General features: G+C 36.5%; 3 protein-coding genes across 6 annotated transcripts in view; 1 reads left to right on the top strand and 2 right to left on the bottom strand.

Annotated features, from left to right (window-relative positions):
* Window positions 1-17,483, bottom strand: part of NVL (nuclear VCP like) — a 66,276-nt gene extending 48,793 nt beyond the window's left edge. The window contains exons 1-11 of the mRNA XM_081332937.1: window positions 17,128-17,483; window positions 13,385-13,458; window positions 12,703-12,755; window positions 12,222-12,312; window positions 11,067-11,115; window positions 9,570-9,845; window positions 8,040-8,166; window positions 7,789-7,865; window positions 6,679-6,813; window positions 5,695-5,796; window positions 3,985-4,102 (exon numbers count right to left, since the gene is read on the bottom strand). Of these exons, the coding sequence (XP_081189063.1) occupies window positions 3,985-4,102; window positions 5,695-5,796; window positions 6,679-6,813; window positions 7,789-7,865; window positions 8,040-8,166; window positions 9,570-9,845; window positions 11,067-11,115; window positions 12,222-12,312; window positions 12,703-12,755; window positions 13,385-13,458; window positions 17,128-17,193 (1,168 nt within the window). The 5' untranslated portion in view covers window positions 17,194-17,483. The remainder of the gene's footprint in view (window positions 1-3,984; window positions 4,103-5,694; window positions 5,797-6,678; window positions 6,814-7,788; window positions 7,866-8,039; window positions 8,167-9,569; window positions 9,846-11,066; window positions 11,116-12,221; window positions 12,313-12,702; window positions 12,756-13,384; window positions 13,459-17,127) is intronic.
* A 63-nt stretch (window positions 17,484-17,546) lies between these two features.
* CNIH4 (cornichon family member 4) lies at window positions 17,547-25,526 on the top strand. 3 transcript variants are annotated; one of them, XM_081332955.1, is made up of 6 exons: window positions 18,409-18,547; window positions 18,633-18,707; window positions 21,417-21,485; window positions 23,288-23,400; window positions 24,590-24,730; window positions 25,138-25,526. In XM_081332955.1, the coding sequence occupies exons 4-6, from the start codon at window positions 23,333-23,335 to the stop codon at window positions 25,163-25,165; spliced, it is 237 nt and encodes a 78-aa protein (XP_081189081.1). In that variant the 5' UTR covers window positions 18,409-18,547; window positions 18,633-18,707; window positions 21,417-21,485; window positions 23,288-23,332; the 3' UTR covers window positions 25,166-25,526. The 3 variants fall into 3 exon arrangements, with proteins under 3 accessions (XP_081189079.1, XP_081189081.1, XP_081189080.1); XM_081332953.1 differs by lacking the exons at window positions 18,409-18,547; window positions 18,633-18,707 and adding an exon at window positions 17,547-17,827; XM_081332954.1 differs by having other exon boundaries at window positions 18,480-18,707.
* An 896-nt stretch (window positions 25,527-26,422) lies between these two features.
* On the bottom strand, window positions 26,423-68,752 carry WDR26 (WD repeat domain 26). Of its 2 annotated transcripts, none has more exons than XM_081313757.1 (14): window positions 68,177-68,752; window positions 66,659-66,758; window positions 66,397-66,453; window positions 51,425-51,561; window positions 49,947-50,044; window positions 48,192-48,348; window positions 45,757-45,895; window positions 41,954-42,094; window positions 39,552-39,671; window positions 38,771-38,916; window positions 38,390-38,468; window positions 36,071-36,200; window positions 33,138-33,323; window positions 26,423-28,504 (listed from the first exon to the last, which is right to left on the bottom strand). In XM_081313757.1, the coding sequence occupies exons 1-14, from the start codon at window positions 68,533-68,535 to the stop codon at window positions 28,473-28,475; spliced, it is 1,881 nt and encodes a 626-aa protein (XP_081169883.1). In that variant the 5' UTR covers window positions 68,536-68,752; the 3' UTR covers window positions 26,423-28,472. The 2 variants fall into 2 exon arrangements, with proteins under 2 accessions (XP_081169883.1, XP_081169884.1); XM_081313758.1 differs by lacking the exon at window positions 26,423-28,504 and adding an exon at window positions 28,538-30,364.
* Window positions 68,753-72,089: the final 3,337 nt, after the last annotated feature.

Raw genomic sequence — 72,089 nt, 5'->3', positions numbered from 1 at the left:
TAGGGAAGGCTTTGATGGAAATTCTGTCCCTTGGTTTTGCCTGCCAAATTATTTTCTGCCAGCTTCCCCTTGATACACAAATCTTTCCCTCATCATCTGCTAATCCCACCAAGTCACCTGTTTGGTTCATAATCACTTCCCTCCCAGACTTCTTCTTGCTGGGGTTTAAATCTCAAAAATCAACCTAAAAATACTAAAAAAAAAATTGCCCTGTGGTGAGATGGGCTGCAAATCAATTTAATAAATAAATAAAACTGCTGAAAAACATGCTATTGAATATTGCCAGTTCTTCTATCATTTTAATGGGCCATTTTTGAGGTGCTCTGTGAATTACAACAGTAGGTCTGAGGGTAGATATGGTTGGGACTTATTTATTTTATTTATTTATTTATTTAATTGGATTTATATACCGCCCTTTCCCGCAGGACTCAGGGCGGTTTACGGGGTATTTAAAACAGGAAATACAAAAGTTAAAAACAATTAAAAATAATTACAACAGTCCCTGAAAAAGTAAAAAAAAAACCCAATTAAAATTAAAATTAAAATTCTCAGCCTGGGCCAGAGAGCTCGAAGAGCCAGGTCTTCAGGTCCCGGCGGAATGAACGGAGGTCGGGGGCAGATGAATCCTGTGTTAATATAGGAATGCAAATAATTATAGTGAAAGATTTTGTTTAATTATTAACATACTAAATCTTCCTAAGTACCATTTGTTTAAATACATGGGTTTTTTTTATTTCCCAGCATTTTCTTGCAACTGCAGGGGTTGATTCTTTTGGCTCATCCAAGCGCTGATCCATTGGCTATGACAAGAATTGACCAGCCAGCTTATTGCCTGAACCTGACATTGTAGGCTGAGCAAGAATAACTAGCCCAAAGTGACCCAGCCAACGTTCATGGCTAAAGTGGAACTAGAACTCATAATCCCCTGGTTTTTAGTGTCTTAACCAACAGACCAAACTCACTCTCTTATTTGTCTAAATGTATGTTTGATGTTGCAAAAAGCTCGAGAAGGACAAGCAGTGAAGAAACAGGAGAAGCATATTGGGAACAACAGAAACTGAATGATATTTCATTTAGCAAAGAACTGATTATTATCATGTTCAACAGAAGTTCATGACCACATCAAAAGACAATAGAAAAAATGTGTTTTCATAAGATTTATTAATCATAGGTAATTGGCAATGGGAATGTAGCTCATAACTATTCTAGGTGTTACACAGGATTCAAAGGAAATATGAAGATGAGATCTACTGATTTGAAATTGTATTTTGCAGCTTGCTGTTTGGCTTGAACGAAAGAGTAGATGCTGCTGAGAAGTAAAAGGCTCTTGGTGTTAGAAGGACCCAACTTGAAAGTTGGGTGGCATGGATATTTGTGGCATGACACAAATTAAGGTTAATGTGGAATTTAAAAATAATTATGTTAAGATGTGCCGTATTGAGAATATGGAACAGATATAAACCCAGGTTCTGCCTGAAAACATTTTATGGCTATCACCAGAAGAAACATTTTATAGACGAGAAATAATAGGCAAACACAAATGTCTAATTGATTGTGAAAGAATTATGTTCAAGGGGAATATAAAATATAAATCAGAGAACCGGTGGCAGAGTGATATAGTTGTCAATAATTTTCTTATTTACAGTTATTAGAAAGATTTTAAGTAGACAAGAGAGTTTATGGTTTTGAACGTTGTAAGACTGAGTCTGAAACAGAATTGTGTGCAAATTACAAACATGTCATTGCTAAAAAGGTTACACTGAAATTTGAAACAGAAGAAATGAATAAAAAATAAGAGAATGTATGAAAAAATGGTCTAAAATTTTGGTCATAATACAGATAGAACGATGAGAAAATATGATTCAGAGAATTTGAAATATTAATATACAGTTGAGACCAAAGTTAACAATTGAAAAAAGACATGGAACTTTGTTTTTGTGTACTGTAACTGTAATGAGATTACTGTATGCACAAAGATGGAAGGATTCAGCATTATCCACAATGGAGGAAGGTTGGTAATGATGAGATTTGCTGAGATAGCTAAATTGACTTCTTTGATCAGAAAAGTCAGTATCTATGTTTATTATTGACTGGAAATGCCTTTGTGTAACAGAAAAAATGAACGTTTGATTTACAGTTTTGATGACTAGACAGGATAGATTATAGGAAGAAAAGAGTTAGAATTTCCACTTTTGAAATGTTGGTACAGGCATGTCGCTTGCTTCTCTCCTGATTAAAGCAAATAAAAACTCCCATATTATCGGACTCCGTGAATAAAGACTTTGACCGTTGGGTAATTAATTTTTTATGATGTATTATCTTGTTTTAACAAGCATGGCAGCTAGACTCAAACAATCAACAGTCAGATTAATTCCAACTGCGTCACTATCTGTTGAGCCGGAAAAGATGGCAGAAAAAGATTATTTTAGTAACTTGTTAAAAGAGATCCTGACTCAAGTACAAATCTTGAAAGAATGAAAAAGCTTCTTGGATGAGAAACAAAACATTTTCAAGGGAAAAACCCAAGAAACTCCACAGCACCTCTGTGACAACCATGACCTGGATAATTGAGAATCTCCATAGACATGTTGAAGCTGATCCAACAAGATTTGGCCCAGCTTAAGAATTATTTAAGAAAATATGACTAAGTAGGAAGACTGATTAAGCTCACAAAACCGTAACTCAAGCCAGTCATAATATTTTGGATAAACAAATTACTTACTTAGCATCACAACTGAAGAGAAAACAATTACATGGTATTAGTATTGATCCCCCTAATCAATCAAACCCAGCTGCATTTATGATTATTTTCAGAAAGTTCCTCTTTTGGGAATGGACCTTCCAGTCAAGATTGAACATGTATTTAAAATTCCTCTAATGAGGTGAAAAACTGAAATTAGTTCCAACATTATTACCATGCAATTCCTTCACACTAGTAGAAGAATTTACATATATTTTATCAGGAATCAATAAAATCTCCACTGAAATGGGATTCTAGACAAATTAAGATATTAATCTATCCCAATTCCACAAAGGAAGTATCAAATAATAATAATAAGTAAGTTGGAAGGGACCTTGGAGGTCATCTAGTCCAACCCCCTGCTCAGGCAGGAAACCCTATACCATTTCAGGCAAATGGCTGTCCAGTCTCCTCTTAAAAACTTCCAGTGTTGGAGCATTCACCACTTCTGGAGGCAGGTTGTTCCACTGGTTAAACTTTCTGACAATTAACAATTGTTAATTGTCAGGAAGTTTCTCCTTAGTTCTAGGTTGCTTCTCTCCTTGACTAGTTTCAATCCGTTGCTTCTTGTCCTGCTTTCAGGTGCTTTGGAGAATAGCTTGACTCCCTCTTCTTTGTGGCAGCCCCTGAGATATTGGAACACTGCTATCATGTCACCCCTCATCCTTCTCTTCGTTAAACTACACATACCCAATTCCAGCAACTGTTCCCTATATGTTTTAGCCTCCAGTCCCCCAATCATCTTTGTTGCCCTTCTCTGTACCCTTTCTAGAATCTCAACATCTTTTTTACATCGTGGTGACCAAAACTGGATGCAGTATTCCAGGTGTGGCCTTACCAAGGCATTGTAAAGTGGTATTAGTACTTCATGTGATCTTGATTTTATCCCTCTGTTAATGCAGCCTAGCACTGTGTTGGCTTTTTTGGCAGCTGCAGCACACTGCTGGCTCATATTGAAGTGATTCGTCTACTAGGACTCCGAGATCCCTCTCACAGTTACTACTATTGAGCAAGGTACCATCTATACTATACCTGTGCATTTGATTTTTCCTGCCTAAATCATTAAAGCCAGGAGTCTCACCAGATCAGCACAACTACAATATTTTATGAGCTTCCCAGCAATGTTCTGTATCAATCAGATTCAGTATTGATAACCTTGTGAATGCAGAGGCCTTTATCTTATTGTTGAAACCAATTGATGGAGAAGTAAATAACAATTTACTTTAAAGAATTAAAACACAGACCATCCATGCAACTCAGAAGTTGGGCTACAATTCTGCGCTCCATGTCCTTTGAAGCTATTTCTCTTTTTGGTGTGATAGCATCAATTTCATCTATGAAGAGGATGCATGGTGCATTGGTCTAGAAATATAAGACAAATACTCCATCAGTATAAGCCCAGAAATTATATAAATTGAAGCATGCTATGGTTTTCATTTTATAATTTTAAAATATACATTCACTGAGAAATTGACTTTTAGAATCTGAACCAAGATTTCATCACATATGTATTGGACATCAAACCTCAATTATTTCCCCATGCTAGAGAAAAAGATCTGCATAATGTTTCTATGTTATACGTATTTGAGGGGTGTGGAAAATGATATTCTGCACATGAAAGAAAATATCTTACTGTGCTCCTTTCTTCCTACTGCCATTCTTACCCTTCTTTATACTTAATTTTTGTCAAATCATTCTGTAAATAGTTTTGCCATGAACAGCAAATAATTAAATTTGAAAACAAGATGAAATATTTGAAATAATGGAGTTAGCAATTACTTTTTTTGACAAAATTTTTTGTCATCTATCAATGATTTAGCAGTCTAGCATAATTAAAATATGAATGTCTGCACTCTGGAAATCACTTTTCTGTATTTTTTCCTATTAGTTTACAAGGCATATTGCTATATGTATCCATGGCATAATATTATAAAACATATTCTCAACTGTGCAACAATTGTGCCACCTAGCTAGCCTGTTCAAGAGAAAATCTTCTATAGGAAAGGACCTATAATTTAAGTACAGGTCAACTAACTACAATATAAATTATTTTTTCCCACTAATAAATAAAATTACTTATAAAGAAAGACAGGAAGTTTTTATATATTTGTTAAGTGACATAGTTATCAAAAAAGTTTTCTTAAATGAATGCAATACTAGATGGCTAACTGCCTAATGGTTTGCCTATCTGCACCCAAAGAGGATAAAATGGGGGCAGTCTTGAATCTCCTTTGTTGACCAAAAAAGAGAAAGAAAAAAAAACAGGAAAAAAGAAACAAATCCACATAAAAACAAAAATGCCATTTGGGTTAAACAAAATGGCATAGTTCAGTCTCTCCCAAGTAGTTGGACTAAAATTCTCATTCCAGCCAACAGAACAAGGATATGAATTGTAGCATAACACACATCTGAAGCGCCAGGTGTAAAAAAGTTTATCTGTAGACAGTCCCAATTCACTAGGCATTTATTATATTTTTGCATTCACCCAATAAAAATCTTTTCTGAGAGGATTACACAATCTGTAAAAAAACCCATAATATGACTCATGTCTACAGAACAGCAAGCTGAAGAAAATGAAATATTTAGTGATTTCTATCCAAGAATAATAAAAAAAATACTAAATTTAAAACTGAAATCCAAAACTGTGTGAACAAACGTCAAGTTACATCCATTGTGTGATGACAGGCAATCTAAGCGTAGTTTTATGCTGAAGTTAAAAATAATACACTTATGCGGCGATATCCTTATTCGAGAAAGATTCTATATTCAAGGAACAAAAAGGTGAAATAGGGAAGGAATAAAAATGAATTAGAATCTATGATATGCCAGCTATGATACAATGTTAAACCTTGCTTAATAATTTCTTCTCTCATACTCATATTTGGCCATATTCATAATGAAGATGCCAGAAGACGGATGAAGTAATAAAATACTTATTATTTTGAGGGTCTTACAACAGCTTGATCAAAGAGCTCCCTTAATTTCTGTTCAGAATCACCAGACACTCCAGAAACAATCTCAGTTGCAGCCACTTTGAGTATTGGTAATTCAAGTTCCTAGAATAAAAAGAAAAGAAAACAAACGAACAGATTTAATCTAGGTCAGAGGTAGGCAACCTCGGCTCTTTTATGACTCATGGACTTCAACTCCCAGAATTCCTGAGTCAGGAATTCTGGGAGTTAAAGTCCATGAGTCATAAAAGAGCCGAGGTTGCCTACTCCTGATCTAGGTAAAAACATTTAGCAAGATTCGGGCTAAACCAGGGGTGTCAAACTCAATTTCATTGAGGGCCGCATCAGCATTGCGGTTGCCCTCAGGGGGCCGGGTGGGTATGGTCAGGGTGGGTGTGGCCTACTGGGTGGGCGTGGCTAGAGTGTGTATGGCCTACTGGGTGAGCATGGCCAGCTCTACATCATTCACATCAAGGGTGCCTATGGGGGCCTGGGCAGGAGTGGGACAGATCTGAGGGTCTCTGGCAGAAGGAGGGTCTCTGGGCCAGGGCCAAGGCAGTGGGGGCCGTTCCTTCACTGTTTCCAGGATGGCTTCGCGGGCCACATGAAACCACTTCACAGGCCGGATCTGCCCCCCGGGCCTTGTGTTTGACATATCTGGGCTAAACAGAAGAAAAATGAATAGTGGGAAAAATGGGATCAGGGGTCACATTCTGTTCCAGCAGGCAATGATCAAAAAGGCATTTGCCTTGCAAACATTTACCCTGAAGGTCCTGCTTTGTTCAATAAGATACCACAGACAAGGGAGAGCCCTCAGATTGCAACCTTGTGACTTTCCAGGGGGCCCAACATGCAGGGAAGAAGACTGAATTTGTCCCTGGAAGAAGTAGCATTTTAAAAAGACAAACTTGTCTGAAATTTAACATTTTAAATAATGAACATGGTTTACAACAGAGAAAGGAAAAGTAATTGCTCTAACAATCTCACCCCAGCAATTGCTTGCGCTAGTAATGTCTTCCCACACCCTGGAGGTCCGTGCAAAAGAAATCCTCGAGGAGGAACAGCTCCTAAATGAGTGTACACTTCAGGATGGCGGATATGTATCAACATCTTACATATCTCCTAAAATAAAAACGGCAATGTTGAAATAAAATTAATTTGACTGCCATCATTTGCTGCTCTGCTTTTAGATTCCAAATCAGGATATGTAGGGAAATGGTTACATGGATTTGTTGATTACGCTGGATATCGTCTATCATTGTCAATGGAATCTTAATCTCAACTTCTGTCCCTATTTTGCATGAGGGTAAGTTGTAAGACAGTTGTAGCTCTAATGATCCTCGAGAGAATGTGGAATTCAGTCCTAGCAATTTCAAAAATAAACACTGCAGAATGAACAGGAGTCAGGTTAATGAAGGAATGCTTGTAGTTTTGCTGAATAGACACTAACTGCTACAAATGTTTTCTTTTTCTTTTAACAAGTACCGGTATATTTATCTGTATTGATGAATCTTCTCTTATTCATGAGCTCAATAACACATATTTTGCTTTGTAAATTGGACTTGAGAGTTTTGTTCAACAATCTATTTTACTTTTTCAAATAATCATACTGCTTATACATGAATGCTGATAAGAGAAAAGTGAGGTCTGATAAGAAATTTCAGCAAAAGTAATGAACAGACACGGTCACCAGAGTTGTTGTGACAGCAAAATTGTAATCCTAAAATCTGCCTACAATTTCATGAAACCTGCAGCTTTCATTTTGAAACTTAGCAGGTTTCTAGTTCTTAATGCTACAAAAGATAAGCTTGAAAGTTTATGAATGATGTATAATGCAATATTAACATCAAAAAAGATGGCCAATTAAGGATTAAGGAGGCCTGAGTTTCAATGCCCCTTCTAATTGGTAAAAACAGGAATATGAAACTAAGCAGGCTTGTTAAGATAACTGGATTTGATTTAACAAAGAATTATAATTGCTTTCCAACATAGCACACTTAGTACTCATCATTTTAAATTAGAGTTATGGTTAAAGCCTTCTAAACTTCACAGTGTTTCGGTTGAATTTTTTTAAAAAAGAGATTAGTTAAATCTAACCTTCAAAATCTCATCGTTGCTTCCTATATCCTCAAATGTTACTGAGGAAGTTTGCAGCTTTATTTCTCTTGATTTAACTGCAGAAAAATAAGAAAATATTAAATGAACAATCACAGCTGATTGGTTGTTTTAAACAGAAGAAAAACAGCCACAAACTTCATGAAGATTAAGCTGAACAAATTTTATACTGACCAACAGTGAAATATCATTTTGCATTTTTCCTATATAAATACAGACAAGCCATCTCTTACCTTTCTGCTGCTTCAAAACTGACTCTATTTCTTCATCTACGTTAGGAAATTCTACTTTTCTCCGTTTGTATTTTTTGCTCTTGGACTTCTTTCTCGCGGTCTCCAAAATGGAAATGTTTCCTGCATTCTACATCACAAAGAAAAGACTCTTGATATATTTTATCCAGCAAGATACAACGCAAAGGCTAGGCAATATAATGGAATTTTAAACTAAAATACAAAGAGCTCAGTGGTGGGATTCAAATATGTGAACAACCGGTTCTGTGTGTGGATGCCACTTCCAGAAGTCAATTCTGGGCCTGGGCAACAAAAAATTAGCTACTGGTTCTGCCAAAGTGGTGTGAACCAGCTGAAAGAGTTTCTGCGGCTGCCCTAGCACTTCCACTTTTTATGGCACACTTTCCCCTTCTTTTTATTCATGTTACTTTTTTAAAATATAGATATCTTTAAATCTCTGCCTAAATAGCTGCTATTACATGATGGCCACAGTTAAAAATATCTGGTAAAACTCATCATCCATTTTTAGATAAACCTCTCAGACTATTATTATTTTTTTTGGACCGAATCAGTTTTTTTTAAAATGAGTCCATTCTTAAAAATCTTGTAAAACTAAAAAAAAAACCAAATTTCATTTATTTCAGAGCGCTTTCAAGCCACTTTCTTTAACTTAAGCTTTTGTTATGTGAATTATTAGGTCCTGGTGCTACTGTTGTTTCAATAGTTTTACATCTATTGGAGGAATTAATTGTGGCTCCAAAGCCAACAGTTTTCCATTTTTATGAGAAACTGAAATAATGTAATAGCATTAGTATAGTTAGGGTAACAGATCTGAACACCATGTTCTTGTAAATCAGTGGAATAAAATTTAAAGAATTGGTCTCCTTTCATCTTATGAAATTAACACAGAGAAAAGTTTTATTAATCTTGCTAAGATCTCAGAAAATATTTAGTAAGGATTACTTATTAAATGGCATCATTTAGCTGATGGATACAATCCATGAGCTGGAAATTAAATGGATTGGATTTATCCTAATTCTCACATTTTGAACTGAAACCCAAAATATTACTAATATACCGTAGTTGTAGAGCAGTTATTTCATGTTAAGAATATGTGCATTTTTCTGGCTATTATCACCAATACCCCAAATTTATTAAGATATCAAGAATTATGAAACTTTTCCTCAGATGGTGCTGGTGAAAAAAAGAATTGTTACAGAACATTGGATAGATTTTTCATTTTATTTCAAACACTAGATTCTTGACCTGTGTGTTTTAATATCCATATTGATCCTTTTTTTGGCACAGGGGAAACAAAGGATTTTCAATCAATTTCATCACGTTACTAAGTTTTGTATCCCTCCCTATATCTTATTTTTAATGTTACAATACCACATTTTAAATATATTAGTATATATGTAATTCAATCTTTTTTCATATTCTCCTCATTTCTGTTTTTTAAAAGTTATTGTTGATATTGAGGCTTTTTGTATGGGATAATGGGAAAGGGCACAGAGACATTAAGAAAAATACCTCAGCTTTCTGCTTAATGTTATCACATTCTTCTTCTGCACAAAGATCAATAAAAAAGTTTTCCTCCTTTGGGCCTGGGGTCTTATCAATAAACCATCCACCTTCTGAAATTTTGGTCACTGATGGAGCTTGAGGAGAGGCAATAATATCTGATCTAGACATTGCTTGTGAAGGAGTGACAGACATCATTAAATCATTTTTAGGAGATGAAGGTAAAGAATCTGGATTTCCTTTCCGATATAAGGTTAACAAAGAGGTATTCATGTGATTTGAATGCTGAAAGAGAAATCATGTACAGATGTCAACAGGAGACTGACTTTTTCAAATGTAAATATTTTCAAAATCATGTTTATCATAAATAGAATATGAATTATAGACACAACAAATACTGTTGTACATTTTAAAAGCCATTTAATCACAATGATTCCTAAAATGCATTATTTAAAATTCAAAGACAGTCAAAAGCATAAAAACGAAAACTGGAACAAAGTAGAAGCAGACTCAGCATTGAAAACATCCTAGAAACATGTCACTTACGAAAAGTCCAGCTAGAAATTAAGTTTGAGGTTCCAATAATCTTAGGATGCTCATTCCCAATACTGAAAGTCATCACTAATAGGAATGTATAGTTCTCCTAGCTCCACTATTCAGTACAGACTTTGCTTGTAAGTAGTCTCAGAATAATTTGCTTTAGGATGGCTGCAAACTGGAGTGTTAATTCTTGGCTAATTCTCACAAAATTTAGCATACTTAGTTTTCAGAAGCTGCAGAAACTGCACAAAATCATGCTCCAAAGCTGCTTCAATAACGAAGGCCTTGTGCAATTTGGAGCTTGAAGGTAAGTAGTATTCCCTAAGGAAGCTTTGCAAATGTCAGTGGTAGTGCTAGGGATAATGTCAAGGACTGGACTTCTGCTTCAAAAGCCTTAGTGCTGCCACTGAGTACCATTATATACTCAGGGGGTACCTGAGGGTGGATTCCCTGGAAGGCCTAGTGCAGGTCAAGTGCAAGTTGGGGGGAGGCAGCACAAATATGGGCTGGGCCTGAAGCATTATCAAATTATTTATTATTTTATTTCATTTTTATTTATAGGATTTATATGGCCGCCCAATCACTCTCAGTGACTCTGGGTGGCTTACAAACAATAAAACAAATATACGGGCCTCCCAGGGACTGCACCATCCTGAGGCACCCCATGCTCCACTTAATGACCTGTGCAGTCTTAATGACTACAGCTGGGAGAGCCAGAATCATGACTGTTGAGCGAAATGATCACATGCATGTCTTGCTTAACAACCACTATGACTTATGCCCCAAATCTGGGCTCATTTGTTGTTTTGAGGTCTAGCTGTAGTTGTGTAAGTCCCACAATTGGCTTGATCAAGATTAAAAAAACAAAGAACCCGCCAGTGCATACATTTGTTTTCAGAATTATAAATACAGATTTTAAACAACTAACTGTTATTACTAGTGGCTCATGTAAGCAATCACACTTACAGGATGTTCAGAATCAGTATCAGAAGTATCCAGGCTGGTCTCTGAATCACTTTTGGAGAGAGAAAATTAAAAATAAAGATTCTCGTATACATTTTTTTAAAGCAGAACTGTTTGCATCTCCCTTAAATCAACTCATATTGTGAATGAAGAATGCACTGTTTTTTTTTAAATGGTCTGTTCAAAAAGTTGCAATTTATTTCCCCTATATTATTGATGGTATATTAATATAATATGTAACCTTCTATTTCAAGAATCAGCTGCAATAGTTCCTAGTTTTTCGCGCCTAAGGAAGGAATGGTAGAAGTGCATAGTAGAAAATTAAAACTTTTAGTAAGATGTAGTGCTGTGTAAATTTTCCATAATTAAGCTTCAGATCCTTTCCCCTTTTTCCAAATATTATCAGCCTTCAATTCTTTATATTCATATTTTTGCTAATTCATATACTTTGTTACTACAGCTAGAAGCACATCAGAATTTACCTAAATGTAGGATTAGAAAAACACAAGTGCATATATAATGCTAGCCACAGTTACTCCAAAGCTAAAAATTAATTATATAAATACTTACATAAAAATAAAGAAGGGACAAAAGTATTCCTAACTGCCTAATATTTGCTTGCAAAGTGTATAGATTGCACTATATTAACTACCAAAAACATTTTGGAAGATCACCATGCATTTGAGGAAGTGCATTGTGTCTAAGGAAGTGTAAAGGTAAAGGTAAAGGTTCCCCCGCACATGCGTGCTAGTCGTTTCCAACTCTAGGGGCTGGTGCTCATCTCCATTTTAAAGCCGAAGAGCCAGTGCTTGTCCAAGGACGTCTCCGTGGTCATGTGGCCAGCATGACTAGACGCCAAAGGCGCACAGAATGCTGTTACCTTCCCACCGTAGTGGTCCCTATTTTTCTACTTGCGTTTTTACGTGCTTTCGAACTGCTAGGTTGGCAGAAGCTGGGACGAGTAACAGGCACTCACCCTGTTACGCAGGACTCGGTATTCGACCTGCCAACCTTCTGATCGACAAGCTCAGCGTCCTAACCCACTGAGCCACCGTGTCCCTTTATTAAGGAGGTGTACACAATAATAAATTGGTTAATCTTTAAAGTGCTGTAAAGCTATTCTGAAGGGTTTTTTTTACTATAGTAATTACAACTTACTTTTCATCCCTTTTTACTTTCTTTGTCAAATATTCATCTTCTAGAATGGCTGAATCTGTAGATTTTATCTCATCTTTGATTATCCCAATAACTAGAAAGAAAAATATATATGGAATTAATAATAACTTGCTCATATGTGAAACAAGAATCAAATTATATTTTGTACAGAATGCAACCAACAGCCAGCACTAGACAGATTAAAGATATTGGTCTTAAATTAAGAACACAATCTAAAATATTAAAGCTAGTGGTTCTCACATGACCAAGTTCATATACACCTTCTTTCTTTCTCTTTCTCCAAGATATTTTACATTACTTATATAAGCTAGCTTGCATGGCCTAATTTCATTTCAGCCTGAGTCCTTCGGGAGATAGGGCGGGATATAAGTCCCATTAATAAATAAATAAATAAATAAATAAATAAATAAATAAATAAACAAACAAACAAACAAATAAATAAATACAATATTAACAAACATACCTTTCTCAACCTGTATTCTAAAGGCATTTCTTTTTCTTCGTCCATAATCAGCACTGAAAATCAATTTTAAAAGCCACAGTGAATATTTCTTTGTATACCTCATTTTCATTGTAGAAGCCTAGTGCAAGCATCATAAGGAAAAGTAGCCTAATGCATAATTACCAATGCCAGAGTAAAAAAAAGACCAATAAATACATTCAAATACATATTAGAATAAATATTATATTATATTGTGTAAATTATACAGGTTTGGTCATCTGCAGCTTCTGCATGAAGAGATTAGACTAATCCTAAAATGAAAGAAGGATGTAAAGAACAAAAATGCATGAATTAGTATATAAACATGGTATAGCAAGAATGGTTTTAAAGGTACAGAGAGATGTAGTAAATAATTAGGGTTAGGGTTTTTGTTCTATTTCCCTTTCTCTTCTTTCATGCTTCTAATTTGTTTTGCTTGCTATTTATTCTTTATGTGTTTTGTATACTTATGCTTATCTCTCTGTTTGTATATCTGTACTGATTTCATTCTTGCAGCTACACAATGTAAGAAATAGAGAAGATCATTAAGCCCTGAGGTTTATACCTTTACAAGTTTGATTATTATGCCATTTATTATTATACATGCACTACTCCACAGGCCCTTTCATAGAAAATGTAAAGTATTAAATCTCTTACTACTCACCTATATATTTTCTGTAGTTCTGCTGCTAGAATTTCAGTGTTAACGTACTGGCCACATTTATTACTGCTTAGATACTGTAATAAATATAGCTAAGTTAGCATATTTAAAGATACATACAATTCTTTACAATATGAAAAATAGTATTAGCATAAAATCATATGTGAACAATTTAAAATAGATGCAGCACTGCAATTATCTACACTGGTTTTTAAAAGCAAAGAGATTAAAGTAGAATCTTAATTTACCAGATCCCCATTTAGCAGATTTTGATTGCAAGATCACGTTTTTGTCCAGATAATGGACAATTAAGTGTATATTAATTTTGCAACATCATGAGAATTAAATGATGCAAATAATATCAAATTGCCACAGACAACTTTTTGCATGTAACAGTATTCAAGAATAACAAACAGCATTTCCTTCAAATGTTTCTTTATGAGTTTTCAAAGGCAAACCAGAATATTTCATTGTAAATAAATCTAGTGAAGGATGGCCATACTGATTTTTCTTTTTCTTTTCAAATTACTGAGCTCTCTGAGTGAGCAAATTAGTAGAATTTGGCAGGACAAGCAAGTGAACAAAGGAAGAGTAGAAAGAACAGAATGGAAGAATCAAGGAAGAGGAGACTGCTAACTGAAAGTTTCTGCCGTTTCCTAAGAGTTGTGAATGCACATTATGCGACTAAATGGTAATTGTTTGCCTGGAGCATTGCTTGCTGTTGACCTAGTCAGGATACAGCATCAGAGGAGTATATATAAGGAATCAACCTCCTTTCTAACAGGAAAGTGACTTTTGTTACTGTCTGTTCATCAAAAGAACATGGAGATGGTGAAATAGAGTATAGGGGGGAAAAACCAGGAAGAACTGGAAGACTTAACGCAGGCAGGTAAGTGTGACAGCAGGCATTACTGAAATTTGATAGGATGAAAGTCAGAGGTGGGATCAAAGAACTAAAGAATATAATTTATTCAGAAAGAATAAATAAAATAGTAGGAATGGCATTATAGATGAAATAAATAGATGCATGTATTGAGGTGCAACAGTAAGATTCCAGTCCTTCCTTTGGGTAAGAGTTCAAGTGGAAACAATAATCACATCCCCAAGAATAGTATCTTAATTTACTTGTGAAGCAAAAAAAACTAAATCCAATATTATGGAATATGTAATTAACCTTCTACATTTTAATAATTCAAAAACCAATTTGCTGAAGTAATCTTCTGAAATTTGATTACTTCAAGATATGACACAGAACAATACCTCAGCTTTAAATGACATTGTCAGGGACTAAGATAACACTATCCATAACTCATACATTGTGCTAAACCAGTTTGTGAAATAAATAACAACTGATTGCGCTTCCACAAGGTTAAAACCTAATTGTCCCCGTTTAGCAGCTATTTGAAGATATGGCACTAAAAAACTAACTTTACAAGTGTCTCAGTATTGTATCCCTATGGTCACATTATTGAGATTTGGTTCCTTTCTAACCAATGAGTAATTATGACCATTACAACATCCCATGGTCATGTGATCAAGATTTGGTTGTTTCATAACCAATAAGTGATTATGACTGTTGCAGGTCCCTTAGTCATGGCTCACTTTTGGCAAGCTGAGTCAATAGAAAAACTGGCAGTAAAATTGCAAATCAGGGTTATGTGATATCTTGCTTAACAACTGTGGCAGAAATGAGATTGTAACTCCATCAGGGTCATGTAATGTCTCACTTAATAACCATGTCACTTAGGAGTTGCCAGTCCCAATTGTAGGAGGACCACCTGTATTATGGCTATATTTACATGATGCACTTTGTCTTCTCCCCTCAAAAAGCTAAAGCCTTATATACTCTTTATTAAAATATCAAACCTGGAACTGATGCCATGTTGGCATTACATAAAGCAGAATTTATAATGAAGCCAAACACCAAATTTTTGATCCTGTCTAAGTGTTTGAGGAGTCTTGACTAATAGAGGGTGGGGTTGCTGTTAACTGGTTATTAACCAGTCCTTTAACCTAATATGTACAAATAAGAGCAGCTCTTTCAAATCAACTCAATGCAACGCCCATCTTAGCCAACATTTCATTTGTCATGGTTGCCAGAATACTACTTATGGAGTGCTCACAAATGGAATTTGGAAGCATGTTAATCCTACTCTGAGGAAAAATTAACAACCCATAATAAGCCTATTCCTCATGAATGTATTCAAACCCTTTAAAAGCCTTCCTAGTTTGGGAAACCTTTCAGATAGTCATTCACACCTTTGTCACCTTGCAACTTGACTTCTGCAAAGTGCTCTACCCTTGAAAATCATACAAATGCTTTGGTCAGAATACGGCAGCACAAGCACTGATGGGGATGCTATGATATTTATTTATTTTTATTTATTTTAATTCCATTTATATCCCGCCCTTCTCCGAAGACTCAGGGCGGCTTACAAGCTTAGCAGTAGCCTTCATTCTATGTATATGCCTGCTTATTAGGGCTTACACACACACACCCCCCAAGCGGCATTATTACAAAGTCAGCTTATTGCCCCCAACAATCTGGGTCCTCATTTTACCTACCTCGGAAGGATGGAAGGCTGAGTCAACCTTGAGCCTGGTGGGACTCGAACCTGCACTAATTGCAGGCAGCTGGTGTTACTTAAGGAGGCATTAGCCCACTGCTCCACCAAGGATATGTCCATGTAACATTTTTGCATTGTGAGCTGCACTGCTTGTCAGTTTGCTCCTAAGCACAGTTGAAAGTGCTGGTCATTATCTATAAAACTCAGTACAGATACTCCCTCTATTTATAACCATCCATTTAGTGACCATTCAGAGTTACAACACTGAAAAAGTGACTTATGACAGTTTTACTTATAACCACTGCAGCATCCCTATAGTCATGTGCAGGGCTTTTTTTGTCATAGAACGCTCAGAATGGAGTTCCGGCACCTTTTTTTGGATGGAACCTTGTAGTGTAGGCAAGGCGGGTTGAATGACATGTGTGAGTTCCGGCACCTTTTTCTTTTACAAAAAAAGCACTGGTCATGTGATCAAATTCAGCTGTTTGGAAACTGGTTGCCATGTCCTGGGGTAGCTTTTGCAACTTTCTGACAAGCAAAGGTCAATGGCAGTGCCAGATTCGCTTAACAACCATGTTACTACCTTAATAACAGTGATTCACTTAACAACTGTGGCAAGTAAAGTCATAAAATAAGGTAAAAACTCACTTAACATAAATTTCAATTGTGGCCATAAGTCGAGCATACCATAAGGTTCACTTACTTGAGGGATTCCTATCTCCTCTAGGCTACCTTCCAGTAGGGTTGGCTTCAGGTTCTTTCGCTTAAACAATGCCACGTATTGCGACCCCAGAAGTATACCTCTGTCACAGTGCTGGCCCTCTGGGATTACCGGGGGAGTCTCACCTACAGGTATTTCGGAGGGCCTTGAAGGCCTGGCTCTTTACCCAGATCTTTGGCTCGGAAGGACATGGGTGAGTTGCTGCCCGATTTTGCCATCCTTCCTCCTTTTTTAAATTATATTATTTTATAGTTTTCCGTGCTGTTTTGTGAACCGCCAATAGCACTGGGAGTATAAATTAAACTAACAGTTACACTCACGAGGAAACTTCTTCATTTCGTGTCCTAAGCCCGCTGTGAAAAAGAAGATGGGATTCAACCGTAGCCAGCCTCTTATATAGGAGCGGCTGCTCATCACGACAAAGCCAAATAGGAACGGAACAAGAACGGCGAAATCACCTGTTTAACTCGCTGTTTCAGTCTGGGATCCCCTCCAAAAGGGTGATTTCCTCCCCGATTCCGCATCGCAGTTTCCCACGTGCAAATTCCTCCCTTCTTTCAGGCAAAGTTTTTTCCGGACTAAAGTAGGACCCCAGCTAAGGCTGCCTTTAAAAACCCTAAATGTACTGGCAGCAGTGAGGTTTTTCAGGCCGCCTCACTAAACGACGGACAATGATTATCTAGGAGATAAATTGTCACGTTTTAATACAGAGGGGGAAAAATCGGCAGAAGGCAATTCCTTCGTATTTTCTACACAGGCACTTTCTTAGACGCCTAAAAAAAGAGTCTTAAGTCACAGAAGTCCCACGTTTTGTAGTTCTCTCGGATGTTCTTGGTCAATTTTACCCGTACTTTCTTTGGGTTTTCGAGAGAACGGGCGCCTCCTTTAGACGCCTAAAAAGAGGGACTTCAAGTCCCAGCGTGCTGTGCGAAGAAATCTTTTCCAAATAAATGTATACTAGGGACAAATATCACAGGAACTTGAAAGGAGAGGCGGAAGCTCTGCTCCGGCAGCCGCGAAAAAAGACTAGAGAGGCGGGGCGCTGTACGGCGGCCGAGAGGACGACAGGCCGGCTATTTCCGCAGCACGATGGAGTCGATGGTGTTCATTTTTTCGCTCATTGATTGCTGCGCCCTGATTTTCCTTTCCGTTTACTTTGTATCCTCTTCATTCGTTTGGGCGAGGGGGGGGGGAGTCTGGGAGCCCGAGAGCGATGGCGACCGGCTCTTCCGCTTTTTCCTCGGGTCTGCAGTTGAGATTCCTGGCTGAGGCGGGGGCGTTAATGGCGTTCTGGCTGGGGCAGGGGCAGGGGTAGCGGCGGCGGCGGCGTAGTAAGAGTGCGGGGCCCGGCAGCAACGGGCGTTGGTTGGGGAAAGCGAGAGAGAAGCGGCTTTTCGAGTAAGGTGGGTGAGAGGCTGAGCCTTAGGAGGCGCGACTGGAAGAAAGGCTGGGCTTCTCGGAGGGAGGGAGAGGAATGGGAAGGCAGGATCCATCTCAAAGGTGTACGGACTCTTAAAGCACGTTTTCCCTATGTCCAGAACCTGCACAGGTTGGGCGTGGCGTGTCCTGCTTCTTACTTAGCTAGACATATTGTCAAAAATACAACTGCACCAGCCTTTTACAAATCCCCATCCCCTAGCTCAGGGGTAGGCAACCTCGGCTCTTTTATGACTCATGGACTTCAACTCCCAGAATTCCTGAGTCAGCTATGCTGACTCAGGAATTCTGGGAGTTGAAGTCCATGAGTCATAAAAGAGCCGAGGTTGCCTACCCCTGCCCTAGCTATATTTTTTTTGCAGGGGGTTGATTGCGTGTGGTCGAGGTCTTGTAAAGAAGCAGGTTGAAGCCTTGTATTCTGCATTGGTTGCAGCGGACAAGGTGAACTTCTAAGAAGGGCAGTATTTAGAATGGCTATAGAAGAAAGATACAGTGCTTCATTCTCTTTTGATCATTTGTTCACTAGATTGTTTGATCTCCCGTTCAACTCTCTGGTTACATTCTGTTTGGATATGGCAAAAAGCCTGGCTCCTGCTTAAATGTAAGACTTATTTCCAGTGTATGTAATACACCCTCCTGTCTTAAAGTTTGCATAAACCCCAGTTACTGTGATATTGTGTAATGCATTCTTTGGAGTGTAAAGCTTATTGCTTTGTTGTCTGTTCTATTCAATGATACTTTTTAGTTTTCCATTTGAAGCAACATATTTCTAAAAATTGACCTCTGTTGATCTGATTGTGACAGATTAATTAATATGGATTAAGGTATGTAGAAGGGACGCGGTGGCTCAGTGGGTTAGGATGCTGAGCTTGTCGATCAGAAGGTCGGCAGTTTGGCGGGTCGAATCCCGAGTGCCGCGTAACAGAGCGCCTGTTACTCGTCCCAGCTTCTGCCAACCTAGCAGTTCGAAAGCACGTAAAAACGCAAGTAGAAAAATAGGGACCACTACGGTGGGAAGGTAACAGCGTTCTGTGCGCCTTTGGCGTCTAGTCATGCCGGCCACATGACCACAGAGATGTCCTCGGACAAGCGCTGGCTCTTCGGCTTTGAAACAGAGATGAGCACTGGCCCCTAGAGTCGGAAACGACTAGCACGCATGTGCGGGGGAACCTTTACCTTTACCTTTTAAGGTATGTAGAATTGCAATGAAGTTTCACAATACTGATAGATTTGTTTGCTTAGAATTAAATCTGTACCTTATGATCTTTACCATTCTGACTATTGTATAAACACTTTGGTGGTTATTTCATATAGGATATATGAAGAGACAGTTTTGAAACATATATTTTAAGATACCTTTCCAAGCACTTAAATTATCCTGAAAAGTCTAAAACTTTTTTATGTTGTCATTAGAAGACTGAATTTTCTAAAAGAAGCTCTTCAACAGATTTTTTTAATTTCATGAATAAAATTTTGCTACAGTTTATTTAGGAATTAGAAGATTTTGTAAAACTTTAAAAAGCAACAAAAGGTTACTTATAGTGTGGACTGGGCAGTCATAAAAATGTGTAGGTAAGCTTATCCATTTCTATAAAAAATATATATTACATATATACCAACATACTGTACATGTAGCAAAATTTGATATGCCAAAATATGGTGTGCATCATTTCATCTGTGAGGCAAAATACTATATAATACTATAATACTCTTTTATAATACTATAAATGCAGTCCTAGGATGCATTAACAGAGGGATAGAATCAAGATCACATGAAATATTAGACGTAATTTAATAATAAGGAAAAATTTCCTGACAGAACAATCAGTGGAACAACTTGCTTCCAGGCGTTATGGGTGCTCGAACACTGGAGGTTTTTAAGAAGAGACTGGACAACCATTAGTCTGAAATGATACAGAGTCTCCTGCTTGATCAGGCGGTTGGACTAGACCTCCAAGATCCCTTCCAGCTCTATTATTCTGCTAAATAAGTCTTAACACCAATTGACTTTGGTCTTAGGCAGCATATTTGATGGTGGCTTGTGTTAGGCTCCTGTTCCAAAATTTTAAAAGGATATCTCTGCTGTTGCTCAACATAAAATTCTAATAACCTGATTATGTATCAGAAAACCATAATTTCTTATGGAAATGGATAAGCTTACATATTACACCAGTCCACATTTTGCCCTGAAGTTTAAACCGTAGAAATTTTTGCTTTCAACAAAATGTTTCTTTGAACAGTATCAAACAGTGGGTTCAAATTGTGCTTGTTAGATTTTAAATAGCTCAGGTTCTCCAAATTCAGACATTAGCAAATTCTGGTTACTTTAAATCTTGAAGTAAATGTTTTAACTTTTTACTGCACAGCCAGTTGGCAATTGGCTTCCCAGTGCAATTCAAGGTATGGTTATCTATCAACCCCTCTATGGCATGGAACTTGGATATCTGAGGGACTGCTTATCTTCAGTTGTTTCTGCCCATAAAGTATGTTTCAGCAGAGTGGGTGCACTCTATTAAGGGGACTGAGGAAGTGTACCTTCTCTATCATAACTCCCACTGTCTGAAACAGCAACCCCTCAGAGGACGGCATTCTCTCTTAAGGTTCTTAAAAGCTCTTAAAATCTGGCTTTGGTCCCAGGCCTGGGATTAATGTGTTGTATTGGGTGTGTGTGTTTTGATTTGTGTCATTTTTAGATTGTTTTAGTCCAGGGTGTTTGTGTAGTTTTAGATCCCCCCCCCCGTTTTTATGGGGGCAATTGGTTTTGTACCCTCTTCAGAGTCCATTGGAGTTGGGTGGCTATAATAAAATAAATACATGATAAAAAGAAGGGGGGGAGAGAATTTGAACTCAAATATTGGTTTTGATAACGGGAAACTGTCTTAATGGGAGAGGGGCAACATCTGAATCAGATCAGTAAGTAGTGACTGTGCTTGTGCGCCAGCAGAAGTTCTACCATACTTAATCAAATTTTAAAGTGGTTATAAAGAACCAAACTCACAAAACAAGCTGCTTGGGAAATAATGAGTGATCAGTGTGTCCCTGCTACATCTATATTGTGCATATTACAGTTTGGAATTTGGGTGGCATTGAGTGAAGTCACTAACAGGTAGCAGGGGTATGGATTCTGCTGTTGTCTATATCTTTTGCAAAATGCTTTCTTTCTAGAAGTCCTAAGCTGGAGGCCTGCTTGCTGAGTTTTATACAAAATCTCCTTATGGTGCTATTTACAATGTGAACAAATAGTTTAATTCTTACTTAGAAGAGGCAGGGATATAGCTGACATAATAGTTGTTCTTATCTTGATCATCAGATAATTACACTATCAGATTTGGAATGTGATTACATTAATGCCAGATCTTGCTGCTCAAAACTAAATAAAGTAAGTTGTTTTTCTTTCTCTCTTTATTTTAAATGTTGTATTATTGTTAATACTGTAATGTAATAAATGCAAATATTGTACTATTGGCCTCAACTGTAAAATGTATGTTGCCAGAGAACGGCTTCTATGTTAGTTACTGATCTGAGGGATATTGTTAGTTTTCTCCTGGGGGGCTCCGTTTTGTTTAGTAAGTAGAATATGCTAACCAACATAGAGCAATGATAGGTTCTTTGGGGACATTGGCAATTCCTATCTCTAGGCATATAAGAATATATAGACTGTAGTTCTAGTACCATCTGAGAATAACTACTGTTATACTCAGTAAGATTAGCAAGCATAGGACTACTCTGATGGGAGTTGAACGGCATATTGTAATTATATGTAATTCATAAACTCACTAAAGAGTGCTTTTGACAAATGTCTTTTTAGAGCAGTGGTAGTTAACTTAGTTTCTTCAGAGATTTTGAATTAACCCATCAGCCTCATTACCAAAATATTGCGGAACTTGCAGTTCAAATTTATACCTAGCAGCAGATTGTTTGTACTGTGTAAGTTTTCAAAAAATATTATCTCCTTTCTGACTGACAACCATTTGTTTAGTGACTGTTCTAAGTTATAATGGCATTAAAAACAGTGACTTTCAACCTGTTCTTGCACTTATGATAGTTGCAGCATCCTCATGGTCATGATTAAAAATTGGGCACTTGGCAAATGGTATGTACTTACAACAGTTGCAGCATCCCGGGGTAATGGGATCACCATTCCCAGCTGGATTCTGACAGAGTTAATGGAGGAAGCCAGATTTGCTTAACAAACTGCATGATTTGACAACCATGGCAAAAAGTTCATGAAATTTGATGCTACTTACTTAACCACTTTACTTAGTCTTAAATCAAGGACTACCTGTATTGTTAATTCAGAGAGGGACAACAGTGAACCTAGAATTGCTTCCTTAGCATAGTTTTCTTAATACAAAAAATGCAAAAAACAAGAACTAATCTTATTTATTTAGATTATAGGCCTAATACTAGAATCTGAATTGTCTGCATGATAGTATTAGATTTTCAGACCAGCTTGTATTTATTACTCTCTCATTTTTTTCCTTCAGTGTTTCATATACTTTGCTGAATGCTGACTATGTATAATCTTCTCCACTTGCAGCATCCCAGTGTTTTATGTGTAGCGTGCTCTCAGAAGATATTCTTTTTTGCTTGCCTTTCCCTATTCTTATTTACTAGTTTATTGTCAGTCACATTTGAGCTGTTTGGAATAAGAAATCTTTATAAATTACTTTTTTAACCTTGTACGGATTAGAATCCATTGCTACCATATGCCAAATGTATATACTCACCCTTTTTATAGTACCAATTTGATGCAAGAATTCAGATTAATGGGTAGCAAATTCTGTCATGAAAAATAAAGCTAATTTGAAAATTAGGTCGAAATATATAAACCTGGTACTAGCATTTCAGTTTATCCAGACTTGTTGAATATATAGGATTTAAGTCGAAACTGTTGCTTGTTTGTATTCCTTATTGATCATATTAGAGAAATGCTGATCAGGTTCTCATAAAGTATTTCAAAATTTCTGATGGTATCCTAAAAAGAAATCCTTATTTTGTACATTGCTGCTTTGTAAATTACATTTGCAATTTATATCTGAAACATCTGGTTGAGATCAATTACTGATTCTTTTTAATGAAATAACAGTTTTGCAGACCTTGTCAGCTTGCTGGTAGAAGATTCCTGCAGAATCTTTATAATGATTTTTACTTTTTAAATTGTTTTAAAAATCTTTCTAGTGGGTGATCCCTGAACTGATTGGCCATACCATTGTCACTGTATTAATGCTTATTTCACTGCACTGGTTCATCTTCCTTCTCAATTTTCCTGTGGCAACGTGGAACATATACAGGTAAGACCATTATTTTGGTGACTTAAGAATTACATGATGTTGCTCATATTGTTTTTCTCTTTTAATGAATATTTTTTATAAACACTGCCTTCTTCCATCACTTGCTAGTCCAGCCATGTCAGCAGGAAGTGATAGAAACATAATATTATTTTTCCTGTCTCATTGGATTTCAGCATGGATTTTGGATAACACCATACTAGACTTTACTTTTCCAAAGTATATGGGCACATTCTCACTACATTGTTGTTAAAAGTGTTGTTTAAAAACTGACTTTGAGCATGATCATGTGAAAATCTAGTGCATCATTGATCTTACTCAAAACTCATTTTTCACCCCATCCTGAGAAGTAAATAGTTTAAAGCCATTTTCATACTTTGCCAGGAGCAAGTATCATTTGATGGTGCAAAAATACCTAGTAATGTAATAATTAGAAGTTAAGCATTGAACCAGTACTGGAAATATTTAGATTCAGCTCTGCTCTTAGCTGTAAGTTATTGGAAGAACATGAACCAGTCTCTCAGCTCAACCTCGTTCATAGGGTGGTTTTGGATGGTAAAAACAATCCTGGGAAGGCAGGATATATGTAAATCTAACGAAGTACAGATCTTGAATATTCAGATGGCATGAACCAGTACTTTTGGAATTTTAGCAAAACTGCATGTTAATTTTAACATGGCAAATTTCAGACATTCATATTTATTGGAGAAAGCAGAGGCTGGCATCAGACTTGAAAGATCTTTTGATTAATGCCAGTAATGCACCTCCACTGCACAAAGGCATTTGTCTGTCCTGCTATTTACGGCTTCAAAGGCTTAGCAGACATGTATTGAACAGTTTTGGGATACATGTTGAATACAAAGGAAGTTGCAAAAGCAGGGTGTATTTGAGTAATGCTAGATGGAGCCCTGCAGAAATTGCTGAAAAATGTAGAAAAGAAGCAATTTCTGCTAGCATTGCTGCTTCTGGAATTTAAAACTTTTCAAATGAAGCTCAAATGATCTATTTTTGTTTCATTCTTCTGAAACCCTTATGCAACACTTTTAACATTATGATGTATTGTTGGAAAGAACTCAACCACCAATTCAGTTCACTTTATTTTGCATGTTTTGTCTTTTTTGATATGGAGATCATTAATCTATTGGGCTGGCACACAATTGGTAATAAAACATTTTTCCTGAAACCATTTCAGGTATATTATGGTTCCCAGTGGAAACATGGGAGTATTTGACCCTACAGAAATCCATAACAGAGGGCAGCTAAAATCACACATGAAGGAGGCCATGATAAAACTTGGTTTTCATCTCCTTTGTTTCTTCATGTATCTTTACAGGTAGGTCTCAAGGCTTGCATTTTGAGATTAGTAAAGCTATTCTTAAGATTCCTAATAAGTTTGTTATAATTTTAATGTGGTTTAACTCTTTGGAAGAGCCTTAGTGGAAGCAGTGTTATTTTTTATCATTGCAGTGTAATATAAAATACCCCAAACTGTTAATTTTCTGTTTATGCTACATTTTCTGCATCTGATGCAGATACTTTTTTAAACTATGACATCTAATTGATTATTTGCCACTTTACTTCAATAGGAACTGTAGTTTCATTGATTTTGAATTTTATTAAAAATACTCTTCTGTCCCTTTAGAAGCATTGATAAGTTTTGCTGACATGAATTTCAAAGAGCAATCAGTTTATTTCAAGCTCTACACCTTTTGACACGGTCTGTCTTTTCACTATTTATAGTATGATCCTGGCTTTAATAAATGACTGAAACTGAAATGGCAGTATTATGGTTGCCAAATTGATGTTACTCCATTGAAATACTATGAAGCCACGAGCAACTTGCAAGAAAATCAAGACCAGTGATGTCACGCAGTATATTTTTTCCTTTTTGAACAAAACATATTTTTGCTGTATTTTTAACATATAAAATATTTTAGAAACTACAATACTATGTTTTTGCAACTATTGTTTTGTTCTTTCTCAAATCCATTTTCTTACTGTATTTAATTCTTATGTAATGTAAAGATTTTGAAAGAATACTGGTTACTCAATGCAGCAGATTCACAGAGTGAAGCAACAGGTATAACAGTTTCATTGAAGGTTTTATCATATAAAAGGAAGCTTACCAGAGACGAATGACCAATGTTTTCTTTCCTATAGGCAACATTTTAAATATAGTTCATTTATGTGTTTAAACTGAAGGCTGAAGTATGTTCAGTGGCCAATCATTTCTCAGTTCAGTTCAGTGTTACCCTCCACGTGCACAACCAGTGTCCTTCAATTTAGACTGTTGAAATTCACTTCTAACATTCAGGTCACACATAGCTGTTATAATACTTTGTGAAGTGCTTTTTCAAACACCTTTTTTAATATATATATATATTTTCAGACTGTATATATGTTCATAGTTTGCATGTACCATAATGGTAGTAGGCCACATCCAAATTGGAGCTGTGCGTTATATCTGCGATCCCATTTGCTGTTGGACACTTGGTACTAATCAATTCAATAGAGTTTGCAATCTCAAACTACAGCCTATAGCCACTGGTTCAATAAACAGCCTGATTTTGCTTGCCTGTTTAAGGTACAAAAGATAGCAGCTGAAGATTTATGGGGATGGCTTTGTGCTCCAAGTGAGTAACTCATCTTCAGTCTGAGCAGTACCGGATCAATTCCCACAAGAATTCTTGCTGGATATTCATGGGTTTGAGCAGTTGTATGATCATGTGTGTATACATCTTAGAAAGGAAAGGAACTTCTGTTCCTTTCTAGTATGAAATAGAAGTCAAAGCTTATGAAGCTAAGAACTAATCAAATCCAGTTATTTATTTTGTTTATTGAACTGGAAAGAGGGAATACAAATATTTGTTAAGTGCTGTGCACCAACATGGAAAAGTTTAATTTAAAAAACTCCAATAGACAATCAGGAATTAATGTAGCTTGAATTGAACGATTTAAGATATGTTTAATATACTACATATAAAATAAAAAATTAATGTGCCCCATAAATAATTAGTAAAACCAGTGAAAATAAATACGGAGCCCCAAAATTCTTGTTTTAATGTCAGAAAAGAAATTTAAACTACTTAATATAATTCAAGAGGAAAGTAACAAAATCCAGAAAATTTAATAACGCAATCCTTTGAAACATTTAATATCAGTCCATAGCAAATAGTCATTACATACCAAAAGCTCTAAGTGTTAACTAGTTCCACCACAACTCCATATAAATCTTGACAATTTAGAAATTTGAGAACAGTAAAAGTTCTTTTCTTGATCTCTACAGCTTGGTTTGTAAATACACACATACTTTGAGAATGTTTCTTCCTCTTACATTTTTGGAGCCAATAGCTTTTTTCCATCTGTGCCAGTAAGTGTTAAGAATCAAATCTAGTACACTTATTTTTAACAATGAAACACTTAAAAAATGGGGCACACTGTACTTCAAATTTATAAAAATATATTTGTATTAACCAAATCTTAATGTTAGAGGACAAGACAAATACACACAACATGACTTAAAATTATTCAGTAAAACATGACATGTACCTAGTTGGTTCCATGACTGATTCTGTTTTACACACATTCATACCCATACACGCTTTGCTGAATCCAACTATATGAACTCAGCAAGTAGCAAACAGGTTTCTAGTTTGTGTTCCAGCAACAAGAGCAGCTATTGCAGACAACACTGCATACATCAAGTCCTCCCTATTCCAGAATGTTTCCAAAATTGTAATTATCTGTCATATGAGTGGTTTTTTGTATGGCAGCTGAAAATGGATGCAAGCCAATGCAAGATATATAGATATAGATATAAATATATCTACATATATGGAGTATTAACGATACATGGTTAGTAATTTATCTGAAATGCATCAATCCGAGGCAACTTGTGTGCTTTGGGGTACAGATAAAGGGAACCAAATCTTATTGAAAATTGGTTTATTTTCCCTTTCTGCCCAAATTACAAATTAAGACATTCTTCTGCTGTTAAAAAGGTTACTAATTCTCCTTTCCCTAATATATTGCCAGCATAAAATTAGTATGAGAAATAATTTTAAGCCATTTTAAAAGGGTGGGAGATTTTTGTAGTTAACATGGCACTAAACACCTAGCATTATTTATATGTCATTCAACAATACCAGTTTGGAAGTCAGAATGAAATTATTGGGGAAAAATTAGGTAGTTTTCTACCTGTGACTCCATATTAACTTTTTCTTGTGTTCACCTCATTTCAAAACTGAGAAAAGCTAGCTACACATTTACAAGGCTATTTATGGGTTACATAAAAATTAAATTCCTTTTCCTCTTTTGTGCTATTTTTAAAGTGACTTACCTGATAAAGATGAGAAGTATTGTGGCAAGATAATTTATGGTTGGCATGCCTAGTTTGGAATTAATGGTCAAAATGCTAACATGATTTCATAGATCATCTCTGTTGTATGAACAATTAGAATTTACAGCTGAGATTGGCAAATATCTACTGTATGAAAATGAGAATATTGCAGATACGCCTCTTCCATATCTTTTTATAATGGTGAATTTAGTTTTTAGTTTATATGAAAAGTGACACAGATGCTTTCCAATCTACATGCCAGAAAACACTGGTGTTTTGTCCACTCACAAAAAGTCCTAGCAGTGTTAACACTGTGGGACAATTTTTCTCACAATGTAGTCATAGGAAGTTGAGCCTGGCAACAAATGTTAATTCTACATCTGGAGCAGCTACGTAAGAACTGCATAGCTTCTGAAATGCTTTTACAATTTTTTTTTTAATTCCTTAGAAGAAAACTCAGTAATGTGCTCCCTCCAGTGCTTTTAACCTAGTTTCCCTTTAGTGTTATATTTCAAAGACGGGTAAATTATAGGTTCAAACATGTTCATTAAAGTCTATGCATGAAATTTTATTTGCAAGCACCAGATTGTTTTGAATAACCTGAAGAAATTAAATTATGCAAGCCGTTTCAGGTTCAGCCACTCCTCTAATTTTTGCTCTAATTTCCTAAAATAGTTTTGAGTTAATATGCAATTTTAGTGCCAGTACCATGTTGGTTATAGAGATGTAAAGCATTTCAAGATGTTGAATGGGAGTATCTGCAAGTATCTGTAATAAATAAGAATTACAGAAGCTCAAAAATAACTTTTAAGCAATTTCAAATAAAAGAACTTAATGTCAAATGAACAGAATATATATATGAATTGACTATAGCAAACAGAAAGAAACACTATGCCATAAAATGAGCTGAAATAAAATAAGTTCAATCTATTAGAGAACATAAGAGGAAAACAATGTTACTTTAAGAGACTTCTGTAAGCCTGGTCAACTAAGATAGTTTTTGTCATTTAAATTATAAAAACTAAGTTATTACATTAAGTAATTGGAATACCAGCTTTCCTAATTTGACAGTATTTAAAGAAATTTTGAGAGACATAACTGATTAAATCAAATGCTATGACGATAAGCACGTGTTAAATCTGAGTTATGAAATATACTGAAGTGCACTGACTGTGATTGCTTATCACAGAATCTGAGTATGAAAGATATGCTTAAGCACAAGCAATGTACATTCTCTTCCAAATATGGGACTTTCCTCTCAAAATTAAAGAGCTTTCCATTTATTTTAGCTTGATTGGGCTTGATTTTTCCCCCCATATGATTTGTTATTTCATTGTTACACAGAGTTGTCTCTTTCCATCTTTTAATTTAGAAGAGTTACTCAGGGCAAACACCAGGCCATTTGGAGGAGGGGGGGGCGGGTTGCATATAAAAACTAAAGACAACAACCCATTCCTAACATCAAACTATTAACAAGCATCCCCTGAGAAAACAATTACAGGGTGAACATTATGTGGAGGATTTGTATAATGTACATATTTAAATTCACAAGGTCAATCCACTAATTTTGGAAAATGATCCTAAAATATTACCCCCTCCCCATTTTAGTTTTTAATGTTTCAAATAAGAATCATTGCACAACTTTTAGCCAATCTGGAATTTTCATTTTATTAACTTCAGAAATTACATTGTAATAGTTTTATTGGTGATTCTGAAACCTTTCAAATTATTTTGTTGGTAAACAAAGGCTTTTTTTAAATAATACTTTATATAATCTGTGTAAAACTCCCTTCTAGCCAAATGGTCTTACACGACACTCAGAGGAGCACCAATTATACTGCATTAACTTGTAGATGACACTTTTTAAGCTGGTTTATTTTCCAAACGTATACAAATCAAAGTCATTTTAATGCTATAAATAATTTATTCTTAAAAAAATTTGTGCTGTTCACCCATTTATAGGGTTACAAGCTACGTGAAAAGTACAAAACCTTTTGTCAAGTGTGATACTGAGAGTGCTTTTCATGTCATTCACTGGTTTTACATCTGGATTTGGATATACTGCGCAACAGGCAAGGCTAGAATCCATGAACCAAGCTGCAAAGATCTCGAGCTAAATAAGGCAGACTCAGAGAAACAAGAGAAGGAAATACTTTCCTATCCAACATGTACTCTTCAGACTAAAGCACTCTTTCTATCAAGCTTTCTAAACTGTTAAATAAAAGGTTTTCCAAACAAGCATTTAAACTTCATTACACAGAAGAGCAACAAGAACAGTAGTCTGCCTGACAAAATGGCAGAAGGGGAAAATGTATATACGGAGTTCAATGGTTAGCCTGAATGTAGCACAGTTCTTCACAACCGATGGGGGGTTACTTCAACATGGTGTCCAACAACGTTCTAACGACGTGCTTCATCTCAACTGTTTACTATGAAGCAAGGTGGTAAAATGTTTGGCCCCAGTCGGGCTTAAAAAATGGTTCATTTTCATGATGAGCATGTCTGTCCAGCTATCAATCATGTTTGTTTGCACCAAATCCCAAGCCATTTAAAATACGACTAAATTTAAGTTAAACAGAAGTCGTCTGCTCCAAATTCACCATCAACTATCCATGCTACTGCATTCCTCTAAGGGGAAGAGATAAAATGTAAACAAAACAAAAAAAATTAAGAACGTCCATATTATCCTGTGTATCTCAATCATGATATATGCATATTTTAAACACACAAAACATCATTCACTGTAAATTAACATAATTTACTGTAAACTAACTGAACAGCAACAATAAGGATTGCACTCATTCTGCTACCCAGGAAGAGCTTTTACAAGGTTCTTGTGCAATACTGTGCAAGAAATGAAATGAAATGAAAGGGCAATTGATAGAAAAAGTATATGCAGAGACAAAAAAAACTGGGCAATATCTAATTTCCATATCAATGTATATTGCCAAATCAGCTGAAACCAATCCTTGAGAATTTTCTCCTTTATAGCAATTATAGGCAGGTGATAAGACAGAATCCACATTCCAGCAAAGGTTGTGTACCAAACATGGCCTCTGCAATTGATGTCTGGAATTCTTTCCAATCCTCAATTAGTTCTAACCATATGCGTGTGTGTGTGTGTGTGTGTGTGTGTGTGTGTGTGTGTGTGTGTGTGTGTGTGTCAGAAACCTTGGGGCAGACTGAATACATGCCATTCTGGATCACATTACTGAGGAGGAGATCTTGGGACAGAGCTCTGACCGAACTGGTTTTCAGGGAGGGGACTGAGTTTCCTTTAACAACAATTTGGTTTGATTCTATTTAATTTTCAGAAAGTTTTTATGCTAAAGCCGTTTTATATAATTTTCTTTCCCAAATATATTTGAACTAGAAATATCAGAAAAGGCACAGCCAGGACTGTAATCCCACCTACAGCCTGGTGGAGCTCAAGTTATTCAAATGACAAAGTGAGAAGGTTTACTATATGAAGTGCAGCAGAATCAGGAGAAAGTTTTGTTTATTAAATCAGTTTTGAAGGTTGCTCACTTGACAACAATTCAGGATATGATGGCTGTCTATCATGAATAATGAACCTGAAAGCAGTACCAAAACACAGATGGGTGACATGGGTTGGGCAGACGTTTTTACATAGATACAAAAATGTATATACTTCATTGTCTGTTTGGAAATGAAGTTGATTATGATAATGTTGGAAATAATATAAAATTTATGATAATACAAATGGCAATACAGAAAAAAGAGAGGAAGATTAATTTACTCATGACAAAGATGGGCTGAGCCTCTCTGCCAAACTTTTCTGGGTGATACTGTCAAGGCTACCTTTTAACTCAGCTCAATCAAGGATAAGGAAGGAGGCAGTAGCAGTGCCAGTGGAGCAATCCAGCACATCTTTGTAGCTGAAACCTAAGAGATTGGCCTCTGGCCAAGAACTGAGAGCCCATTTAAATTCCAACTCAAACAGCTGCAACCCTAACCCTTAACAAAATGTTCACCCAGTTTGAGAACTGAACACTGTTCTACCCAAACAGCCAGCATCTACTATTCTACACCACACATAAACCAGTACTTCAATCCATCAGCAATAGAGCACAACCAGTCTATCAGCTGTGCGAAATATACTTCTTTTCTTTTTAAAAGGAGCTTGCAATTCTTTAAAATGTGGTCTTACACGATTGCGTAAGCTACTGGATTTCACTTACTCCTATTTGTAATCCATCTTCATAAACCCTCGCTACATTCATAATATAGTAATTGCAAAATCTAGCCTAACCTCAGTAGTTTATATTGAATTAGCACCAGGGAGATGAAATTCAAACCTCCACAGCTGTAATCTGACTTGGAAATCTTTTATGTTGTTGTAAACTGCCCAGAGTCACTTGGGTAAAATGGACGGTGCTGAAGTTTAATAAATAGCATTTAAGCTGTGACATTTCCATCTAGTCTGATTTGACGGGTAGATTCAGTGATTGCTATCCCCCAGTGTTGAATAGGATCATACAGTAAAAGTAGCAAGATTTCTTTCTACTTTCACAGAGCATATCCTGGGAAGTTTATTTAAAAAGGTCTTCATCAATTAAGAATAGCAAAAATTGTGGTTCAATATTAACCACAACTAACTTTGGACCAAATGAGTAAACTAAAATCTTTGTGTGGTTTGTCTATCACAGCAACCCATAACATATTCCATGTCCAACATTTCCTTGATGTCTGAGGCCATCCATCAATGATATATGAAAGCTAACCTATTTTACAGAGAAAAATAAAAAGTAATGAATTCTGCAAAAGAAATGTGCTTTAGCATTTTTAAAAAACTGTTTCCGCTTTGACAAATGTATTCAGTCTGCAATGTTTAGTAAATACATAAATATATGAGATTGTAGCCTTGCCTGTCACTACATAAGTTGTATCACTGAAAAAGGTATTGAATATAATAACTGCTGTAGTAATATGAATTGAGATATGGAATAACTTAAGTCAAATGTTGCTATACATGTACATCTAAATCCATCTGGCTCTTGCAGTGGTTACAGCCATTCCTCCAAGAACAGGCAAGGGAAAAAAGGTTAAGTATTAAAGCCCTGAATATTGAATGTAGGACTCAACCATTCAGTCTAGAAACGTCTCCTCAAAGGCATGAGAAGGCTGAGAAAAATGTAATTGAGACTGTGCCTTACTTCCATATCCATTAGAATCACTTAATATTAGCCCTCTGCTTAGTAATGTTATTTTATTTTTTTTAGGTGTGGATGAGATCTAAGTTGCTCAGGTACAATCTTTGATTAAACTATGCATACACCATAAACTCTGCAAATCACTGTATTTAAATGCAATAAGAAAAAATTAACATAAGATAATAGAATCTTAAAATCTTTCTCATAAAATTAGTTTATTTTTTTACCTTCAATATCCTGGCTGTCTACAAAAGGTGATGGTCCCCATATTCTAACAGTGCCATCATCAGAGGCGCTGGCCATCATGGATGGAATTTGTGGGTTCCAGCTCACGCAGTTGACTGTACGTGTGTGCCCCGTCAGTTCCGCAATTGGCAGCTCACTACGTTTGTGCCAAATATATACTTTATGATCTAAGACAGATAGGTTTAAAAAAACATGAGATCCATCCTAAAATCAACTTGATGATCCATGTTTCCATTTAAAAATTTCCATGCATATCCCAAAACCAAAAACTGGTGAATGCGACATCCAACAGTTTCAAGGCATTTAAAATTCCATATTTAAACTAATAGCTGTACTGATTTTCTTTCCAAATGAAGATATTTGTAGAGAATTAAGTATAAAGGCAGGATTTATATTAATTAATTAGGAGTCTGTTTAAATGCTAATTTTGACTCATAATACATTTACATACAAGATTGAAATTGAAATACAAAATTGAAAAGCTTTGGATTCTAATTCTTGAATTTTTTAATTTGACTATTTTAATGATAGGTATGGGGATTTCCCCAGAAAACCCTCTGCCTTTTGCATAAATGACTCCATTTATGATTGGAAAAATAAAATGTTTTTAAACATTATACTTTACCTATGACTTTAGTGAGCCATCCTGCACTAAATTATCTGTGATATATCCTATTCAGGAACTTACTACTGCATCAAAAAGATAGTGGAGAAACCAGGCAATGCCAATCCACATGCAGAATAAGATTTTAGTCAATAAGCAATCCATTTCACCATTTGAATGAAGTTCACAACACAGCCAAATTGCAATTTACAGCTGTAACTTGTTGGTGCATTCTATTACACTCACATATGTTTAAAAAGCTGAACATATAGATGGAAACTTCTATGCCACTGCTAATCCTAATACACAAGTCAAATGATCATAGCAAGGATTGGTGAAATCTTACATGTGCAACTGTCTGCACTGTAAAACATATCAAAGTAATTGCCAGTAACTGTATTTTTTGCTAAGTACTAGAATAAGTTTGTGGCTTTATTTAAATATCTGATTAAATAGAAGCACCATAAGAAAAACTTTTAAGATGTACAAAAGTGTTCATATCATTTGCTTTAATAAATCCAGACAATGATAAAGGATCCAAAGTATTTTAGTCTATTCCCAACTATTACAAATCCTTCTATTCATATAAGATTTTTAAAAATAAGTGCCATGACATCTAAATTACACCAAACACCCTTGTTTATATTTCTGTTTATTGTCCCAATTTTAATCCGATTAAAAATTTTAATCTGATTATACATTATCTGCATAACTTCAAGGATCGTTATTTATCTTAAGGTAACAACACTTAGCACTTACTCTCATGCGAGTTTTTTATGGTACCTTAATGCTTATTTACAGAATTAGATGTGAACTTTACTCCCAGGGCAGACCATTTGATGTTTGGGGCTGGTAGGTGAAATGCCTACCTAGCTGAAAACATACCTTTACATTTAAGAGGTTATGACATTTAAATCTGTTACTTTTTTTGTACATAGAGACTTTCACAGCAGCTATATTTGCAACAATTCAGTGCAAAGAGGCAACAGCCTCAGGCAGTCCGAATCTAAATAAGGTGCCATCAGCTTCAACTACAGCTGGGTAGTTTTTAGACACTGAAAATGAAAAAAATAAAAAGCTGTTCTAAGTTGACCTGGATAAGTTAATCGGCATATTCATGTCAAACAAACAGTAGGCTGTAGCTAAGTGACTTGTGTGGTGTATGGATTATTCAATACACCAAAAGTCAATAGAGCTACAGATATTTCTGGGCCAGAGATTGTTTGGAAGGGGAAGGGAGTTAAAAATGCATGCATATAAGGACTGACAAATATTTACAATGGCAAATTATTGATATCAGGTCCAATAAAGGTGCTGTTCTCAATTGAGCATTTCACCAGTTGAAAGACAAATAATGCTTTAAAATACTATTTTTGTTGACTCAACCTATGACTGCACTCCTGTTCAGACCAAAATCACATCTTCCTGAAGTTTTTGGGGTACAGGAGTATTGTTGCCTACTCTGTATTAGCTACAGTTCTACTAGCAACACAGAGCAAGAACCTGAGTGAATCAGCACCCTTAATGCCAAGAACATCTGATACACTGCATCGCTAAATGTCTATGGAGATTCTCAGTCATCCAGGTCACGGTGGTCCCAAAGGTGCTTTTTCAAGAGGCAACTGGACTTTCTTGTTTTGTTTGAAGACAGTTTGCTTCTCATCCAAGAAGCTTCTTCAGAGCTGAAGAAGCTTCTTGGATGAGAAGCGAAATGTCTTCAAAGAAAAACAAGAAAGTCCAGTTGCCTCTTGAAAAAGCACCTTTGGGACATCTGATAAACTGGCTTCTCACATAATTGACAAAAGAACCTGCTAAAAGACAACCATATTTGTTTCAAGTGGAAGATACTGAATACAGTAAATTCTGCTGCAATATAGGAGACCATAATTTTCTTACCATAATTGATAATAATTGAAATGACATATGAATTTACATACCCACACCTACCTTTAGAAAACATATCTATAGCAAATAAAAGTTAATATCTCAGAGAACTATTAGAGCAACGGTACACCATACTGTACAAATCATATCAAAATTATAGACGTTACTATCAAAAAGGTTATAACACATTCTACTTGTGGATCCCACTGTTCTCTGAAGTAGAATCCTTTTTTAATGAGTATTTAATAATCATAATTTATGGAAATGTAAGGCACACCCACTTGGTTTATTAAAACTCAGAGAGTGAGAAGACTATAATATTCACTAATGCAGCAAGTACGTGCTTGAATGAGAGAGAGAGAGAGAAGAAAGAAGAGAGAGACAAAGACAGGGAGAGGGAAAATTCGTTTTTTAAAAAAATATTACCTTCACTGCCACTAGCGATGAAGTCTTCATTATGGCCTCCAAAACATGAATGAATTGTGTAAAACCCTTGTGTAACACCTTGGTACTTTCTCACTAAAACTCTGTCTTGCAAATCCCATAAATGAACTCCCTGAGGACAAAAAGCATGATAGAAATAATTTACTGCAAGTAAATTCCTCTCTGTTATTTGGCTTCGCTATTTAATAAAATAATTTAATCTGAATAAGATTCATCATTACATCAATATAAAAATAAAAAAGGACTATTTTTGTCCGCAAGCAAAAATCACATAAGCACATGTCTTTTATCCAGCAGGACTTTTCTTATTTCTCCCCAAAAAAGAACCAATTACATTTCCTGGAAGCTCCCATCTGGAAATCTTCAGGAAAGAGAAATAAGTGATATAGGGGCTGCAGTATGAAAAAAATCACCAGTAAAATGTGAGCAGATGCTGTTTCCCACATATACCAGGTGCCATAAAATTTTCTCCAATTCTCCCCACCCACTATACCATGTGTCACATCTTAAAGCTTCCAGTAGATGCTTTTGCATGTGGGAAGATGAAGTAGAACACAGGAAGCCATCTTAACTGTTTCAAAACATCACACCAATTGATAATAGACTTTTCAGCTTTCAGTAAGATTTCCTTGTTGCTCCAAGCAATGTCAGAGAGTGAACAAGGGATCTTTCTTAAGAAAAATACATGTTCTACTACTCTGGGTCTTTTCCTAAATTGTAGAGAGGGCAAAAGATGTTGCATGAATTGCCTTCTACTTGATAATGTTCGAACTTCCCATAGCCCTCCTGTATTTGCCAACCACTGTTATCTATTCAAATGTTTACAGCAAACATTTTGGTTTAAGCAAGGTTCATTTCCTTATACAATTCTTTTTTAAAAAAACAACCCACCAGATTTAACTACTTGAACTGGAGAGATAAAAATACTTTTTGATATAGTTAACTTGTTGTTTTAGGCAAACTGCTAAAGTCTGACTTTTTTTAAGAGACCCCTAAGAGGAGACCTAATGTAAGCTAGAACATCCACCTAGGATTGTCCTCATCATTTTATGATACCAGTTTTACATTTTAACACTATCTGTAGAAACAGAATGTAAATTGTTCAGAGTCCTCTTGGACTGGAAGGTATACAATTGCACTGAAAAAAGTGACAATTATGACCACTCGTCATACTTTCAAGCATCACAGCATCCCTCCCATCACATTAACTTTGGGTGCTTGGCAAATGGCATATAATTTAGATGGTTACAGCATCCCTGAGTCATGTGGTCACCATTTGCAGCCTTCCCAGCCAGTTTCCAACAAGCAAAGTCAATGGACAAAAGTCAGATTTGCTTAACAACCATGTGGTTCACTTGACAACTGTGATGACTTGCTTAAAAACGCTTTTCCAAAGAGGATGGAAGCATGTGTAAGAATATGAGATCTAATGAAAACAGGTTTGTACCATATCTAGAGCAGAAGTCCCCACCCCCACCCCGGTTGGAACCGGGCCGTGTAAGCAGCCGGCGAGTGCGCAAAGCTCCACTTGTGCAAGCGGAGGGCATGGAACCATCCCACACCGCCGGTTCACAAAGCCAGAAAGGTTCTGCTAATCTAGAACTCTGGAGATTTTCCAAGCTTAAGTGAGCGATCAGTGATGGGGTGATGGAGAGGAGAAGGCCCAAGCAGCGGTGGGGACCCCAAGGGGTGGGAAGAGGAGCATGGGATATCTCAGTAGGTGGGGGGAGGCCTCTGGTGGTGTGTGTCTCTGCTCTAGGCCTCCCATATTTAACAAATGCATTGGGGAGAAGAGGGATGGGGCTAGTTCATTTAATGTGATTCAATTAATGTTACAACTGTAATGGGCAGGTGCCATTATATTTGTAACTCAAGGACTATCTGTACTAACATAACTGCAGTGATTGACTGAAAGGTCATAAAATGGGGCAAAACAAATGTCTCACGTGGCAACAGAAGTTTTGGGCTCAATTGTGCTCATAAGTCGAGGACTACCTATATGCCATTTCATTTCGAAGTAGCATACATTCCAATCCCAATAGATAAAAATATAACAAAAGTATAGCAATGCAATACAACAGTGGTCTATTGGTTAAGGCATTAGGCTAGAAACCAGGAGATTAAATTCTAGTCTTACCTTAACCCAACCCACTCTCAGCCCAACCCACCTCACAGGGTTGTTATGGGGAAAATAGGATGAGGAGGGAGGATTAGGTATGTTCACTGCTTTGAGTTGTTAAACTGTAAATATTTCTCAGAAGAATACGCATATTTAAAACAAAAACAACAATATCCCCTTACCTGAGTTGCTACATTTAACAAAGCTAGCCGGCCATTTTTTGAAATAGTAAAAGACATAATTGGATGGTCTTCTTGTACTCTAAAAATATAAACAATTGTATTAGAATCATGAGTCAAAATTATCATTTGTACAAAAATGTAAATATAGTATTGGAGTCTTACAATGAGCCCAATTATGACTGCACTAGTAGTTCACATTTCAAGGTTTTTTATTTATTTATTCCTGACATTTATATTATTTATATAGGATTTTATTTTCAAAAGCCCAATTTAGAATTTACACATGATCATATGGAATATTATTTTCATTAGCTCATGTTTAAATGTTTAGCCAACCACAGGATTAATTTATCTAGTGCAACAGAAAAACAGTATAGTTACATATTTCTATCTGTAAGGTCCTCAAAGTTATAACCCCGAATTCGCTGGTGTGTGTCCGATGCCAGCACAGTCTTCCCATCACTCAAGCACCACAGGCACTGCACTCTTACTCCTTCCCAGGAGTCTAGGAGATTGCCATCTAAATCCTAGGCAGGAAATAGATAAAGTAAAACACTTATAAAAAGCTACCAAAAACATGACAAATAATATTTTACCTCCATCATGAAACAGGTGGGGTTCTATTGTAAATATAGACTCCATGAGTTTCACTCAAAATTTAAAAAGCAGACTTTGTTCTGCTTTACATATATTTCAGGTAATAAGATCCATTAATACTAACATGGTTTTTACCAAACATTTGTAACAAGCCACTTCTAAGCAGCTTTTCATTGGAAAAAATATTTTTAGGCACATGAAAAACATATCAGCAGTGAGGGTGTTTATATCAGGTACGGATGCATTTTGGCATAGTAAAAAAACTGTTTCTTTATAGCAGGAATGGGCAATCTGTGTAGGTGGATTGCCTGAATTCCCCAAATGTTTCTATCCTTTTTGTTTATAAAAAATAGGTGTTGATCCTTTTCTAGGTTTAACAAATCTGTTTTCCAGTGAACTCCCAATCCACAGCACCCATGGAAAGCCCCCCCAAAACAGAGTGAAAATTCTGTCTCCACCCACTCCAATGGCTTCAACATGCACATCCCCCATGTAGTTCTTTGCAAACAACTAAGTAAGAATAACAATGTAGCCACTGGCTTCAAGGTTGCCCACTCCAACTTACACACTGGTAAAATTGCCCACGCTGCCCTCCTGTCACGAAACGTTTTCCATCTGGATTCCAGGCCACACTGGTTAAGCTATCCTCATGGGACTGACTCATCTTTGTCCTTAGCTCCCCAGTCTGCAGATGAAGTTATATAGCTAAGTTTATTTGAAATTGCAGTATACATGGGCATCAGTATAGTTGACACACTTAAATACCATTTGTCTAATTATTGTTTACAAAATTGGAGAAAAAATCCAAAAGTGCTTTCAGATATATAATAAAGTAGCTATTGAGTACTTAGCATAAATTAAACTTCCTTAATGTCTTCAGGCAATTTTAATTTCAGTACACCTGGGAGAGGACAAGGAAGCCTATACACACACACACACACACACACACACACGTCAGCAAAATAATAACATGGATCACTTTAAAAACAAGCCAGCTTCTAGAGATTTTTAGAAAGTGAAGTTGGATTAATTTTGGAGAATTCCCAAGCAAGGACATTGCTGAAACAGAACCGTTTCCAATGGACAGAATAAACTTAGAACACAAAGATCTATTCGTGTGGCGAGACAATAAAGCAAAAATATACATTAAAGTAAGTAGGCTATGTAAGCCTTTAATTATCAAATCAGAACTCAGAATTATGCTAATTAACAAATATAGTGCTATTATAATCTACCACCAATATGGTAAGCTTATTTCAGCTCATTCCCAAAATTATAGGAGCAGTTCCCAATTTAATAATTTTAAAGTTCTAAACAAAAATAGTATTATAAAGAATGTGTTTTAAAGTTATCTTAGTAATTTGTAACAACCAACTAAAAGTTATTACAGTACATAACTCAGATCATTCTTACTTTAAGTTCATGTTTAATCAAAAGGACCAGTTTAAAAATGCTACAAAGCTGTTTTGGCTATTGCTGATACATGCAACTCTAACATTATGCCAGTAATTGATGTTCTAGGGCACAGGTCTGCAACCTGCGGCTCTTTCAGCTGTCCCCTGCGGCTCCCAGTCCTCTGCAATGTGCAGTCCAAAAACAAAAAGTGGGACTAAAAAAGTTCAACCAATCAATTCAAATATGCAGGGTAGGTGCATATCTCGCCTTGGCTCCACTCTTCAGACAAACCCTGTTCTGCACATGCGCGCATGTACATGCATGCGCACACAGTTTTTGCGGCTCCCAGTTTTTCCTTTTGTGAGGGAACCGGTTCCGAGTGGCTCTTTCACTGTTTCAAGTTGCTGACCCCTGTTCTAGGAAAATACAATTCTTGTCTAGAGGAAAGGTGATATCACTTTCAAATCTTCCCACCATTAGTATCTCACCCAGTCTGAATTTATCTTCATTTATTATCAGCCTGTCTTTTTAAAAAAATATTTTTAGAATTTTTTAACATAACATAAATCATTCAGTAATTTGTAAAACAGAATGTTGTCTGGGTAACATTTATAAGACAGTCCTTAACAATTAATTTCTATGATCTATATTCCATATGTTAGTTTCATTTAATTTCCCCTTTCCCCAAAAGTATCTTTCTTTGCAAAACATTAGATTAAGACAATTTTCATTATTTTAATTAACAACAGTTAAATATATAGTTTCTATAATCCTGTTTGTCATTTTAGTTGCCTTATCATAAATCCTGTTGCTGTGTTTATTTCAGCTTTCTCTCTCCAAATTCTAGATATTCTTACAAGTGACAATCTTTTCAACACTTAACTATATTTACATTGGTGGATTTCATTCTGTTTTTTCCATATAAACCCTCTCATGCTTTTATATTTCTTAATCAATAAGTAAAAAAGTAAAAAGAGACAAGAAAAGAGAGAGACAAAAAAGAAAAAAAGAAAAAGTTAAACAAGAAAAAGAGACAAGAGCACTGAAATACAAAAAATAACATATAACTTAAAATATGTATCCCTCCTAATTTAATATATATTTATTCCCTCAATTTCTTATTCTTTCTGACCATAGCTAAGAATGTATTCAATCTGTTTAAATACAATTAACTCACACATCTATGAATAAAATACATTTTAAAGTAATGTTTTCTGACAAGTGCCTCCCAAATAATAGAGCATGTTGGGCCAATGCTTCTGCATGTTGGATGGAAGACAGTAGCTACTACTTATACTCTCATGGCCTTAATGTGAAAAACAAGAAAATAAAGGGCTTACCCCATGTCTTGCTATAGACAAAACACTAAAAACATTGAGAATGTTGCTCCATTGCAACATGGAACTCTCATTCTAAGTTTTGTCAAAATGTCAACATTTGAAATTTTCCATATGGGGCTAACATCTATAATAGCCAAGGATTCCCTCTAAAAGTATCAAATAACCTGAGTATGGTCCATATATCTATGCTATTTAATATGACATGCTAACACTACACATTTATCATTCTTACTTGTACATTCCAGAGCCAAAGCTCAGAGCAGTCATCTGGACCACAGGCAACCAGGTAGTTGTCATCAGGACTCCAAGCGATATAAGAGACACCATATGCGTGGCCTTCCAATGTCTTGAGCAATTTTAATTGATGTGTATCCTTTAAAAACAGAAAATATAAACATTCCAGTAATTTAATTGGTTAAGTAGCTTATCTAAAACAGTAATTTATTCTCATAATCCCACAAAACATTTAGCAAAGCAACGTATTAGAAAGTAGAATTCAGAAATTTTGTTTTTAATGTTCACTTATCTAAAAAAAAAGAGTTGACACACACTCATTTTTTTCCTATCTAGAAGTCCAGAAGTCTGGAAAGGGTACACTGGGAAAAACCAAAAATGAGGTAACCAGTAACTCTCTTAAAAATGTCAAAGGCTTTTCTTAACACTAATTCATGCAAAGCAAAATATTCTCAATTAGATTAAAATAGTACTGTGATGGAAAAGGAACATTAAAGAAAATAAGGTATAGAGCACCAAACAAAAACAACCACCCTCTGGCATAACAAAAAGGGAAAATTCTATTTATTTGCCTAATCTGCATAATTACAACAGAAGTAGTAGCTTTAGAAACATTTTTTAATAAAATATACACGAGAAAAATCATTTTTTGCTTAATCTGGGTCCCATTTGTATATACACAAATAGGTAGCTTTGTATCATTTTCATTAATAAGTAACAAGTATGTTTCACTCATTTGATTAATTGGTTCTCTTTACCTAGTTTCAGGACTTGTGTGGAAAACGGTTAACATTTAGGTTCATATTAATGCAGAAATGTTGAAAATTCAAAAGCATTCACAAACTTTTAAGCACCACTGTATATTTAAACTTCAAGCTTTTTAATTTTAAAATGTTAAATTTTTTCATATATTATTAATGGAACATATTTACTTTAACCACTAAATGAACATGCACACATAAAATTAAAAGGAGTAACACAGTTTTGGAATACTGAAAAAAGAAGTAGAGGAAAATAAGACAAATAGGAGATTACCTTATTTTCAACGACTCATCAATCCAATGTAAACCTAAAAATACTTTTTTCAGGACATTTTAAACTGCTACAGAAGTGCACGTTAATTTACTGTATATTCTAAGCAATTTACTCAACCACAATTTCAGGTGTATTTTTTGTGAATTGCAATATTTGCAATAGAACTGAACTTATTATATTTGGATATTTCTGACTACCCCAAGTCTTTATTTCAATAATTTAGTGGGAATATTATTATTGCAACTATTAAATAAGTGGAAGGCTACAGCAAAGCACAGTAAAAACAAGACCAGGAGCTGACTGTGGCTCAGACCATGAGCTTCTCATTGCAAAGTTTAGGCTTAAACTGAAGAAAGTAAGGAAAAGCACTAGGCCACTCAGGTATGAATTAAATCATATCCCTGTTGAATATACAGTAGAGGTTACAAATAGATTTAAGGAATTAGATCTGATAGACAGAGTGCCTGAAGAACTATGGACAGAGTAGAATCAACATTGTATCAACAGAGTATCAACATTGTAGAAGAAGTAGCAACCAAAACCATCCCAAAGAAAAAGAAATGCAAGAAAGCAAAATGGCTGTCTGAGGAAGCTTTGCAAATAGCTGAGGAAAGGAGGGAAGCGAAAGGCAAGGGAGAAAAAGAAGATACGCCCAACTGAATGCAGAATTCCAGAGAATAGCTAGAAGAGATAAGAATGCCTTCTTAAATGAACAGTACAAAGAAATAGAAGAAAACAATAGAATAGGGAGGACCAGAGATCTTTTCAAGAAAATTGGAGAGATGAAGGGAACATTTAATGCAAAAATGGGCATGATAAAAGACCAAAATGGCAGGGACCTAACAGAGGCAGAAGAGATTAAGAAGAGGTGGCAAAATTACACAGAAGAGCTATACAAGAATGAGCTTAACATCCCTGATAATCACAATGAGGTGGTCACTGACCTCGAGCCAGACATCCTAGAATGTGAAGTGAAGTGGGCCTTAGAAAAACTGAGCAACAACAAAGCTAGTGGAGGTGACAGTATTCCAGCTGAGCTATTCAAAATCTTAAAAGACGATGCAGTAAAAGTGCTACACTCAATTTGCCAGCAAATTTGGAAAACTCAACAGTGGCCACAGGATTGGAAAAGATCAGTTAACATTCCAATTCCAAAGAAAGGCAGTGCCAAAGAATGTTCAAACTATCACACCATTGCACTCATTTTTCATGCTAGTAAAGTTATGCTTAAAATCCTACAAGCTAGACTCCAGCAGTATGTGGATCGAGAACTACCAGAAGTACAGGCAGGATTTTGAAGAGGCAGAGGAACTAGAGATCAAATTGCCAACATACACTGGATCATGGAGAAAGCTAGAGAGTTCCAGAAAAATATCTACTTCTGCTTCATTGACTATGCTAAAGCCGTTGATTGTGTGGATCATAACAAACTGTGACAAGTTCTTAAAGAGATGGGCGTACCAGACCATCTCATTTGTCTCTTGAGAAACCTATATGTGGGCCAAGAAGCAACAGTGAGAACTGGACACAGAACCACTGATTGGTTCAAAATTGGGAAAGGAGTCCGGCAAGGCTGTATACTGTCGCCCTACCTATTTAACTTATATGCAGAGCACATCATGAGAAAGGCAGGGCTAGATGAATCAAAAGTTGGAATTAAGATTGCCGGAAGAAATATCAACAATCTAAGACATGCAGATGATACCACTCTAATGGCAGAAAGTGAAGAACTAAAGAGCCTCTTGTTGCGGGTGAAGAAGGAGAGTGCAAAACCTGGGTTGAAACTTAACATTAAGAAAACTAAGATCATGGCATCCACCCCTCTCAATTCCTGGCAAATAGATGGGGAAGAAATGGAGGTAGTGACAGATTTTATTTTCCTGGGCTCCAAGATCACCGCAGATGGGGACTGTAGCCAAGAAATTAAGAGACGCTTGTTCCTTGGGAGGAAAGCCATGGCAAATCTAGATAGCATACTAAAAAGCAGAGATATCACCCTGTCAACAAAAGTGCGTATAGTCAAGGCTATGGTCTTCCCAGTTGCAACGTATGGCAGTGAAAGTTGGACCATAAAAAAGGCTGAGCGCCAAAGAATTGAGGCCTTTGAACTGTGGTGCTGCAGAAGACTCCTGCGAGTGCCTTGGACTGCAAGGCGATCAAACCGGTCAGTCCTAGAGGAGATCAACCCTGACTGCTCTTTAGAAGGGCAGATCCTGAAGCTAAAACTCAAATACTTTGGCCACCTAATGAGAAGGAAGGACTCACTGGAGAAGAGCCTAATGCTGGGAAAGATTGAGGGCAATAGAAGAAGGGGACAACAGAGAATGAGGTGGCTGGATGGAGTCACTGAAGCAGTGGGCGTGATCTTAAATGGACTCCAGAAGATGGTAGAGAACGGAAAGGCCTGGAGGAACGTTGTCCATAGGGTCGCGATGGGTCGGACACGACTTCGCAGCTAAACGTTTTTTTGGCTTCTGAAATTGGTCACCAAATCACAAAGAATGCTCATGTTCTTATTCTTATACAAGAAATTGAGACAGAATATTGTAGTTATTCAAATTGCAGCTAATTTGCATATCTTTTGTTGGACTATACTTTCCATAAAAAAGCAGATAAATTAAACAAGAGATAAAAGGCTTAAGGCAAAAATGCACGCAAACAGACCATGCCAAGATATTTAAAAATGACATAGTAACTGGAAATCAAACTGAGGAAAAAAAGCATTTAATTTCATGGAAACAGTTTGCCCTATAGAATGATACTTACAGGGTCAACCTGCCATATAATAACAGTTGTGTCCTTGGATCCTGTTGCTAGTTTAGTGCCATCATTGGCGAATTTACAGAACCATACTTCATTACAATGCTCTGTAAGTATCTGCTGAGTATAACATGGAAAATGTTTCCTAAAAAACAAACAAATAATTACGTAGTAAAAGTATCATCAGTTTTATGTGAACTAATATACAATGGAAACCAAGACTTTGTGAACTTTTAGAACAATCCATCACCTTGCAGACTGTAACCTACAAACTGAACTGAGTTTCTTATTAATCAGTAAAAAGAGTTTAATTAAACAATGCATAAGAAAGGATATGGTATATTTCCACTGAACATACTAAGCCAACTTCATAATCTTTGCTGAAAAAAGTATGCAATACATCAGATTTAATAACTGGTGGCATTTCCTTTAGCAATAATGACTTCAGCCCAATGTTTCTTGTACCAGCTAAACAATCTTGCACATCATTTTGGAAGGACATTTTTACTGTTTTTAAAATGCTTTTTATTGTTGTTTTTATAGTTTTGGAATTGATTGAGATGGGGCAGCTATAGGAACTACAGAATAAATATATAAATATATTGCCCATTATTAAGCTATCTTGCATAAACTGCCCACTTAAAGGCCCACAATTTCATGTCTATGTGTGTATGTGTATGTTTAATGAGGAAGCTGTTCAAAATCACATCTGATAATCTCACTGATTAGACGTTTTGTTGTATGATACTCAGTCATATTGTTCCAGTTGGATGGCCCTATAAATCTAATCAATCAATATCACTGATCCACTTGAGAGCTGATTTATATTAGAATTTTACATGTTCTTCCCATAATAGTGAATATCAGTTCAATGTGTTCAGTGAAGATATGATATTATTGTATGCTATATTTGTTTAATTAACATCTCTGTTGCCCTTAGATGAAGCTTTTATTACACTGTAGGCCAAATACTACAGGATTGCAGATGGTACTAAAGGTTCACAAATATTCTCTCACCATTATAAATATCCGTATCAGCATCAGGAAAATGATCATACACAAAAAGGAAAAACACATTATAAATGCTTCTTATCAAATGTACAGTTCTCCTATCTTATTATTTCCTACTTGTCATACTATCTCTTTGTGCAGAGATGGATATGGGGACTGCCAAATATGACCAGGATCCAAAGGGACATGAAACTTTAGTTGTTTCAAAGATAGCTCCCATGATGCAAGATAAATTAGTTTTAAAATATAACCAACTTTCAAAATCAGTTGGTGAAAATGCATATGAGTATATTATTATAAACCTTCCTATCTTCACCTCAAGTCATGACTCCTGACATGAGCTCTAAATCAACACCTTGAAAATATGAAGACAAGTATGGCCTCAGTTTTGATCAGCACGGTTGTCCAATGCATTTGAAAGAACACTTTGCAAACCATGTTGGCATGAGTAAAACACCCCTCCTTGAAGCACTGAGGCAGCTGCATGGTCCAGAAAGGCTGAAGCAAAAACTTTGGGGGCTTTCGCAGATTGTCTGTGCATGTCTGTCAATGCAACTGCTGAGACTGCAAAACAAAGCAATTGTGCATGCAAATATGACCAGAGAAAAGGTCTGATGCTTTGATGTCTACACTTTGCAGAGTGGTTTTTCAAATGTTTTGCATCTCTCTATTGATCAGACTCAAACCTCACTGCAAAACTAGCCTCAAAGATTTATTTTTATAATTTTTCAGATTTATAGAAAGAATTCTTAAATATATTTTAAAAATTAAGAATTTCTGAAATAAAGCCTTGTCCTCCAAGCTTCATTTCTAGCTTACCACTTTAAAATCTGGTAGAGGAATTTGTTCTTGCAATCCTGCATACAGCAAGGCTGCCTGGATCTTCCTGAGTTCAATAGGATTTAACATAATGCATAATAAATGTTAACTGTCATTCATGTTACCATTCTCCTTTTTTTAAAAAAACTGAAATCTTTTTCTGCAGTCTTTCACATATTGTTTGATGGAAGTAAGCTCCATTAAGTGAAACTCGCTTCTAACTTAATATTACAGGAGACCACTATTCTGCAAAAGGCAGAATTCAGACATGCTTAACTACTTCACATAAATGTGGCTAACAAATATCTTATGGTCAGTAAATCAGGATACAAAGCCTATATAATTCTACATCTTGATTATTGTGTTTTCAAGCTGATCCTCAATACATTTGTAAAAATGCAAGACTCTTCAAGAAGTAAACGGGCTAGGTAAAATATTTTCCCTCCACATTACATACTCAAATAAAAATATACGTTTAATTTTTAAATTGTTGAATATAAATTAAAACACTAAAACTAAATTTAATTACTTTTAATTATTTAAAATTAAAAGTAATTTTGTTGCATTAAAAGATATTACCATTGCCCTTAAAATAAAAAAAAATCTCTTACCTATTGCAAACATGGTCTATGAGTAGTGATACAGATTCTAGATTATTATCAAGTTTAGTATTGTGATAGAGGCACCGGTCCCGTTGTAGCTCTACGGCCTGACGTAGCAGATTCTGCAGACGCCTTGGGGGGAGCATCACTGATGGGGGTAGGTAAGCTTAAATAAATAAAAAGGCAATTTCAGTGCAATCAATTCATTAAAAAAACAAATTTGTGAAGTACATTTTCCACATATTTGTCTAACTTGTTTAAACCAAAGACTCCCAGCTGACAAATTAAGTATCATTCTGTAAGTAAGGTTCTGTTCACATAATGGGCCTTTTCTTCTTCACTGCGCCCTTTAGTCTCTAATACATCCCAATCTGCCCCTAAATCTCCCAACTCTCGAAAACAGATTTAGGGATTGTAAAAGTGGGAATATCTCAGAGAAGCAAAAGTATGCATTTCTCCATTCTAATGGAAAAAATAACCCCTAATTTGATAGCATAGCACCTAGTTAGTTCTACTCTGTCTTTATGAGTACTGAAGTGAAAACTGCCTAACAATAATTAATTGTCAGGCCCAGCCCAAGAATGATGTAGATTAGAACAGGGCTTTTCAACCTTTTCACCCATTGTACCATTTAGGATATGGCAACATCCGAGTACCACCAGTCGCCTAGCAAGGTGTCAAAAACCTAGATGACCCCCCCCAAAAAAGGAAAAAAGTTACGAAATACAGGTAGTCCTCGACTTACAACAGTTCGCTTAGTAACTGTTCGAAGTTACAATGGCACTGAAAAAAGTGTCCTCCAAGCCACAGCCGAGCAAGACACCTGCCTGCCCGCCCGGCAGCACTCTTCCTCCTGTCCGACGTTTTCATTGTGAGCATTTCTGTTGACGATTGGGGGTGGGGGTGGGGTGGGCTTTGTTTGGTTTTTATTCCCCCCCCCCCGGCTGGGTGGTTGTAGCAGGTTTTGGTCACTTCACATGACCCTGGGACACTGTGACCATCATAAATATGAATCAGTTGCCAAGCATCTGAATGTAAATCACAAGACCCTGGAGATGCTGCAACATTCCAGCTGATCGGTGCTTCTTCTGCGCTCAGCAGAAGTGCCAGGATCAGCGCCGAGCTCCAGCTGGAGCCTGGCGCTGATCCTGGTGCTTGCACTGAGCCCTGACAGCCCCGAAGAAGCGCTGATCCTGGCCCTTTCGCTGAACCCTGACAGCCCTGCAGCTCCAGCCATCTCTCGCTCAGGCTTGTGCAGTGCTGCCACTGGTGCAGCTCATTCCCCTCCCCCGCTACCACTTTTCTAGGATGGTCACGTACCACCTGCCAGGTGCCAATGTACCACAGGTGGTACCCGTACCACTGGTTGAAAAGCCCTGGATTAGAACAATCCATTCAAAGCTCAGTTCTTCATTTGCACACACCAAGTCAGAAACTTGCTAAACTAAATCTATACAATTCTCATCTAACAGGTATACTTTGGGAGATTTTAGGGAATAACTATCCTCACTCTCTTCCTCTTTCTCTGATCCAGCTCTAGACTGCATTGCCTCTTGCTTCGTCCCACCCCCCTCCTTAGAATATGCTTCCTCCTTCCTGGGAAACTGCCACTTCACTGTAGTCTATCACACCACCTCCTCCTTCACAGGTACAAATCATCTCATGAATTTATAGTTTCAGATCAAAATTTGTCTGTTCAGAATGAAATATCCTGGAAATCTAAACAGGGATATATGTGTCCTTTTGAAAATATTTTTTTCTTACTTTGGAGCTTGTCCAAAAGTTTAGATCTAGACGTTGTTCCTTTTCCTTCCCATTCTGCTTTAGTGCGCAAGTCTTCTGGATGACTACACATCAGATATCTGTATATTGAAAGAAACACAAGTATTAGGAGTTCTGGAACTATATACTGAATTTATATGAATCAATGCTCAAGGGACTGATTTAGTTAAGGAGCTGTTTAACACAGGAGTCTGAATCCTAAGCACACTTTAATATATGAGGAAAAAGTTCAATATGTAATGTTCAAATACATTTATCGGTTAAGTAACTGTTTAAAGTATTTTAAAAATATAGAACTCAAATGGGGGTTCAAGTATGTAATCCATGTGAGTGATCCAAACAAGGGCCTCCTGGTCTAGGAAGGGACACAACTGGTGCACAACATGAAGCTAAGCAAATCCCACCCACCCCACCTGCACCTCAAATAGAAATCATAAATCCAGGAGGACCCCCAGATTACTCACTGGGCAATGAGTGCAACCTCACTGAAGACCAAATATGATAAATCCCTGAATATTGAGGAGCCCCCTACCCATAGCCATTTTCTCTCTCCAAGGTTCAGCTGAAGCCTGTTCTTCACTATCCAGGCCTCAGAGTCTCTAAGCACCACAAAAAACTTTCACAGGATTACTTAATTCACCCAGGATGAAGATGTATAACTGAGTACTATCAGCATACTGATCATACCTCATCTTGTCGTGATGATTGATCTCTCCTAGTGGTTTCATGTACATGGAAATGGAGAGAGCATTGCATCCTGCAGAATCCCACAAAAAAGAAGCTGTGGCTGGACTTCTCGCACCCTACCAATACACCTGGGACTGGTTTCGGAGGAAGGAGGTGAACCAGCACAAAATTGTGGCCCCTACTTCCAACTCCCTAAGTTGGACCAAGGATACCATGGTTTATAGTATCAAAAGCTGTCAAAAATAGCAAGGATGGGTGCACAACCCACATCCCATTCCTACCAGAAATCATCCAAAAGTGTGACCAATGCCGTTTCTGTCCCATATCCCAGCCTGAAATCAACTGAAAGGGATCCAAATAATCTGTTTCATGTAGGATCCTCTGGATTTGCAAGCCTATCACTTTTTCAACCACCTTCCCTAAAAAGAGAAGGTGGAAGTCTGGACAAAAATTATCCAGAATGGTAAAGTCTAGTAATGGCTTCTTGAGAAGAGGGCTAGAAACATTCCTCCATCAGGGATGAATTCACCATCACTTGGAAACTGTGACCTCCTAAGCAGCCTCGGCCAGCCAAGAGGGACATGGATCTAATTCACCGGAGGCACTAGTCCAAAAGGCCCTGCCTATTTTCTTGGGTGCAACAGGATCAAATTATTCCCAAATAACTGGGTAAATTCGCTTCCTAGGCATCTTCACAAACTTGCCCTATGCTGCGCATTCAACTATGTAGGTCTAAATTCAAGTACGCATAATTTTCAGTCTAAAACACTTACCCACTAAGGATGTGAATGCGCTCTGTGTTGTACTTCAGCGGTGTCAACTCACCACGCAGAACTTGAAGTGCCTCCAAAACTTTACCATCCTCCAGATATTCTAGATATTTTTGTTGCAGCAGCAAAAACTTCATCTTCTGACATGACAAAAAGCAAATGATCGGGGGGGGGGGGAGGGAGAGAAAAGGCTGAAATTTCAGAAAACATTTGAACTTAAACAAGATATACCTAAACAAGATTCACCTTTTTACTTTGCCCTTTAAAGGTAGAAATAGGTACACTTTCATGACAAATGGGTGGTTTGAAAAGCCTCAGATGCACTGATTTATATTTAATTTGTTAGATGTCATTCAAATTAAAGAGTGATGGGAGCCTGAATTATCTTTGTCCAATTTCTAATTATCTATGACCAATAATATTTATTGGCTCATATTGCATGTTCCTCTGCAAACTGATCTTAATATAAGCTCATTTTAAAATATTACCAATAAGCATAAAATCAGACTTCAGGGAAGAGATATGGTAAACTGAAGCCATCTATGTCAAAATTAAACAGCCCTCTCTCAACGGAGGGGGAGGGATATGACACCATCTATCTCCAGTCTACAACACAGTCCTTTCAACAGTTCCAAGAATGGCTCTACACCCATTTGCACTACTCAGGTGACCCTGACAATGCAGATAAACTTCCAGTAGCTTCAAGGCCTTGCTAAAAGAATGCAAATGACCAATTGTCTGCAAGGAGTATAAATCAGAGATGAAGAAGCTTCTTGGATGAGAAAAACAAGAAAGTCCAGTTGCCTCCAGAAAAAAGCACCTTTGATAATGAAAGTTACTAAATCAGTAAAACAAAACAAGTCTCCAGATCCTGTGTCAGATGTATTGTTTAAGAGGATCCTCTTAGCTATTGGGAAGCCCAGAAAGACAACAACAGCAGCAACACATAACTTCAGCATAAGTTTCTGTTTCATGATGCAATTGCTTTATGAATGAAAAAAGGCTCCATTTTGTTACAAAAAAACCATAACCGATGGGGTAAAATTTTTAAACATCCCCCTCTCATACCTTAGTATTGATAAAGAACCCGTGCTTTTAAATGTGCATAAGGCATTTTTTCCTCCTCCAAACACAAATGCACATACAAAAGAAAGTTTCTAAATGATGAGAAACAGTATGTCTTCAAAGGTTAAGTTTCTCTTATTTCAGTCAGATTTACATTGTATTTTTATAATGGAAACATACATAGCTTTTGCCCAAACCTATGCAAATCTGTATGGAAGACCTATACAGCGCTTTGAATTCCAAATGAAACTTGTAAAAAACAGAAAAAAAGTTCATATTCCCGCATGGTCCAAAGCAGTCATTTGGAATTGAATACTAAGTGTTACATAGCCCTAATAATAATGCAACATATTATTTGCTTCTAAATACAGTTGTAAATACCAAAATCTTGCAGCTCCTCAATCACCAGGTACATCTCTTTATTAAATGAAAAGGAATTAATTCTGATACACAAAGAAGCTTTATTCTGAAAAAGGGTCCATATCAGGAGTATTAGATCCTGTATCAAGGTTACGGCTAAATCTTGGAAATATTACTAAACTCAAATATAAGTCACTGCTGAGTAATCATAAGCAGACTCTATTTCAAAGTAACTGTGTGCTACGTTTGGAAAAGGCATGTTACTCTAACATTCAAAAACTCCTATGATCAGGAAGTTTTCTTTTTGTGAATGTCTGTTAATAAACACTACTTGATTACTAACTCAAAAGAAAATTAGCATATTACATTCCATACCTGAGAAAGTATAATCACTCTAGCTCACTGTACAATAATTTTGATACATGAAACAGTATTAACATCTACACATTTTCATCCCCCATATTTCAACCAATTTCTACTAGGTACGACTATATAAGCCATGTCACAATTTTAGATGTTTTCCCCCATTTTTTTATTGTTCTCCCTATCTCAGCTTTTGCTTTGTTCACCATCTTGCCATCTAACCACTTTACAAGTCCAATAAATAATTTTCCTTAGCCTGCTTGAGTCATAGAAGTTCATATTTTACAAATGCTATGTCTTCAAGTGGTTATGGGACCAGAGGTTTATAATATACCCCTTGACAGCATTAAAGCTTTTAATTATTTGTAAGTAAAGTTTAATTAAGAAAGATATGCCCAATTAAATGCAGAATTCCAAAGAATAGCTAGAAGAGATAAGAATGCCTTCTTAAATGAACAATGCAAAGAAATAGAAGAAAACAATAGAATAGGGAGGACCAGAGATCTTTTCAAGAAAATTGGAGAGATGAAGGGAAGGTTTCATGCAAAAATGGGCATGATAAAGGACCAAAATGGCAGGGACCTAACAGAGGCAGAAGAGATTAAGAAGAGGAGGCAAAATTACACAGAAGAAGTATACAAGAATGAGCTTAACGTCTCTGATAATCACAATGAGTTGGTCACTGACCTCGAGCCAGACATCCTAGAATGTGAAGTGAAGTGGGCCTTAGAAAAGCTGAGCAACAACAAAGCTAGTGGAGGTGACAGTATTCCAGCTGAGCTATTCAAAATCTTAAAAGACGATGCAGTAAAAGTGTTACACTCAATTTGCCAGCAAATTTGAAAAACTCAACAGTGGCCACAGGATTGGAAAAGATCAGTTTACATTCCAATTCCAAAGAAAGGCAGTGCCAAAGAATGTTCAAACTATCGCACCATTGCACTCATTTCTCATGCTAGTAAAGTTATGCTTAAAATTCTACAAGCTAGACTCCAGCAGTATGTGGATCAAGAACTACCAGAAGTACAGACAGGATTTCGAAGAGGCAGAGGAACTAGAGATCAAATTGCTAACATACGCTGGATCATGGAGAAAGCTAGAGAGTTCCAGAAAAACATCTACTTCTGCTTCATTGACTATGCTAAAGCCTTTGATTGTGTGGATCATAACAAACTGTGGCAAGTCCTTAAAGAGATGGGCATACCAGACCATCTTATTTGTCTCTTGAGAAACCTATATGCAGGCCAAGAAGCAACAGTGAGAACTGGACACGGAACCACTGATTGGTTCAAAATTGGAAAAGGAGTCGGGCAAGGCTGTATACTGTCGCCTTGCCTATTTAACTTATATGCAGAGCACATCATGAGAAAGGCAGGGCTAGATGAATCAAAAGTTGGAATTAAGATTGCCGGAAGAAACATCAACAACCTAAGATATGCAGATGATACCACTCTAAAGGCAGAAAGTGAAGAGGAACTAAAGAGCCTCTTGTTGCGAGTGAAGAAGGAGAGTGCAAAACCTGGGTTGAAACTAAACATTAAGAAAACCAAGATCATGGCATCCACCCCTCTCAATTCCTGGCAAATAGATGGGGAAGAAATGGAGGTAGTGACAGATTTTATTTTCCTGGGCTCCAAGATCACTGCAGATGGGGACTGTAGCCAAGAAATTAAAAGACGCTTGCTCCTGGGGAGGAAAGCCATGGCAAATCTAGACAGCACACTAAAAAGCAGAGACATCACCCTGTCAACAAAAGTGCGTATAGTCAAGGCTATGGTCTTCCCAGTTGCAATGTATGGCAGTGAAAGCTGGACCATAAGAAAGGCTGAGCGCCAAAGAATTGAAGCCTTTGAACTATGGTGCTGGAGAAGACTCCTGCGAGTCCCTTGGACTGCAAGGCGATCAAACCGGTCAGTCCTAGAGGAGATCAACCCTGAATGCTCTTTAGAAGGCCAGATCCTGAAGCTAAAACTCAAATACTTTGGCCACCTAATGAGAAGGAAGGACTCACTGGAGAAGAGCCTAATGCTGGGAAAGATTGAGGGCAATAGAAGAAGGGGACGACAGAGAATGAGGTGGCTGGATGGAGTCACTGAAGCAGTAGGCGTGAGCTTAAATGGACTCCAGAAGATGGTAGAGGACAGGAAGGCCTGTCCATAGGGTCACGATGGGTCGGACACGACTTCGCAACTAACAACAACAAAGTTTAATTGCTAAAGCAATCATTTTGTACATTTGTTTAGGAAGAACAGAAATTATAAACAGGAAACAATAGTATGACTTCAAACCCACCAATTCCAGCTACGTATATGGGAGAAACCTGTATAACAACATTCCAAGGAGATGTAGCAATGGCAGTAGTAATAGTACTAATAGATGTCTCCATGTGACTCATACCACACTCTTTCCTTTCACATGATCACAAGTTTAAATGTTTTAAAAATTAAAATTAAAAACTTGTACAAATGACTTTAACTGTATCATCTATTATATCAGTGATACCCTGATACTCGTCGGCAATTCATTCCAGAAGACATGACGAATACTAAAAATGACGGGTACCAAGAAAACCACATGACTTACCATGTGACCCACTGTTTCGGCCAGAAGAAATAGCGTGTCACGAGGCAGCCGATGTCAGCAAGTTCTTCCTTATGTGTCAAGTGTCGGGACAAGATTTCTGCTTCAAAATGTGCTGAATACCAAATCTGACGAGTTTTGAAGCAGTTGAGTGTCAAAGTATGCCTGTATTATAATGGTTGTGAGGTGCTATTCTAAAATGGTAAAATGTCTTCAATATTAGAAAGGGAATAAAACTGCTTGTGAATGACAATGGCTTCCGTGCTTTCCACAAGGAATGAAGAACTGCACAATACTGTTTTTCATACAAATATTTACTGAAGCTACAGGTAGGTTCTCAGTTAACCACCATTTATTTTGCAACCATTCAAATTTACGACCATGCTGAATAAGTTGTAGTTACAAGCTATCATCATACTTACGGAAACTGCAGCATCCCCACAGTTACATGATCATGATCTGGATACCTAGTTCGCAACTAAAATGTTGCAATATCCTGCAGTCATGTGATCATCATTTGTGGCCTTTTTTACTGGTTTCTGGCAAACAAAATCAATGGGGAAGCCAGCAGATTGCATAAAGCAACCACGTTCTGTTCTCACTTAATGACCGCAATGGTCACTTAACGTCAACAACTGGAAGTGCAGAATTTCTGTTGCTAAGTTGTGCCATTAGGTGACATCATGTTTTATGACCACATAGTTTGGTGACAGAAATAATAATAATCTCAATTTACCATTGTTAAGTGAGGATTAACTATATATAGTATATGGTTGATATTTTAATGAATTCCTGCTCCAGAATTTATATAGAAATCTATACTAAGAATTTTCACAGTTTCTATAAAAAGCATGATTTTTTGAAACCTTTGGCTGTACTATATTTGCCACCTAGCTTTTCCACTTTGGAGAATTATTTACAGCTTTTTAATGAAAGACCCACACAAAAATATGTATTTGATTGTTAAGTTTTATATTTTATGATAAATTCAGTATTAATTATAAATCATGTTTGATTTTTTATAGTCCTGGCATAGAATACCATGTTGGATCTAATATGAATAATATAATTTAAAAATTATCTAATGCATCACAACATACCTTTACAATTAATAGTGATATAAAAACATGATCTCCAACCAGGAAGCCAAATAATTAGAAAAGCAGAGCAAAAACCGTCAGGCTGGAGAAATTTCATTGTGAAAAGCGCTTAAGATAGTAGTCTAGAAATTGGGCGACCTGATTTCTAGGACTGTACTGCCTTTGCCACACAGCTAGCTGGGGAATCTTGGACCAGCCACTTTCTCTCAGAAAACTGCAGTGTTCTGTCCAGGCAGTCTCTGAGACAACGTGATTAAATGGAAGAAAAAAAAGTAACTCACACATCAACTAGAAACGACTTGAATCCTAACAACTTGTCCCAAATCTTTTATAAAGCTTGCTTCTCTTTAGGGAAATAAGGTAAAGTAGCAATCTATAGCTAGGTCACAAAGATGAAAAAACAAAAACGAATTGGTTCACAAACTATATCAGCTGACAATACAATGCAGAAAGTGGAAGCTAACAGTTTGCATTGTTATTGCCCGTGTTAAAATATCGCTTGAGACATTTTTTTAGTACAAACCACCAGGATAAGAGATTAAAAAGTAATAAAAACATAACCCAAATTAAAGCAGAAGTGAAAAATTATTTCATACAGTGGTTTCACCTGAATTTCGAGTACCACTTTCAATTATAAATAGGTGGCAAATTTTGGGAGGATTCTGAGAATCACAACTAGGATTTTTGGAAAGTTCGGATTCTGAATTAAGAAAAATAATGTCTATTTACTGTCAAAAAAATAGGTACCTTTGGAGTCTGGTAAAATAAAATAATTTGCCCCAAGCTTGAAAGATCAATAAATCTCAACCTGGAAAATTCCACATTGTTGAGTGGAAACAAAGAAATTTGATAAGATTTAGCAATTTCTTGAGGCTGTTTACTCTGAAAATTTTAAAATTTACTTTTCATTTAATCTGGCGAGTATGTGGACATTTTTCTATAGATGTTACAGTTGCCATGTTGTCTACTGGTATCACGATATGCCAGACAAAATTTTGTTTTACTGTCTGGGAAAATATTCCAAAACATAAATTAAAAGACTTATTTAGGATTGAGATTCCTAAAGTGGTACTCAGAAGCACCAATGTCAATACAAACAACTTGTTTGGTACCTGGCAGGCCCTTTCCCTTGCCTATTTTACCAGTTAAAACAAATATTATTAAAAATGGGAAGTTGTCATGCTGCAAAGACCCAGTGTTCAACACCAAGAATTTCTTTAAGAGAATGTTTTTGGGTGCCAAATGAGACCCATTAGATTTTTTAGAAAATAAAATAATGGTGGGGTATGTGTGGCTTTGCTTGGAAATAGGTTCATCAGCCTAGGGAAAGAACAAAAATAAGCAAGAATATCAGGGGGAAGTCTTAATGAGAAATAGGGGCCTACAAGGAAGAGATATCATTACAGAAGTGCTTTTTTAACTGGTTCTATCTCCCACAACAGTTCTATGAATAGGACAGCCATCCAGAAGCCTTTTCTGATAGTACTCCCACATTATCTCAAATTTCCAAACAAAATACTGAAGAATCTTGAAGAAATATGGTAGTATTGTGTGCCTGCCATTTTTTCATTCTGTAGGCTCCCCATAGACTTCTATCACCTATTTTTAAACTTAAACTTCAGGAAAGACTATGACATTCACTTAAATTTGCATTCATGTAAATTATAGCTTTTTTCCAATTTTCATTTATATGATCAAGCTATTAAACCAAGTTTAAAGTAAAAATTTTTTTAAAAAAAGTTATTATTTTTAATACCACTAACCAGAATTTTTTAGCTTTGGCTTGTTGAAAGTTATAGTAAACTGATTTATACATCATGCTACACAATAATGAGTTCACATGTTATTCTAAGCCAAAAGCAAACAAAAATATCATGATGTTATGCAAGAAGTAGGCCAACATGTTTGTTTATTCAAATGTGAACACCACCCTTCATAACAAAGTCTTTCCAGGGCAGCTTACATTATAAAATCACAATTAAATATATTACTCATAGTTTCACAAACATTTACATAATGAAACATCTACACTGATATTCTCTGTCTCGTACATAATGGAAAAGAAGATATTAATTGTTCCATTGCAGAATCTAATTATTATTTTTTTATTGAAAAGTTTTACAATATTTTTAATAATAAACCCTCCCTCCCCATCAACCCTCCCCCCTTCCCCCCCCCCGGACTTCCCAAAGCAGAATACAGGGTATTACATATAGCAATCTTATGCAAACATATGCTAAATATCTATTACAACGTTAACAAACCTTCCACCCTTTAACTCCCTTATAACAAAACTAAAGTAATTATAATAAACACTTCTATAATTGTAAAAATTATTCATATGCTATTTGAAACTTTTTAGTCCCATATTTGTTCTGAATATAATCAATCCATCTTTTCCATTCCAAAATATATTTTTCTTGTGACTGTTCTTTCAAATATGCTGAAACTTTTGCCATTTCAGCTAGGTCCATTACTTTAAGTATCCATTGTTCTATTGTAGGTAAATCTTCTTTCTTCCAATGTTGCGCCACCAACAGTCTGGCTGCCGTTATTAAGTGTAACATTAATTTAGTTTCTATAACAGTACAATCCAAAGTAATCCCCAATAAGAATAGCTGCGGAGTAAATCTTATTTTTTTCTTAAAAACTTTCTGAAAAATCCACCATATTTTTATCCAAAAGGCCTCTTCACTACATCTCCAACACTTAGGTGGTTGATTTGGATACATACATGCTAACTTTTTAGGATCTAAATGCCATCTATAAAACATCTTGTAAAATTCTCTCTTAGGTTTTGTGCTTCCGTAAATTTTACATTTCTAACCCAATTTTTTCCCAAGTATCCATCATTATGGGCTCTTGAATATTCTGAGCCCATTTTATCATACAATCTTTAACTAACTCCGATTCTGAATCAATCTCTATAAGAGCATTATATAACCTTTTTATATGCGATTGACTTTGATCTCTAATTTGCTTTATCAAATTTTCATCAGCTTTTACTATACCAATTTTCTGATCTTCTATCCATCTAGCTTGTAATTGTATAAACTGAAACCAAGTCTGTACTATCTTTTATTCCTTTAAAACATTTAAAGGTTTCAGTTTCAAAATATTCCCTTCCATCCTAAGAAGTTCTTGATAGGTAATCACATCTTGTTTCTGCTCCACATTTATATTTCCTATTGCATGTCTAGGTATTACCCATATAGGTATTTTATTATTTAATATATATTGGTACTTTTTCCAAACTCGGAGCAAAGCGTTCCTTAAGATATGTCTTAAAAATATTATCCACCTTTTTGTCATAAAATAAATACACATGCCATCCATACAATAAATCATACCCCTCAATATTCAATATTCTTTCATCCGTTAAATTGAACCAATCACTAATTGTTGATAACACAACTGCATCATAATATAATCTCAAATTGGGCATCTTCAAACCCCCCCTCTCACGTGCATCTTGCATTATTTTAAGCTTTACTCTTGGTCTTTTCCCTGCCCAGATAAATTTATTAATACCTTTTTGCCACTCATTTAAATTTGCGTCTTTCTTAAGTATTGGTATCATTTGGAACAAAAATAAAAATTTTGGTAAGACATTCATCTTCACGGCTGCTATTCTCCCCAACCAAGACAATTGTAATTTTTTCCAACTATCAATCTCCTTTTGTACTTTTTGCCATAACAATTCATAATTGTTTACAGAATCTAATTATTTGAGACTGCATACCTCATTAATATATCTTACAACCATAAATAAAGAGAAGGAAAATAAATTTTCACTTACAAATCTTTTTCACAATGTAACCCTTTCATCTATCTATTTAAAATAGATAACTTATCTGGAAGAACTGTGCTCTTCCTAACAAAGTCTCCAGTGCTTACTAAAGAGGCACACTCCACAAGTGAAAGTGCTATTATGGAATATAAAAAGCAATTGCTATGACGCACGTGTGAATGAACAACTAGAACAAATTATATTTGACAACGGACTTTTCTGCCCTGCTTCTTTCGCAACACACCCTAAACATACTTGCACCATTTATTTATAAGTCATATCTATGTCTACAACATTTTGTAGAACAGTATCCTAAAACATAAATGCTTTTAAAAATTATTTCAATTGCCCAAATGACTACATCTGAAAGATTAATAGTGGGTTTAGAATATTTTATGGAATTATAAAGATATAACTTATCTACAAGATAGTAAAAAAGTTTTCTTTAATTTTTTTTAAAAAATAAGATTAATTCTTTTCTTAGGTTTTTAAAGAGTTCTAAGAGGTAATCATAAATATAATTGATTATATATTCTACTTGCTAGTAGAAATAAAAGTTAATAGATCTGGTAACCGTTCATACTTTAGCAGCAGAAAAATAAATATCTTACAGAATGAGGTGACAAAAGAGATTTGTGCAAGAACGATATACGTATATTTGAGCAAGAAGAGTTTCCATGTAAACAAAATATGAGCAGAACACTGTCCCACAATTCTGATGATTTGAGGAATATGTTTCTAGTCCGGAGAGTACTTTTTATTTGGCTAGAACCTAATCATGAAAGTAGGCATTAAAGGACCCCCCAATGTTAGTATTTTTATTTTGTTATTTATAACATTTATAATTTTATAAGTATAAAGTTCCTATGCTTGGGATTAGGTTTGTATTTTGTGTGCTTGCCTTGCTTGCAAAGCTTGGATGTCCAACTGAAGCATCATTATTAGAATAGCTCCTGCTTTGAAGATCCCGAAGATAGCATCTATAGGATATTTTAGATTAGCATACCATCATACTCTTTTTCCTGTCACAGGGTGGTTCTGTAACTTTGGAATTTGCATAGCTGAACAAAAATATTTTGGTAGTTTAACAGAATTAAATAGGCAGGTATTATTCTTACTGTTCTATCTTTGTAAGTGCACATATTCAGTACTGCTAAAGAAACAGCTGGTAAACTAACTGCATTAACTTGTCTGATCAGTTGGATCCATCCTCAAAATACAATATTCTGACAGAGGTCCACCTGCACCATTTTTAATATTATGATCACTATCTACTATTTCAGAGCTTTCTGACAGTATTGTTTCAACATCACACATGCTACAAAATCTAGCATATCACTTTAGTCACAAAAATAAACTCCCATCACACAGAAATAGGCACAAATAGTTTGTAATAAAAACAGCAATAAACTAATGCAAAACATACTGAACTCTTTTCATATATCTGAGAAAGTATCTTTCATTAATATGGTTCAATCACTTCAACCAGGGGACCTCAATCCATTACAGCATTTACAGGAAATAAACTGATGAATGTTAGGCAATAGTCACAATAATTCTTTAATTTGGGACTCGTGTACTCATAGAGCAATCTTTCCTATGAAATATCTGATATATCAGAGAATGCAAACATTGCTATATATTTACAAATATCAGCCCTACAAATAATTTCAAATGTTTACCAGCCTTGCCATTCATAGCGCAAATGAATCCAAGATAAAACAGCTTAAAAGGATCTCATCATAACAATGAAGAACTGATTTTACATATTTCTTAGCAAAAGACTTCCATACTCCAAAAACTAAGACAAATGCATTGCAAAACATGTTCACAACAATAATTTTGCAGCAGCTGCTCTAAAGAATGCAGAAGAACCAAATCAACTCTCCCACAAGAAGTCCAAAGGCAGATATTAAAGGACTGTTTGGAGAGCTATATTAAGAAATAGCTTGTGTTGATAGCAATTTGTGAATAAAATTGTGAAGAGCTGCCAGCTGGATTTTTTTTATGAAATATACCTAATCACTAAAGGAAGGCATTTTCTCTAGAAGCATACATGTTTATGTATGACTACCAAACTATAGTTGTGGCCCTTACTGATGAGTTCCGTTTAAAAATTGTCAAGGGAAACCAAATTTTATTGATCTCATTACTTTTCTGTGACATGGCAATGCTAGGTGTGTTGTGCCTCCTCCCCAGTGTCGCATGCCGTGTCTTAAAAGAAAAGCATATAAAATATGGTAACAATGCTACAAGTGGACCCTTTAAGAAACCATCTTGGCGAGCTCCTGCAGGTCTCATCAAAATAGATGGACGGAAGAATAGAGAAATGTCACTGGGGTTCGTCATTGTGCTCTACCTCATTCATCCAACCTAAGTTCTGCAGTCCTAAAAGGGCTTGTTAAGTATATCAGGACTAAAAATACTGACATGGCAATAAACTAAATATTAGATATAAATAATAGATACCAAGCAATGTCAGAGTAATAATGACTGCATGCTTTACTTGTGGATTGCCTTGAGGAACCCTGGTTTTCAATGCTATTAGCATGATGACTTGTGGTTTTATCTGGCTAGTTTCTTAAAAATATGTAAAAGATTTCAAATTGAACTATTCCAAATTAAAAGCACCATTCTGGATAGAAAATTGGGGTGTTTCAACTTCTTAAGAAATATCCTGTGTCCATAACATAGTGGTTTAAACACTATGTGTATAGAACATTCCTATAACAGCTTGTTCTATACTCATGATAAATAGCTATTTCATACTTGAAATGTGATTTGTGAATTCAAAATGGTTCACCTCTGAAGCATTTTGCACATCCCTAAATCTTCAATACTCTTATGAAACAAGATGCTAGGAAACCGTACAAAAATGAATTTATGTAAGATTATAATTGATACATTATTCTCTACTAAATGCAGGGCTTTTTTTGTCATAGAATGCTCAGAACGGAGTTCCGGCACCTTTTTTGGATGGAACCTTGTAGGGTAGGCAAGGCGGGTTGTATGACATGTGTGAGTTCTGGCACCTTTTTCTTTTACAAAAAAAGCACTGACTAAATGCACTCAAAGAGTGGACAACTAACTGTGGTCATGTGGCCAGCATGACTAGACGCCAAAGGCGCACAGAACGCTGTTACCTTCCCACCGTAGTGGTCCCTATTTTTCTACTTGCATTTTTATGTGCTTTCGAACTGCTAGGTTGGCAGAAGCTAGGACGAGTAACAGGCGCTCACTCTGTTACGCGGCACTCGGGATTCAACCTGCAACTGCCGACCTTCTGATCGACAAGCTCAGAGTCCTAACCCACTGAGCTACCACGTCCCTTTATAAGAGATACTACCTTTCAATTAGCAGGTACAAAACTTTACTTTAGACTGTTTATAACATAATCCAATATAAATATTGTAAAATAATATCCAAAATGTCAAGTTTTACTCAGCCCCCACAAATCAGAGAAATCTTCCATCACTTTACTTCCATCTCTTATGTCATACAGGGCCCCCCATAAATTAGTTCCAAGGTTCACTTAAAGAATCAACTATTTTCCTAATAAATACTCGCCTAAACCAAAATTTAGAATTAGTTGCCCAAACAAGGATTCTTGTAAACATTCTAAATGGTTTTTTTTTAAAAAACAACAGTTGAGTTCCTTTAACAAAACAGGTTATCACTTCCCATAGAGTAGTACTTCACAAGTTACCGAGCTACTTTCCTGCAACATGTTTCAGAGTGTAACATGAATATAAGCAAAATAAATCAAATTAATACATTCAGGAAAATAATTAAATGGACATGATTTTAAGTCTTCCCATTTCACACAATACAGCAATTTAGGCATGAAGATGAACATGACTGTTCCAGGCAATACTGCTGTTTCCATTATTATAAATCAACTGAAGGGCGCTGAAGAAAGATTCTCAAGGTACCTCCAGATTTTAGTTTTAATTACTTATGAATCAATTGTATTTTACACACCAATATCTTATAGAATGATTATAAATTATTAGTCTTCATGATCACGTTATCTCCCCTGCCAGGTAAGTATAAATTATTAGTCTTCTTATATAGAAATATTTGAAATATATTTATTTCATCTACTCAAGAACCTTAAGAATGTTTTATTCCATTTACAACAGAAGACAATTTGAGTATAGCTCAATATACCTTTAGCAAATTAGCCTGTGTATACTTATATAAATAACATTGCTCCCTACAGCCTCCTGAACAAAGATCTACAGATAGATAAATTATAAGACTAATACTTTCCATTCAATATATAAGAGTAAAGGGACATGTAATTCAACATTATCTGGTATCCAAAAACAAGATGATGCTCAAAATACTGAAAGGATATCAATTCATACAGAACTATTTTAACTTTTACAAAAAACAGTGTTCTACAAAAAGTATACGTTGTCATTTTCTATTAGGCCTTAAATGACCTCTTCACTTTTTAGTACAATACTTATCCTTTTTTGTATACTACATTTACATTATCATCTATCTATTCGTAGGGTTAGGGTTGCAAGGAAAGATTTTTGATTAGCCTTCAGATTGAGTAAAACAATACATACTTTCACAGTGAAGAGTAAATGTAGCAAAACATGTGTTTTGCACACCACTTCCTCAGTGAAGGGGGAAGGTGCAAAGAACAGGAAAAGTATCCTTTTGATAATAAAGAAACCACAAGAAAGCTAAGCAGACATCAATCAGTAAATTCCTGTTTTTAGAAACAGGGCTATTTTCCATTTGAATCAGAGGAAAATATGCTACACTTTTATCAAATGTAAGCCCAAAACAAAAACATATCAAGAAATGAGGTGTGGTAGAAATATTTTTAGTGTCTCTTTAAAATGCTATTAATTACAAAAGTGAGACATAATTCTACGTATTATAGCCCTCAGTAATCACTAAAGTGATAACTTTATTGCTTTAAGTGAAAAGCAAGATGACATTCCAGGTAACTGTGCAAATATGCCAAGCTTGTACAATAGCCATGCCTCTAAACTTCACACACCAATGATTTCACTAGAAAGTAAAATGTAAAATCAGTATTTATTATTTAGCTGCAAGTTAAGCAACATCCCAAAGATAGATAGATATAGATAGATATAGATAGATAGATAGATAGATAGATAGATAGATAGATAGATAGATAGATAGATAGATATATACCCTGAGGGCCTTCTCAGGGTACCGCCGGTTAATGAATGCCGGCGGGTTATTCCCAGGGGAAGGGCGTTCTCTGTGGGTGCGCCTGCCCTATGGAACCAACTACCCACAGAACTTAGGACTGCCCCCGACCTTCGCTCATTTCGCCGGGACCTGAAAACCTGGCTCTTCGATCTGTTTGGTCCAGACTGTGGGGTTGTTAATTTAACTGGGTTTTAGATTTACTCTTGGGGCTTGAATTTGTTTTATTTGTTTTTAATTTTTTATATTCATGGTTTTAACTGCCCTGTAAACCGCCCTGAGTCCTACGGGAATAGGGCGGTATACAAATCCAATAAAATAAATAAATAAATATAATGTTTAGCTACATTGTTACATCAGGAAGTTTGCATACTAAGCATAAGCTTTTTCATTTTTTAAATTGAAAATTGAAAAATATATTGCTCTTGATTTACATATATAACTAAGCATGCATATCTCAACTTAAACTGTTAAAATATATTATTTATATCTAAAGTTTGGTGAAGAGCCTCTCTTACCACAATTGCATTAGAAGAATGCACCAATGGCTTCAGTTCATTCAGGTCGTTCTCAGCCTACAAAATGTAATATTAAAAACAGTTAAGAGAAATAAAAAAGGTAAACCAAAGTTGGTGAAATATACTGTATTATCTATAAATTAATAACCTAGACTCAGAATTAAGCCTCACTGTAATGAACAGATTGGCTTTACTTTTAAGATACTATGCATAAGGTTGCAATCAATGTTACAATTAGGTAACCTTATGCTTCTTTTATTACCTTATCCCATTCTCCTTCCATGACATGATTGCGGAATTTGGTGGCAGAAGGGTGTTCTAAACGACATCCTGACTCTTGCATGAGAAGATCAACAGTCTGGCTGTGAGAGAGAGGCATAGTGTTCTTAAAAAGTTGACCAGTCTTTATTCTTATTTTTACAGATAAGCCATCCAGTGTAGCCTTAGTCCAGCATATTTTAAAAATGTAACAAAAATTGTCTGGGCTTTTTCAATACATTCTAAGAAATATGACATATTTTTCTACTATTGTCATGATAAAGAAATATTTTCTGTCAGGAAATACTTTACTTAATAATCCATAAATTTACATTATTACTTCCCCAATTATTTAAAATGAAAAGTGCTGTTTTCCCTGTGTTAAACTCTATAACCATCAAAACGTTTGCCTCTTACTATGAACTTGACTTGTGTCAATCACATTTATTCTGTGTTCTAAGTTAATATCAGCTCATTCCTGTAGTGGTTCCAAGTTTTCACCTTATAAAGACCTTAGTTTTCCAAGGATACACTATTCATATATTCTCAACATTAAACCAGTTGCTATTATACTACTCTCAGGTTTGTTTTAGTAATTCAAATTACTGATGAAGTATGTTTATTTGCTTTTCACCCTTCCCCCATTCCAGTGCATGCCTATTACTCAGCTCAAAGTACTGCAGTGCTGCAAGCTACATAAGAGTCAACATAGATGACATTAATTTTATGTACATTCCAAGGGGGTTAAACATAGGTATATTCAAGTTCAATTTTAATACTATCAATTTACAGTTTAAAATGTTAGCTTAAAATTATAGAACATCTATCTGTATGTGTAGGCTATTTTGCTGTAATCTAAAACACTTCTGTATTAGACCCATCTGAAAATTTTTCATACACTATTGTATTTAAATGCTAGTTTACCAATATAATCTCTGAATTTTACTTGTCTTTAAATAAAGTGCTGTTGGGTCTCACAGAAATTTTTACCGGTTCTCTTAAAACGAAGTTCACATTGGACTAGGCCTGAAAAATAGGCCCTGTCGTCTCACTTGCCTTCAACTCTACAGTCACTGTTTTTACTTTTAGCCCTCACGTTTCTGTCTTTGATATTAAACTGTAACATACTAATTATGAACAAAAATCCTCTCCATCGGAGAAGTATAAATCAACATACAAAAGGTTGGCTCCCCCCCCCGCCCCTTAGGCATATAATTGATCTTAATAATAAACAAGTCTGTCAGTTATTGTTCTCATCAACACAAACCTAGATCCATATTCTCGCCAAACAACCATCCGATGTTGCTTCCTACGAAAACAGATATTAACAAGAGGAACATCATCCACCTCCTCTCAAAACCTCCCTCCCCCCCCCCTTCCCAAAGGCAACGCGAGGAAAGGGGGCTGGAAGTACAACATGGTGGGCGAAGTCATCCTCCGGACGATCTCCCCCCCCACACACACATTCCTCAGGTTTCTTTGGGAGCCGGGATGCACTGCAACTCACAGTCGCCCCACTTACTTGAGTCCCAACCCGTGGAGGTGCTGCCCGATGAGCCGGATCACGTCCTCATCGGATTGCGAAAGGCGCTTCTTCTTCTTCAGGGCGCTGCTGCCGACGCCGCTGCCTCCCCCCATCTCAAGCGCGGACCCGCCGGGGGCCGAGACCCCATTATTGACACTCGGTCCGCCGCCACCGTCGCCGTTGTTGGCCGACGGCAGCAACCCATTGGCGTGAGCTAACTGCTCTCCGGCGGTCAATCCCGACGAGGCCTCGCCGTTTTGGGCGTTGAGGCAGCCCAGATCCGGACCCTGTGACGACGACGACGACGGCGGCGGCGGCTGTTGCTGCTGACCCCCTCCTGCTCCGTTGGCCTGCATGGCGCTGCCGCTGGCTCTGAGGGGGGTGGCAGCCGGGGGGGCAAGCCCGCAGGAGAGCGAGGGGGACGAAGACGAGGTGAGGCCTGCTCTGCCCGCGGAAGCCCCGGGCTCTCCTGCTCCCTCCGCCGCCGCCGCCGGGGAAGCCCGCGCTTTCTTCCGCGGGGGCGGGGAGGCTCCGCCGGTGTCCGAGTCGGAGGAGGAGGAAGCGGAGGCCAGAGTTTCCTCGCCGAGAGCGGCCGTGGTGGGAAGCCGGGGGGGGGGAGTGAGGAAGGGGAGGAGGGGTAGGGTGGGATGGGGGAGGTGGCGGGGTAAGGAACGGGGAGCTGCTCCTCTCCCCGGGGCTCTTAGACAGCAGCAGCTGCTGCTACCCTTTCTATGGACCTGCCGGGGAACGCGGCCCGAAACAGCCCCCGCCTGGCAGCCCAGGCACCCAGCCCGCTCCTCTCCACTCGCTGGTCGGTTTGAGGCTCTTCTGCCTAGCTGCAGCCTAATGGAGTCTGGGCCGGGACGTCACAGGAAATTCCTATACTGCCCCTTCACTCACTTCCGCCGCCGCCGCCTGGGGTAGGCTTCGGGGTACGGCGGCGGAGGAGCTCGGGACGGTCTCGACAGCACCACCCCGCTGGGCGGGCGCAGACCCCCGACTCAGAGAGCTTTTGTCATAACACCTGCCGGGGGAGGGGACTTCCTGGTGATGATTCGGCTTGACTCGCTTCAGATGTCCATATAGGGAGTAGGGAAAGGCTGCAGGTAGATGTACCAATAAATGGTACGCTCACTTGGATCTCTAAAATAAATATATATATATATATATATATATATATATATATATATATATATATATATATATATATATATATATATATATATATATATATATATATATATATATATATATATATATATATATATATATATATATATATATATATATATATATATATATATATATATATATATATATATATATATATATATTCTTTTTCTGAGGCTGCGTGGTTTCAGATTTTGAACGTCCTTCTGTATTATCCAGATTCAATTGAAGATCTCTTTCCTGAATAATAAAAAGTCCCGTGGTTCAACTCCTTTGTTTTTAACGAGCCCAGACTGACATGGCTCCTCTCTTAAAAATGGCCTCAGCCCGTTCTTTTGTACTCGGTAGATAAAATATCGAGATGTTGTGCGGTGATGTTTGTAAAAGAATGTGGGTTACGTAGCTTTTCCAAAGTAGCGGAAGAAAAACTTTTCCCCCCTTTGTCACCATCCGTACAATCAAAACAGTACTACTCATTTGACAGGTTAGATCAAGCCTCTTATCAAGCCTGGCCTAGCTGTAGAAAACAACTTTAACCATTTATTTTCAAAAGAGAAAAAAAATCAGGGTGTGGGGTATTGGAGAATTATTGTAATCTTTAAGAAAAAAATAACAATATTTAAAACACATTGGTAAAAGCTTAACAATATGGACCCTTAACAATATGGACCTTTTTGTAGGGCAGATAGGCAGACTCAGCTATGTTTACTTTCTCTTTAAAAATTAAATAGTTCTATAATAGGACAGTTTGCACAACATATTAAAGCATAATATAGTACCATATTTCCCCCCCCCCCTACACACGCAGACACTACTTTGTGCTACTGTCACCCCCTACTAAATCACTCTGTTCTTTAAATAGGGTAAAAAGCTTACTTAATACATACTGCGTTGTGTAAATTCAAAAGCTGCCAGTTGTGGAACATTTGGCCTTGAGTTCCTAGAGGAAAGACAGAATATAAATTCAATCAATTAATAGATGGCATCCATTCTAGATTTACTTAACACCATTAGCCTAAGGTATGCTTTTTAACCACGGGGTGGGGATAAGAAACTGCATGTATGTTTTTATTCATCAGGTTGATTTGCTCAGTTTGTCCTGCCAACTACAGTAGGACAAGCAGTGCTAGATCATATTACAGTACTCAGGAACCAACCTCTCTTGTCTTCCAAGTTCTCTGATTCCATTCCAAGCTAGGCTGATCCAGGTTGGTTTGATTGTAGACACTGAGAGGCTTAGAGCATGGGAATGTTTATCCTTTTTAAGTATACAGAGCACACTAAAAATTAAAGCCAGTTAGTACTTGCCTTTTCAGGCCTGTAACTGAACACAGAGAATCATGAGCCAATCAGTACTCACTTAACTGCCAATTACTCAGAATATCATCCTGTTCCTGAGTATTGCACTTAAAAATACATCCCTTCTTAAACACAAACATACACAGGGAGAAAATTGCTAGCATTTATGTGACAAAACCTCATTTGCCTTTCAAGCTCCTTAGGCTGATTTAAATACTACTCTTTATGTTAGTCCCATGCCATCATCCCACCATAGTAAAGTTATAGGAGGGCCTGGGAAAAAACATCAAACTAAGCATCCCTTATAATACAGTTATAAAAATTAGGATCATTTCAGTTTTTTGCAATGCAGGTCTGGTAACCAACCACCAATGGGAACACAGACGGCTCCTTAAAACACAATGTAGTCATATGCTATAGCTTCTATAGGGGCCATTTCTGCTTAAAATGTTATTTCATCATCAGTGAATGGAACACCATGAATACAGGAATAATTCAGTAATAATCACAATCAGATACGACTTATTGTGGTCACCCATTATTAGATTTGTACCCCTGTCTGGAACAATCTGTAGTCTGTCTAGCATTCTTTCCCTACTGAGATTGATTGAATGCCTTTGGAAGTTTACAGTAGACCATGAGTATATGCACAGCCTCTTAATGTATTTCCTTACAACTAGTATTGAGAGGCATACAGTTTCCAATACTTGACATATAATGATTGATTATATAAGATAAGTTGCCATTGATAGCTTCTTTATTAATTTGTTTATATTTTTAAAAGTACCGTTATGCCTGGAAAATGCAGTAAAATGTTAAACAATTTCATATGTGATATAATAGTGTACACAAGAAGGAATAATTAATTATTATAATCCCAGACATTATCGAGTTTATGGTCATTCTCCATACAAAACATGTCCTCTCCAACAAAGTATTAATGATTTGCTGACTGTTTATTGAGTGAAAAATAAGAATATAAAATATGTAAATTCCACAGAATATATAGTAAATGTCTTCTGCTGTGTGTGCTGCTAAATGATGCTTGAAATACCATGCCTAGCTAAAAGTTCAGAATTATACAGGATGTGTAGACAATAATGTCTCCTATTTGTAAGTCTTTTGTATTTTCCTACCACATTCCCATTCTTTCTCCATACCAGAAATGATCTGTTAAGAAAGAAGAAAAAAGGAACAGTGACAAAATGCCTTTAAATTCTTGTGTAATCCTTAGTTGTTCTAATTTCCAAAAGACTACAAGCACTGGCACATCACCAGCATTTCCACACTTTAATTCCCAACAAAGCAGTTTGAAACTACATGAAAGGAAATTAATCTGATCAGACTCCTGCTCCATTGTCACTTCTATCCCATAAAAAAGGGAAAACAAAACAGGACTAGGACTCTCTTCTCTCATGCTTTCCAGTATATGTATTCGCAT

Source organism: Vipera berus, assembly GCF_964194415.1.
Source record: "Vipera berus genome assembly, chromosome: 1".
Lineage (NCBI taxonomy): Eukaryota > Metazoa > Chordata > Lepidosauria > Squamata > Viperidae > Vipera > Vipera berus.
Note: the sequence above shows the minus strand (reverse complement) of the source record. Positions and strands in the feature narration are given on the sequence as shown.

What these genes read in the sequence shown, in the direction of transcription:
- CNIH4 (XM_081332953.1), top strand. Translation starts at nt 17,759, where the DNA reads ATGGAGTCGATGGTGTTCATTTTTTCGCTCATTGATTGCTGCGCCCTG. An exon ending in GCTGCTCAAAACTAAATAAA is followed by an intron (nt 21,486 to 23,287) that starts GTAAGTTGTTTT and finishes AAATCTTTCTAG; the next exon opens with TGGGTGATCCCTGAACTGAT. An exon ending in GCAACGTGGAACATATACAG is followed by an intron (nt 23,401 to 24,589) that starts GTAAGACCATTA and finishes AAACCATTTCAG; the next exon opens with GTATATTATGGTTCCCAGTG.
- WDR26 (XM_081313757.1), bottom strand. Translation starts at nt 68,535, where the DNA reads ATGCAGGCCAACGGAGCAGGAGGGGGTCAGCAGCAACAGCCGCCGCCG. An exon ending in CGCATTCACATCCTTAGTGG is followed by an intron (nt 50,045 to 51,424) that starts GTAAGTGTTTTA and finishes TTCAATATACAG; the next exon opens with ATATCTGATGTGTAGTCATC. An exon ending in TTATATGGCAGGTTGACCCT is followed by an intron (nt 42,095 to 45,756) that starts GTAAGTATCATT and finishes CTGTTTTTAAAG; the next exon opens with GATACACATCAATTAAAATT.